Source organism: Pelophylax lessonae, assembly GCF_965119305.1.
Source record: "Pelophylax lessonae genome assembly, chromosome: 1".
NCBI classification, from domain to species: Eukaryota; Metazoa; Chordata; class Amphibia; order Anura; family Ranidae; genus Pelophylax; species Pelophylax lessonae.
Window position 1 is genome coordinate 856,306,851 of NC_138768.1, and position 60,973 is coordinate 856,367,823.

The 60,973-nt window shown below is 43.4% G+C and overlaps 1 protein-coding gene across 1 annotated transcript; it reads right to left on the reverse strand.

Moving 5' to 3' along the window:
- Window positions 1-26,198: 26,198 nt before the first annotated feature.
- On the reverse strand, window positions 26,199-53,944 carry LOC309549887 (vomeronasal type-2 receptor 26-like; the record flags this gene model as incomplete). The annotated part of the gene is made up of 2 exons (XM_082250379.1): window positions 53,836-53,944; window positions 26,199-27,106 (listed from the first exon to the last, which is right to left on the reverse strand). Exon 2 carries the CDS (start codon window positions 27,090-27,092, stop codon window positions 26,199-26,201), a length of 894 nt encoding a protein of 297 aa, XP_082106505.1. The 5' UTR covers window positions 27,093-27,106; window positions 53,836-53,944.
- Between the last annotated feature and the right edge of the window lie 7,029 nt (window positions 53,945-60,973).

The window sequence follows — 60,973 nt, forward strand, 5'->3', positions numbered from 1 at the left end:
GATTGATCACCGCCTCAGGGAACGAAGGGGGGAAAGGTCCTCCAGTCATGCGTTTCCCGTATGGAAAGACCCGCCAAGAGCAAACATGGCTTCAGCCGCTCCTGCCTCACCCACAGCTAAGGAACCTGAGCCAATGCAATTGGGGCTGCTACGTACCTCTCTAACGCCTGAAGAACGTCAACGCCGCCGCCAGAACAACCTATGCCTCTACTGTGGGGAAGCGGGGCACTATGTGCAGAACTGTCCAGCAAAGGCACGTAAGTGTCTGACCATCGTACCTGTTAATCTGCCACCAGTGCTTTCTAGTTCCACTCATGTTGCTCTCCCTATCTCGTTCCAGCTTTCAGGAAGAACCGTTCCAGTCTCCGCTATAATTGACTCAGGAGCCTGCAGCTGCTTTGTTGATCTGGCTTTTGCCACTCAGCATCAGATACCTTTGCAGCCCAAAGCCCAGGGACTTTCTGTATATCTGGCCGATGGTTCCAGCATAAGATCTGGAACAGTCACTCAACAGACTATACCTTTGCCAGTCCTAACCTCACCATCTGGTCACAAGGAACTGTTATGTTTGGACGCTATTTCATCCCCGCTATTTCCAGTCATTTTGGGTATACCCTGGCTACAGGCACATAACCCCAGTATTGACTGGGTGACTGGCAAAGTGGACTTTCAATCTTCATATTGTCATGAACACTGCCTCCTAGGACCTTCAGGTCTACCATTGCCCTTACTATGCATGGACTCTGATGCTGAATTACACCAAGCCGTCCCAGCAGTTTACCATGACTTCTTGGACGTATTTAGCAAACGTGGAGCTGACACACTTCCGCCTCACAGATCCTACGACTGCCCGATTGATTTGCTGCCTGGGGCTGAAATCCCATTTGGACGAATCTATCCTCTGTCTGTACGTGAACTAGAGACATTGAAAGAGTACATAGATGACAGCTTAAGTAAAGGCTTCATCCGTCCCTCCACTTCACCAGCAGGGGCAGGTATCTTTTTCGTGGAAAAGAAAGACCACTCTCTCCGGCCCTGTGTGGATTACCGCGAGTTGAATAAAATTACAGTCAAGAACCGGTATCCCCTTCCGTTAGTTCCAGAATTGTTCCAGAGACTTAGATCAGCAACAGTATTTACCAAGCTGGATTTACGGGGAGCTTATAATCTGGTACGCATTCGAGAAGGAGATGAGTGGAAGACGGCCTTTCGTACCAGATTTGGGCACTTTGAGTATTTAGTAATGCCGTTTGGGCTATGTAATTCACCGGCAACCTTCCAACACTTTGTTAATGATATCTTCAAGGATTTTCTGGACATTTTCGTTATTGTTTATCTTGATGACATTCTGATTTTTTCTGTTTCTCTGGAGCATGACCGAGGTCATGTCAAGAAGGTCCTCGGTCGGCTCAGGGTACATGGACTTTACGCCAAAGCAGAAAAGTGCGAGTTTGAACAGCAAAGCATTCAGTTCTTGGGGTTGATCATCTCTACTGAAGGCATCAAAATGGACCCACAGAAAGTTTCTGCCATATTAGAGTGGCCTGCACCATCAGACAAGAAGGGAGTCCAGCGCTTTGTCGGATTCGCAAATTTCTATCGGAAATTTATTAAGGGGTTTTCTGCCATTATTGCCCCCATCACTCAATTGACCAAGCAGGGCATTCGGTTCTGTTGGTCACCTGAAGCACAAGCTGCTTTTGAGACTCTAAAGGGACTCTTTACATCAGCACCCATTCTTAGCCACCCAGATCCAGCGTTATCCTTTGTCTTGGAAGTAGATGCATCCGAAAACGCAGTAGGGGCAGTTCTGTCACAGCGCCAGGGCCCAAAGACTCTGTTACACCCAGTGGCGTTTTTTTCACGTAAAATGTCCTCTGCTGAGAGAAACTACGATGTGGGAGATCGTGAACTGCTTGCTATCAAATCAGCTCTGGAAGAATGGAGGTACCTCTTGGAGGGGGCAGCGCATCCAATTTTGATTTATACAGATCACAAGAATCTGGAGTACTTGAAGGGAGCCAAACGTTTGAAGCCACGTCAGGCCAGGTGGGCACTTTTTTTTTCAAGATTTTTGTTTCATATAACCTACAGGCCAGGATCAAAGAATGTCAAACCTGATGCTTTGTCCCGAATGTTTGATGACCCCAAAGACCCACCTACTTCAGATACTATATTATCTGCAGGAAACTTTTTGTTGTTGCAAACAGATATCTTGTCACAAATCAAGCAGGCTTCATTGGGGGCTCCCTCTCCACCTGGGACAATGCTTGCTGCTAGAGAAGGCTTACTGTGGTCTGGAGATAAGATATTTGTACCAGAGAATGTCCGAGTAGCAGTTCTGGAACTATGCCACGATCATCCCTTGGCAGGACATTTCGGAGTTCATAAGACCACAGATCTGGTACAGCGCCTGTTCTGGTGGCCTAATTTGGACAAGGATTGTAAGGAATATGTAAGTTCTTGCACCATTTGTATTTGTAACAAGAGTAGCAGAAATAAGACCTGGGGTTTACTTAGGCCCCTTCCAGTCCCCGATAGACCCTGGAGGATGATTTCGATGGACTTTGTGGTAGAACTACCAACATCTGAAGGGTGCTCAGCCATCTTTGTCGTGGTGGACCGGTTTTCCAAAATGGCTCACTTTGTGCCCTTGAAAGGGGTTCCCTCCGCAATAGAAACAGCCAGAGTCTTTATAAAGGAAATTGTGAGGCTCCATGGTGTTCCTGGAAACATTGTTTCTGATCGAGGAGTACAATTCACGTCAAAGTTTTGGAGGGCCCTCTGTGAAAAACTAAAGATAGAACTTTCATTTTCCTCTGCATACCACCCTCAGTCTAACGGTCAGACTGAAAGAACAAATCAGACTCTTGAACAATATATCCGTTGTTTTACTTCTTTTTCTCAGGATGACTGGGTTTCATTATTACCGCTGGCTGAATTTGCATACAATAATTCAAGACACTCTGCTACAAAACAATCTCCTTTCTTTGCTAACTATGGGTTTCACCCTTTATTTCTGTCCAATACTGTTCCTGACTCTTCAAATCCAGCTGTACAAGACACCCTTGAATTTCTCCAACATAACAACAGAATCTTGCGGGAAACAATCTCTAAGGCACAGGAGGACAACAAGAGATTCTTTGATAAGAAGAAAAGGGGAGATTTAATTTTGAAACCAGGTGAGCAAGTCTGGTTATCCACCACCAATCTCAAGTTGGCTTGTCCTATGAAAAAGCTTGGTCCCAAATTTGTGGGACCTTTTCCAGTAAAGAGGAAGATAAATGATGTTTCCTATGAACTTATATTGCCAGACTCACTGAAGATTCATCCTGTGTTTCATGTGTCTCTACTAAAACCCACAGTTTCTAATCCCTTTCCAGAACGGAACTCAGGTCCTCCTGAACCAGTGGTCATTAATGGCGAAGAGGAATATGAGGTAGAGGCCATTTTAGACTGTAGGAAAAGGAGGAATCAGCTTCAATATCTGATCAAGTGGAAGGGCTATGGCCCTGAGGAAAACTCGTGGGAACCAGAATCGAATGTTCACGCCCAGGAACTAATTCAGGCCTTCCGCTGCAGGTACCCTGAGAAATTTACTCAGTTGGGCATCCGGAGGCTGCCCGTAAGGGGGGGGGGGGCAGTGTCAGGGAAGAAGAAGTAAGCCCAGGCACATAGTTATGTGCAGACGGAGAGTGTTTGTTAACCAACGGAGAAAGCCTATTTAGCCAAACCTATGGACTTTGGATTCCTGTTCACTTTCCACACCTGCCACTAAGTGGCGCCAAATGGCCTATATAAACACCTCTGCTGCACTAGGACCTTGCCTTATGGTCTACAGCTTCCTGCTTCCTGTTTCCTGTTCCTGGTGTTTACTCTGTTGCTGTCCTGATCCGTCTGACCACGATTGAACTCTGCCTGAACCGACCCTGGCTTGCTCTTCGACAACGTCTCCGCTTTATCCTGCTGTCTGCCTGTCTGCCGTTGCCAACTCCTGCCTGAACCTGACTACTCTGCTGCCTGTGATCTGCCAGCCTGCTAAGCATCTGCTGCCTGTGACCAGTCAGTCTGCCAAGTACCTGCTGTCTGCATCACGATCCAGTCTGCATCCAAGTACGCACGGACCTCATCTGCAGCCTTCACCATCTGAACTTCTAGGCACTTGTGCCACTCCAGGCTTCTGTGTCTCCTGTTTGCATTATCAGGGGTACTAGGCTGGAGGTGTAAGAGATCGCCTTCCTCTCCACGTCAGGCTCCATCTCCAGGTACGTGACACTGACACACTGCAATATACTGCAGTAAAACTGCACTGATGCACTACAATATACCGCAGTAAAACTGCACTAATGCAGTACAATATAGACTGGTTCTGGCCAGCTCAGTATAACTTGCTTTAATTTTTTTTTTTTTTTTCTAAATGCATATAATATAACTAGTTTAAAGGTAATGTTTAAAGGAATATTGGACTGCCTGTTGGGGAAACAAGAAGGATTGTTTTTCCTCTGCTGGTGCAAATTGGATCATTCTTTACTGGGTTTTTTTTTTTTACTTTCCTCTGGATTAACTGTGGGTATAGGCTATTGTAATTGGAGGTTTTCTATTTGTGTGTGTGTTTTTTTTTGTGTTGGTTGAACTGGATGGACTTGTGTCTTTTTTTCATCCAGATTAATTATGTAACTATGACTGACGAGGATCTGCATCACTGGATGACATGCTTGACAATGGATTTACAATACTGGATATATTTTTTTAATTATTAATTTTATTATTAATAAATAGTAACACTAATATTTTATATATAATGTTATTATTGTCAATATTTGTTTTCGATTAAGAACTTTTTACATATTTTTGTTCATTTACTTGCTATCATAATGCCCCTACTCATTCATGTAGGGAAGTCTAGGCCCCAATCCCCCTTCCCCCCACACCCCCAAAGCCACTGAGCCGGGGGTTACGAGGAAGAGGACCTTTTCTTTATCAACATGCCCACCAAAGTTGAGGTATGGGTTTGGTTCAGGAGGGGCCTTTCTGGTATGACAGGCTGTGTGCTCAAATTTGGGTCTTATATGAATTTTGAAGAAAGGGCACTTCATTTCTTTTGCATGTGTTTCCATGTCATGTTTTGCAATAGTCACTACTTTCTATAAAATGGTATTAAATAAAAAAAGTAAAAAGGTTGTACAAGTCCTCCAAACTAGTGCCCAATCCCCCATACCCTTTTTTGTCAATTCCTTGCCTTTTAGCCTGGAATATATAAATAACTGATTTTACAGATTCAACTCCTGTTGGCTTCAATGGGATTTTAATTCACCATCCAAACTTGTGATAGATAGATCCCTACTGACTGCCAACACCTTGCCAATTTTTCTTCCCACCAACCAGCAAATAGGACTATGTTTCATACTTCTGACCTTTGCACTCTGCATCTTGCACTCCTTATCCATGTGTCCGGGACAGGACTACCATGTTCTGAAAGTGCAGACTTATCTTTGTTCCTATCTGCGTTCCTCTAGTGTTAGATTCAGGATTAAATCGTGATATCGCAGAGATTGAGAGAATGGCATTGTGGGAACTGTAGTCCTCTGTAAAGTGGTGACTATGTGGCTGGATCGTTTAAGAACTATCTTTCCCATAAGGCTTGGGGACAGTGAAGCTTCTTGGGAGAGACTATAAAGGTATCAGCTAAACAGATTGGAGGGCTCTTGCTCCTGGGAGCATGCACACCAGTCTGCCTTGAGAGTGAGACAGCAGATTGCGGTATCCTGCACAATGCCTGACCTGCTTGCAGACTCAGCCCCGGTGGATGTCCGTCGCAGCACTGCAGAAATCTTCACAGTATCGCTGATAGAGTGGAGTCGACAGAACCCCCTGAGACAGCAGAGCGCAGGCATTTTAAGGTCACAGAATCATCGCCTGTTCCCAAGGGCCCTTGGTGATGGACATCATTGGGCACCTGCTTGAGGTTTAGCCTGCATTTGTCACAGATTCTAATACACTGAATACAGACACTGGGGAACTGAAGCAACTCCCACATCTATTAGAATTACAATCAGATACTTTGCATTTTTTGTTATACATAAAGTCATACCAGAAACTGTTCCAACTGCCGGTGAAGATTTTAGCAAGGCCTTGCAAGGGAGGGACATTATTGCACAGTTTTTCTTAAAGGGGACACGATTCTGATGCTTAAACTATTATATCTCTTATAAGGATACAGGTGGTATAGGCCGGTCGGGGTTTCTCTCTAGTTTAAGTGCTTCTGGGTATGTATAATTAAAGGATTTACTAGTATATTCTAAACAATTATCTTTATTGATATTCTTGGTGTTATCATAATTTATTTATCCTTATCTTCTTGATGTCAGTCCTGCTGAACTCTGGTAGTTTAGTTGACTGATATAATTTTACACCTTTATTTCTTAAGTAAAGTTAAAGTTCTTTTATATACTGTGTCAGTGTATTACTTAAAGGTACATGCAATATGTCTGAACCTAGAGTGTCAGGAGGGCTGGACGGTTCACAGGGTCAAAGCAGTGCAGAAGAACATACACTAAGCAGCAACCCTTAAGGGGGTAGTGCTACACATGCATTCTGTAATCTATGTTGTATATTACATACTCCTTACTGCTATACTGTATACAATATGCCATGATTATGTTATATAGTCCAGACTGCTGCTATAAGCTGTCCGGTATATCAGATTCTCCTGTCCACAGTGTTTATTGTCTCAACAGTTGCTGATTGGTATGTAGTCCCCAAAATTTGAATTAAAGCGGAGTTCCACCCAAAAGTGGAACTTCCGCTTTAGGGAGTCCTGACCCCCCGACATGCCACATTTGGCATGTCATTTTTTGGGGGGGGGAGCGGGTACCTAGTTTTGACAGGTGCCCGCTCCCACTTCCGCTCGGAGCGCCGCGGCGCCCTGAGCGGAAGTTCTCCTCTCCCCCTCCCTCCCTGCAATCTTCTGGGACACGTCAGAGGTCCCAGAAGATTGCCGGCCAATCACGGCGCGCAGCGCGACTCGCGCATGCGCAGTGGGTACCCGGCTGTGAAGCCGCAAACTGAAACAGCCGGGTGCCCACAGCAGTGATGCCGGCGCCGAGGGAGAGGATCGAGGCTTCCGGCGGCCGCATCGCTGGACCGTTGGACAGGTGAGTAAATGGCTGGAACTCCGCTTTAAGTATTTCTTTAACTACACTATTGGGATGCCTGCCTTTTACACGCACATGAACTTTAATGCCATTCCAGTCTTAGTCCGTAGGGTTCAATATTGAGTTGGCCCACCCTTTGCAGCTATAACAGCTTCAACTCTTCTAGGAAGGCTGTCCACAAGGTTTGTCAATGAGAATGTTTAACCATTCTTCCAGAAGCACATTTGTGAGGTCAGGCACTTAAGTGGATGAGAAGCCCTGGCTCGCAGTCTCTGCTCCAATTCATCCCAAAGGTGTTCTATTGGGTTGAGGTCAGGACTCCGTGCAGGCCAGTCAAGTTCCTCCACCCCAAACTCACTCATCCATGACTTTACGGACCTTGCTTTGTGCAGTGGTGCGCAGTCATGTTGGAACAGGAAGGGGCCATCCCCAAACTGTTCCCACAAAGTTGGGACCATGAAATTGTCCAAAATGTCTTGGTATGCTGACGCCTTAGGAGTCCCCTTCACCCAACCCTTGAAAAACAACCCCACACCATAATCCCCCCTCTAACAAATGATTTCGACCAGTGAACAAAGCAAGGTCCATAAAGAAAAAATAAAAATAAAAACAAGGAAAACTATGCCATAGTTTGTAGATGCTTTTACGTTTGAGCATATTGGCCTAAATTGAAGAAGAAATTTGATTTTTTTACATTTTTTTTGGGTGTGTTTCATAGCAGAAAGTCTTTTTTTTTCTCAAAATTGTTGGCCATTTTTTGGTTATAGCGCAAAAAATAAAAAACCAAGCTGATCAAATTCCACCAAAAGAAAGCTGTATTTGTGGAGAAAAAAAGGACATACAATTTATTTGGGTACAGTGTTGCACAACCACGCAAATGTCAGGGTAAATTAATGCAGTGCCGTATCGCAAAAAATGGACATAGTCATGAAGAGGGGTAAATCTTCTCAAGGTCAAGTAGTTAAAATCTGCAGTTTTGTAAGAAAAGTACCAAATAATTATACATTTTAGCAGTTTAAATTGTAAGCATTCCCTAACCACTTGCCTATTCTGACACTCTCATTTAAGTAAAAATCTATTTTTTTTCTAGAAATTTACTTAGAGCCCCCAAACATTTATATATATATATATATATATATATATATATATATATATATATATATTTTTTTTTTTACAGAGGCCCTAGAGAATAAAGTATTGTATACTATTGTATATATATATATATATATATATACTATTGTATATATACTATTGTATAAATTTGCGCAGTGATTTTTCAAACTCAATTCTTTGGGAAAAAATACACTTTATTATATTTAAGACAAACAAAACATAATATATAACCAAATTTTTTCGGAAAAATATGAAAGATGTTGCTATGTTGAGCAAAAAGATACACGACATGTCATGTTTTTAAAAGCGCACGGTTGTGGAATGGTGGCAAACTACAGTACTTAAAAATCTCCATAGGTGACGCTTTATAAATTTCTACAAGTTACAAGTTTAGAGTTACAGAGAAGGTCTGGCGCTACAATTATTGCTCTCGCTCTGGCGCTTGCATCGATACCTCACATGTGTGGTTTGAACCCCGTTTACAAATGTGGGCGTGTGTGTTCAGTACTGCGCAGGGGGATGGGTTTCTTTAATGTTTTTTCTTTTAATACTTTATTTTATTCAATTTATTTTTTATTTTTACACTGTCCCTTTATTTTTATTTTTTTCTTGGATCACTTTTATTGTTATCGCAAGAAATGTAAACATCCCTTGCAATAGCAATACAGAATGGCAGGTCCTCTTTTTGGAGAGATCTGGGGTCTATAAGACTCCAAATCTCTCCTCTACCTTTAAAAGCAAAAATGTTTTTTTTTATCTTTTGCTTAAAAAAATGCAAAAACCTTGTTTACATGCCGGGGGAATCGGAAGTGACGTCAGGATGTCTCCCCGGGCCTCCAAGGCCATAGAGATGAGTAGGGTCCATCTTGCCCTCACTCATCTCTATGCCAATCCACCGACGGTGCCGGATGGGTCCCGGGCTTCAGATGGGTCCCAGGCTTCACTCATCGGTCAGGTACTGTAAGCCCAGGAACCCCCTGAAAGCAACAGCAGAAGGGGCACCCCTCTCGTCTATTCAATAAGTGATTCAGTGGTGAATTTGCCACTCAGACCACTTTAATCTTGTAGAGAATTGCCAGCTGAAACAAACAATTTGCGGTTATGGCATATTGCTGCCGGCATAACTCCTGTATTCCACTTCCCAACCAGGACATTCTTTGTCTATGGCTCAGTCGGCAAGTGGTTAACTAAACAGACCACAGCATATTAACCAGTTCTGGACCGGAAGGTTTTAGCCCCTTAATGACCAGGCTATTTTTATGTGATTCGGCACTGCATTACTTTAACGGACAATTGCGCGGTCGTGCGACGCTGTACCCAAATAAAATTGATGTACTTTTTTTCCCACAAATAGAGCTTTCTTTTAGTGGTATTAGATCGCCTCTGCCATTTGTATTTTTTGCACTAAAAACAAACAAACAAAAGCGACAATTTTGAAAAAAAAAAAAAACAACAATATTTTTCACATTCTGCTATATAACATTCCCAATAAAAAAAATGTAAAAATCTAATTTTTTCATCCTTTTAGGCCAATTTGTATTCTGCTACACATTTATGGTAAAAAATCTCAATAAGTGTATTTTGATTGGTTTGCGCAAAAGTTATCGCATCTACAAATTAGGGGAAAGATTTATGTAATTTTTATATATTTTTTTTTTTACTAGTAATGGCGGCGTTTAGCCATTTTAAGCAGGATTGCAACATTGCGGCGGACAGATCGGACCCCTAACTGACATTTTTGGGGGGACCAGTGACATTAGAACGGTAATCAGTGCTAAAAATATGCACTGTTGCTGTAATAATGACACTGGCAGGGAAGTGGTTAACCCAGGGGCGATCAAAGGGTTAAATGTATGCCTAGGGAGTACTTTCTAACTGTGAGGGGGGGGCTTGAGGAATCAATACAGAGACCTGTGATCCTAAATAAGAGGATCACAGGGGCTCTGTATTGATTCCAGAGAGAACAAGGGTCTGCTGTGTTTACAACAGCAGACCGCTGTTCTCTCTCCACGGGGAGTGATCGTGGGTGCCGGCGGCAAACGCGAACGCTGGCCCCGTGCATCGGCTTCCTGCTGGCGAGTGCCCCCAGGATGGCTCCCGTGGATAGCTCTACAGGTATGGCAATTTGTGCAGCCGAGCCAGCCTGCTGCAATATATATATGCGCCGGTTGGTCGGCAAGCGGTTAATGTACTGAGGATGCTGTTTATGCAGAGGCATGTTTATAGCAAGTCATTAAAAGTCAACTAACCCTTTAAAGCAAAAAAATGACTTTAGAGATGTGACTGAGAAGTTGTCTGTGTAGCCCTTGCCTTATCCTAAAAGAAACACATTAAAGTTTAAAGCAAAGTTGGCTTTCAGACTTCTAAATGGCAGCTATGCAGCAGTTCTAAAGTATAACCACTAGATGTCGCTATATGACTGCATTATCCATACAGAGCTGTGCTGCAAGAATCCAGGATCCTGAAATAGCAGGAAAACCTTTCCAAAGATGTTCAGCATGACATTAGGATGATTGTTCTTTTATGTACTATAAAGAAAGGAGAGAAATGTTCTGCATCGGAGGCTGGCAGGATATTCCTGCTTGCTGAGACTTGTTGTTCCATTGCATTAAACCAAAAAAAAAAAGTCTTAACTGGAAAGGTATTGTGAAAGATTTGCTTAGTTTTACACTATCCAATAAAAACTCGGAATACATGATATACAGTATTTTGTGGATGATCCTTAGGACCATTTTAGTGTAAGTCACAATATATTATGGTGCAAAAAATAATTAACCACTTCTGGACCGGAAGATTTTCCCCCTTAACCACTTAAGCCCCGGAAGATTTTACCCCCTTCCTGACCAGGGCCTATTTTGCGATTCGGCACTGCGTGAATTTAACGGACAATTGCGCGGACATGCGACGCTGTACCTAAACGAATTTGGCGTCCTTTTTTTCCCCACAAACAGAGCTTTCTTTTGGTGGTATTTGATCACCTGTGCGATTTTTTGATCATGCGCTATAAAAAAAAAAAGAGCGTAAATTTTGCAAAAATAACAATATTTTTTCACATTTTATATGAAATTCCCCCAAAAAAATGTAAAAATCTAAATTTTTTTAACATTTTAGGCCAATTTTTTTTTTTTACCATATGTTTGGTAAAAAAAAAAATCGCAAAAAGCGTATTTTGATTGGTTTGCGCAAAAGTTATTGCGTTTACTAACAAAGGGAAAGATTTTTGTCATTTTTGTTGTTTTTTTTAACGTGTAATGGCGGCGATCTGTGATTTTTTTTTGCGGGACTGCGACATTGCGGCGGACAGATCGGACCCTTGACTGACATTTTTGACACTTTTGGGGTTACCAGTGACATTACTACAATAATCAGTGCTATACATATGCACTGTTACTGTAAAATTACACTGGCAGTGAAGGAGTTAACTGTATTGGAGAGGGAGGGGTTAAGTGTGTCCTAGGGGCGTGTTTCTAACTGTGATTGGCTGTAGCTGTGTGTGTAAGAACAGTGATCAATGGTCCTACATAGTAGAACCGTGTGATCATCATTCTTACACAGGGAGAACTGACAGGCGGCTTTGTTTACATTAGCCGCCTGCCTTTCTCCAGCTGTCACGGACGATCGCGAGTGCCCGGCGGACATCGGGTCCGCCGGTCACAGGCGGGGGGGGGGTCCGTGACCGAGCGGGAGCGCGCCTCCGGCGGCGCACACTCGCTCCCCACACCCTTAAAGGCTAGCGATATAGCCCTATGTCGCTCTGCCTGTGAGGGGCTGACTGCCGACGTAAATAGTCGTGCGGCAGTCGGCAAGTGGTTAATGACCTGACCATTTTTTTTGTGATTCGGCACTGCGTTATTTTAACGGACAATTGCGCAGTCGTGCGACGTTGTACCCAAATAAAATTGATATCCCTTTTTTTCCCCACAAATAGAGCTTTCCTTTGGTGGTATTTCATCACCTGTGCGATTTTTTTTTTTTTTGGGCTAGAAACAAAAAAACAGCGACAATTCTGAAAACAAAAAAAAAAAATATATATATTTCACATTCTGCTATATTACATTCCTCCCCCCCCCCCCAAAAAAAAAAATACAAATCTATTTTTTTTTAGCATTTTGGGACAATTTGTATTCTGCTACATATTTTTGGTAAAAAAAATAATCTACAAACTAGGGGAAAGATTTCTGTCATTTTTATTTATTTATTTATTTTTTACTAGTAATGGCGGTGATCTGCGATTTGTAGCGGGACTGCGACATTGCGGCAGACAGATCGGACCCCTAACTGACATTTTTTAACACTTTTGGGGGGACCAGTGACATTACTAAAAATATGCACTGTTACTGTAATAATGACACTGGCAGGGAAGGGGTTAACACCAGGGGCGATCAAAGGGTTAAGTGTGAGCCTATGGGGTGTTTTCTAACTGTGGGTGGGGGAGGTGGGCTTGTGATATCAACAGAGAGACCTGTGTTCCTAAATAGCCGGAACACAGGCGCTCTGTGTGGATAGGAGAGAGAGCAATGGTCTGCTGTGTTTACAACAGCTGACCGCCATTCTCTCTTCACGGGAAGCGATTGCAAGTGCCCAGCGGCAGTCGTGGAAGCTGGCTCCGTGCCTCGGCTTCCCCGCTGGTGAGTGGGTGTGGATGCGTGCCTCCGGCGGTAAGCAGATTTATGTCATTTTATAGTTTTTTTTTAATACTAATGGCGGTGATCTGCGATTTTTTTGCGGAGCTGCGACATTGCGGCGGACAGATCGGACCCCTGACTGACATTTTTGACACTTTAGGGAGACCAGTGACATTACTACAGTAATCAGTGCTAAAAATATGTACTGTTACTGTAATAATGACACTGGCAGGGAAGAGGTTAACACAGTAAGTGATTAAGGGGTTAAATGTGTACCTAGGGGTGTGTTTCTAACTGTTGGGGGGGGGCTTGTGAAATGACCATAGAGACATGTGATCCTATATAGAAGGATCACAGGCGCTCTGTGATCTTTGCAGAGAGAAGAACGGTCGGCTGTTTTTACAACAGCTGACCATCCTTCTCTCTCAGCGGGGAGCGATCGCGGGTATCAGGTATCAGGGTATCAATCGGAGCCACCAACCTCGTGCATCGGAGTCCCTGCTGACGAGTGGGGGCGGGGACACAGCGCCGGTGGGGACTCAGCGCCGGCGGCACGCGTTCGCCCCCTAGCTGCAGGCACGCGACCGACGTATACCTACGTCGGTTCACGCAGGAGGGCCGCCCTGCCGCAGTATAACTGCGGCGGGCGGTCCAGAAGTGGTTAAAATCCATAACAGAACTAGAGGGTCTGGAATTATTAGGTGGGTGGGGGTTGGAGACACCATTCCTTTCTTTTTTTTTAAACTATCCTCTCAGTTGGGTATCCCCAGCTTCCCGCTGAATGTGCCATTCAGAGATCAGTCACTGGTTGCTAGGATGCTGGCGGTTGCCAGCTCCTTAACAACCAGGAAGAGGCTGTCACAATTAGCAGTGGTAATAGCACCACTGCTAAAACTTTTGTTTCACACTGCAGCTGCAGGTTCACTTGGCCAAACATCCATTCATTCGGCTGTTTGCACAGGATTCTCTGTACAGAGCGCAAAGATCTCCCTTTACATTATTTCCCCAGCTGGTGGAATATTCTTAGCCTATAGTGATGGGATATCTTCTCTAGTAGTGAATGTCAACTCTCATGGTCAAATGTTCTTATGGCTACTTTTCTCATACAATCGAATGTTAGGGACCGGTACATTTGCCTAGTGAAAGGCAACAAAGAAACTATTATACACATATTACACACATTACGGGTATTAGTTGTTACATTTATGTGAATAATGAGACATTCACAAAGCAATTTTTAAACACTATTTAAATGTTTATTACATAAAACATATGGGGTTTTGTTGAGAGTCAGCTGCTCATTAATATTGATTAGGGACACCTAGCAGCTCACAAGGTTTTATCACACTGTTTACATTTTTTTAATGATTAGATCCATTAGTGTGATTCAGGATGATGATTATTATATTATCATTATATTATTAATAATAATATTAATAATACTATTATTATTATTATTATTATTATTATTATTATTATTATTATTATTTGTATTATTATTATTATTATTATTATTATTATTATTATTATTATTTGTATTATTATTATTATTATTATTATGATTTATAACAACAATAATAATAATAATAATAATAATAATAGTATTATTATTATTATTATTATTATAAAGGATTTATATAGCACCAACAGTTTGAGCAGTGCTTTACAACAAAAGGGAGATGGTACAGTTACAGTACAATTCAATCCTGGAGAATTAGGAGGGTCCTGCTCCGGAGAGCTTACAATCTAATAGATTTTTATGTCATTTACTTTACAAATCATAGTATGCACTGTGAATCAAAACTTCTTTTTTTGTTTTTTTTTTATTTCATGGATCTATTGCTGGATGAAGTCACCCGATTGTCTCTTGTGTTTTCCTTTCAATGATTGTTCATTATTTTTTTTTTGTATTAAACTAAAATTATTCCTCTCCAGACCTCCCTTAGGCAATCCCAGTCAGACATATAATTATGATGTAGTGGCAGTAACTCTTCAACAATAAATCCATAATAGTTGATTTCATCAGACAGAAGTTTATATAAAGTCCCTGAGGGAAGACAAGAACTTTCTACCTAGTCACCTGCTCTTCAGAAAACTTTATTCAATCAATTACACAATATTCAATGCTTTCAGTAATGTTTTATTAAAATAAATACAACATAATAAAATTGCAACACATTACCAAAAAAGCAAACAGTGACAAAACGTAAGGCCTATTAAACATACAATGTAATATTTACATGTACAGTATCTCACAAAAGTGAGTACACCCCTCACATTTTTGTAAATATTTTATTATATCTTTTATACGTGACAACACTGAAGAAATGACACTATGATACAATGTAAAGTAGTGAGTGTACAGCTTGTATAACAGTGTAAATTTGCTGTCCCCTCAAAATAACTCAACACACAGCCATTAATGTCTAAACCGCTGGCAACAAAAGTGAGTACACCCCTAATTAAAAAACGTCAAAATTGGGTCCAATTAGCCACTTTCCCTCCCCAATGTCATGTGACTTGTTAGTGTTACAAGGTCTCAGGTGTGAATGGGGAGCAGGTGTGTTAAATTTGGTGTTATCGCTCTCGCTCATACTGGTCACTGGAAGTTCAACATGGCACCTCATAGCAAAGAACTCTCTGAGGATCTGAAAAAAAGAATTGTTGGTCTACATAAAGATGGCCTAGGCCAGTGATGGTGAACCCTGGCACCCCAGATGTTTTGGAACTACATTTCCCATGATGCTCATGCTCTCTGCAGTCCAGTTGAGCATCATGAGAAATATAGTTCCAAAAAATCAAGGTTGGCCATCACTGGCCTAGGCTATAAGAAGATTGCCAAGACTCTGAAACTGAGCTGCAGGTGGCCAGGACCATACAGCGGTTTAACAGGTCAGGTTCCACTCAGAACAGGCCTTGCCATGATCGACCAAAGAAGTTGAATGCATGTGTTCAGCGTCATATCCAGAGGTTGTCCTTGGGAAATAGACGTATGAGATGGTGCCAGCATTGCTGCAGAGGTTGAAGGGGTGGGGGGTCAGCTTGTCAGTGCTCAGACCATACGCAGCACACTGCATCAAATTGATCTGCATGGCTGTCTCTTCTAAAGATGATGCACAAGAAAGCCTGCAAACAGTTTGCTGAAGACAAGCAGACTAAGGACATGGATTACTGGAACATGTTCTGTGGTCCGATGAGACCAAGATAAACTTATATGGTTCAGGTGGTGTCAATCGTGTGTGGCGGCAACCAGGCGAGGACTAAAAAGACAAGTGTGTCTTGCCTACAGTCAAGCATGGTGGTGAGAGTGTCATGGTCTGGGGCTGCATGAGTCCTGCCACCACTGGTGAGCTACAGTTCATTGAGGGAACCATGAATGCCAACATTTACTTAGACATACTGAAGCAGAGCATGATCCCCTCTCTTCGGAGGCTGGGCCGCAGGACAGTTTTCCAACATGGTAACGACCCCAAACACACCTCCAAGAGGACTACTGCCTTGCTAAAGAAGCTGAGGGTAAAGGTGATGGACTGGCCAAGCATGTCTCCAGACCTAAACCCTATTGAGCATTTGTGGGGCATCCTAAAATGGAAGGTGGAGGAGTGCAAGGTCTCTAACATCCACCAGCTCTGTGATTTTGTCATGGAGGAGTGGAAGAGGACTCCAGGGGCAACCTGTGAAGCTCTGGTGAACTCCATGCCCAATAGGGTTAAGGCAGTGCTACTACAGTGGGTACGGAAAGTATTCAGACCCCCTTAAATTTTTCACTCTTTGTTATATTGCAGCCATTTTCTAAAATCATTTAAGTTCATTCTTCTCCCTCATGAATGTACACATAGCACCCCATACTGACAGAAAAACACAGAATTGTTTACATTGTTGCAGATTTATTAAAAAAGAAAAACTGAAATATCACATGGTCCTAAGTATTCAGACCCTTTGCTCAGTATTTAGTAGAAGCCCCCTTTTGATCTAATACAGCCAGGAGTCTTTTTGGGAAAGATGCAACAAGTCTTTCATACCTGGATTTGGGGATCCTCTGCCATTCCTCCTTGCAGATCCTCTCCAGTTCTGTCAGGTTGGATGGTAAACGTTGGTGGACAGCCATTTTTAGGTCTCTCCAGAGATGCTCAATTGGGTTTAAGTCAGGGCTCTGGCTGGGCCATTCAAGAACAGTCACGGAGTTGTTGTGAAGCCACTCCTTCGTTATTTTAGCTGTGTGCTTAGAGTCATTGTCTTGTTGGAAGGTAAACCTTCGGCCCAGTCTGAGGTCCAGAGCACTCTGGAGAAGGTTTTTGTCCAGGATATCCCTGTACTTGGCCGCATTCATCTTTCCCTCGATTGCAACCAGTCGTCCTGTCCCTGCAGCTGAAAAACACCCCCACAGCATGATCCTGCCACCACCATGCTTCACTGTTGGGACTGTATTGGACAGGTGATGAGCAGTGCCTGGTTTTCTCCACACATACCGCTTAGAATTAAGGCCAAAATGTTCTATTTTGGTCTCATCAGACCAGAGAATCTTATTTCTCACCATCTTGGAGTCCTTCAGGTGTTTTTTTAGCAAACTCCATGCGGGCTTTCATGTGTCTTACACTGAGGAGAGGCTTCCGTCGGGCCACTCTGCCATAAAGCCCCGACTGGTGGAGGGCTGCAGTGATGGTTGACTTTCTACAACTTTCTCCCATCTCCTGACTGCATCTCTGGAGCTCAGCCACAGTGATATTTGGGTTCTTCTTTACCTCTCTCACCATGGCTCTTCTCCCCCGATAGCTCAGTTTGGCCGGACGGCCAGCTCTAGGAAGGGTTCTGGTCGTCCCAAACGTCTTCCATTTGAGGATTATGGAGGCCACTGTGCTCTTAGGAACCTTAAGTGCAGCAGAAATCTTTTTGTAACCTTGGCCAGATCTGTGCCTTGCAACAATTCTGTCTCTGAGCTCTTCAGGCAGTTCCTTTGACCTCATGATTCTCATTTGCTCTGACATGCATTGTGATCTGGAAGGTCTTATATAGACAGGTGTGTGGCTTTCCTAATCAAGTCCAATCAGTATAATCAAACACAGCTGGATTCAAATGAAGGTGTAGAACCATCTCAAGGATGATCAGAAGAAATGGAAAGTCCCTGAGTTAAATATATGAGTGTCACAGCAAAGGGTTTGAATACTTAGGACCATGTGATATTTCAGTTTTTCTTTTTTAATAAATCTGCAACAATGTCAACAATTCTGTGTTTTTCCGTCAATATGGGGAGCTGTGTGTACATTCATGAGGAAGAAGAATGAACTTAAATGATTTTAGCAAATGGCTGCAATATAACAAAGAGTGAAAAATTTAAGGGGGTCTGAATACTTTCCGTACCCACTGTACTTTACATTGTAGCAAAGTGTCATTTCTTCAGTGTTGTCGCATGAAAAGATATAATGAAATATTTACAAAAATGTGAGGGGCGTACTCACTTTTGTGAGATACTGTATGTCTGAGGACAAAATAGTGCAAAACGTGATTTACATGTAATACCTATGGACATTGTTAATAGGCACATTAAATGCTTTTTATATACTGCTATTATTTCAATTAGTGATGAGCCGAACACCCCCCGGTTCGGTTCGCACCAGAACACAGCAAACAGAGGAAAAGTTTGTTAGAAGAAACAAACCCCATTGAAGTCTATGGGACTCTAACCTCGAAAATCAAACTGCCTCATTTTGAAGGCTTAAATGCAAGTTATTGCCCCAAAAAAGTGTATGGGGGTCCGGGTCCAGACCTGGGTAACATGTAGCAATGAAAAAAAAGTTTTTAAAAACAATTGTTTTTAACCACTTTACGACCGCCCACCGCAGTTATACTGCGGCAGACAGCCACTGAAAACCGCTGTAGCTATATGAAAATGTCAGTCAAGGGTCTGATCTGTCTGCCGCAATGTTGCAGTCTCGCAAAAAATCGCAGATCGCCGCCATTACTAGTAAAAAAAACAAAAAAAACAATAAAAATGACATAAATCTTTCCCGTAGTTATTAGACGCAATAACTTTGGCGTAAACCAATCTAAATACGCTTATTGCGATTTATTTTTTACCAAAAATATGTAGCAGAAAACAAATTGGCCTAAAATGTTAAAAAATTTTGATGTTTACAATTTTTTTTTCTGGAATGTTATATAGCAGAATGTGAAAAATATTTTTTAATAATTGCCGCTTTTTTTTGTTTATAGCGCAAAAAATAAAAATCGCAGAGGTGATCAAATACCACCAAGAGAAAAGTCTATTTGTGGGAAAAAAAGGACATCAATTTTATTTAGGTACAGCTTTGCATGACCGCGCAATTGTCCGTTAAGGTAATGCAGTGCCAAATCGCAAAATATGGTCTGGTCATTAACCACTTAAGCCCCAGCCCTATTTCGGACACTTTTTGTTCACAAGTTAAAAACAGTATTTTGTCCTTGAAAACTACTTAGAACCCCCAAACATTATATATATTTTTTTAGTAAAGACTCTGGAGAATAAAATGTCGGTCATTGCAATATTTTTTGTCACGTGGTATTTGCGCAGCGGTCTTTAAAACGCCATTTTTTTGGAAAAATTTTGAAAAATCACATTTCACTGCATTTAAAAAATACTAAACAGTAAAGTTAGCCCATTTTTTTTGTATATTGTGAAAGATGATGTCACGCCGAGTAAATAGATACCCAACATGTTACGGTTTAAAATTGCGCCCCCCCGTGGGGCGGCGACAAACTACTAATTTATTTAACGGTTACCAGTTTAGAGTTAGAGTGTAGCTCTTTTTTTTTAATTATTGCTCACGCTCTTGCGATCGCGGCGATACCTCACATGTGTGGTTTGAACAGCGATTTCATGTGCGGCTCGACTTCCGTATACGTTTTTTTTGTGACGGGGGCGGCTACATTTTTTTTTCCCCATTTATTTTATTTATTTTTTTAACTTTATTACAGTTTTTTTTAAAAAAAAAAAATCTGATCACTTTTATTGCTGTCACAAGCAATGTAAACATCCCTTGTGACAGCAATATGCAGTGACAGGTACACTTTATGGAGGGATCGAGGGTTTTGTATACAGCCGTTTTTCAAATTTGCTGCCTTTTGCAGCACAGTAACCCGGAAGTGACATCATGGACGCCGCCTCCGGGTTACGTCATCGGAGACCCGATCGAAGCCGTTTCCGGCATTGATCGGGACTCCATCCAGCCGGCGGACGTGCCGGCTGGGTGCTCGGTGCCTGTAAAGTAGTTCCTCTCTACGATGTATGTAGCCTGCTGCAGCAACACTGACATTTCTAAAGCAAAAAATGTCATATACAAATATACATACAAATTTCAAACCAAATGTACTTGTCGTATAGGTGCAGAAAAATTGGGCCTTGGTTGTTGGGGGGGCTTGAACACTGCAACCCATCGCAGTTACTCTTGCTGGGCACAGGAATGGGACCTGCTGGTAAGAATTCCATACAAATTTGAAAACGCATGTACTTGTCACTTGTCATAGATGTGCAGAAAAATTGGGCCTTGGGTCTTGGAGGAGCCTGAACACCGCAACTCCTCACAGTTACTCTTGCTGGGCGCAGGAACGGGCCCTGCTGGTAAAAATTCCATACTTATTTGAAATTGGCAAAGATCGAGTGTTGTATATGTTCTTATTAGCGATCTAGTGGGGGTGCTGTGCTGTCATCTGACCTGGCCAAGGCTGGGTGGCGGCTATGCAAACTGGCTGGAGTGATGGGGACCTGGAAGGTTAGTATCGGCAGGAACTGAAACTGAAATTGGGCCTTGGTTGTTGGTGGTGCCTGAACACTGCAGCCCCTCGCAGTTACTCTTGCTGGGTGTAGGAATGGGACCTGCTGGTAAGAATTCCATACAAATGTGAAATTGCATGTACTATACAGGTGCCAAAAATTCGGCCTTTCCTGTTGGTGGTGCCTGAACACCATAACCAATCCCTCGCAGATACTCTTGCTGGGTGCAGGAACGGCATCTGCTGGTATGAATTCCATACAAATTTGAAATTGCATGAGCTATACAGGTGCCAAAAAATTGGGCCTTTGCTGTTTGTGGTGCCTGAACACCGTAACCAAGCCCTCGCAGATACTCTTGCTGGGTGCAGGAAGGGGACCTGCTGGTAAAAATTCCATACAAATTTGAAATTGCATGTACTATACAGGTGCCAAAAATTGGGCCTTTGCTGTAGGTGGTGCCTGAACACCGTAACCAAGCCCTCGTAGATACTCTTGCTGGGTGCAGGAACGGGACCTGCTGGTAAGAATTCCATACAAATTTGAAATTGCATGTACTTGTCATAGAGGTGCAAAAATATTGGGCCTTTGGTGTTGTTGGTGCCTGAACACCGTAACCCCTCACAGTTAGCAGGGCACAGGGACACGGCCTGCTGTTTAAAATTACATATGACATTTAAATTGTATGCACCTGTCATAAAAGTGCAGAAAAATTTGGCCTTGGGGGTTGGTAGTGACCTAAACCAAAAACATTGTTGGAAGCTAGCAGAATCAAGGTAGAGGAATAGGATAGGCAGCATATGCAGTCTTCAAGGGATGGCAGACCCCTAGCAAATTCAATCAGTTACATCAGCATCAGGGGCTTGATAGCTCTTGTTGATCCAGGACTGGTTCATTTTTATAAAAGTCAGCTGGTCAACAGAGTCTGTGGACAGACGCACTCTTTTGTCCATCACAAAACCTCTAGCAGCACTGAACGTCCATTCGGAAAGCACACTGGAAGCAGGACAGGCCAGTAGCTCCATTGCATATTGGCCAAGTTCTGGCCAGTGGTCCATCCTCAAGACCGAGTAACCCAGTGGATGCGCACCTGGAAAGGTCTCCAAGTCTGCTCTTGCACCTAGATAATCATGCACCATATGATGGAGACGCTGCCGATGGTTGCTTAAACCTAACAGCCCTGGGTGCTGCTGAGGACAAAAGAACTGTTTAAAGGCATCGGTGAGCCGGCCGCCTTCTCCACCGCTCCTCCTTTGGCTGAACGATGCCTCAGAAACACATCCAGAGAATGTTCACCTCCCAGTGTCTGGAAAGGTGGTACACAAATTTATTTTTCACGGCCTCCTCAAAATGTTTCATCCTCTGCTCCCTCTGCAAAGGCAGGATGATCTCTGCAACTTTACCCTTGTAACGATGATCAAGAAGGGTTGTCAACCAGTAATTATCCCTCTCCTTGATAGCATGAATCCTCTGGTCCTTTCACAGGCTTTGCATAATCAGGGAGCCCATGCAAAGTAAGTTGGAGGAGGCATGAGCTTCTGAATCTTCTGGGTCACTAAGGATGACATTGTCAGCAGGGGCAACCTCTCCCCAACCATGTACAACTCCTGGGGTTTCTGAGGAATCAAAACCATCCCTTAACCACTTCCCGCCCACCCTATAGGCAATTGACGGCGGGAATGTGGTTGCATTATCCTGACCGGATGTCATATGACGGCGGCAGGATAATACAGCTCTGGGCGCCCTCCGGGGGCGCGCAGAGCGGCGATCGGTGATGCGAGGTGTCAGCCTGACACCCTGCATCTCTGATCTCGGTAAAGAGACTACTGACGTAGCTCTTTACCATGTGATCAGCCATGTCCAATCACGGCTGGTCACATCGTAAACAGGAACAGTCGTTGATCGGCTTTCCTTAGTTCGTGCCTGACAGGCACGAGTAAAGGAGCGCCGATCGGCGGCTCCCCTGACAGGGGGGGGGGGGGTCGGCACTGGTAATCAGATCATTGATTACCAGTGCAGACCCTCGGGGGGGGGGATGCCACTAGAACCACCAGGGATGCCCACTATGACCCCAGGGATGCCCACTATGGCCACCAGGGATGGCAATCAGGGCTCAGGGAGCCCCCATTGCCCTCCCCATCAGTGCTGCCCGCCAGTGCCCTCCCTATCAGTGCTGCCCACAAGTGCCCATCATTGCCATCCTTTAGTGTCGCCCACCAGTGCCCATTATTGCCCACCAGTGCCGCCTATCAGTGCCCATTAGTGCCCATCAGTGCCGCCCGTCAGTGCCAATCAGTGCTGCCCATCAGTGCCCATAAGTGCCCACCAGTGCCGCCTATCAGTGCCCATTAGTGCCCATCAGTGCCACCTATCAGTGCCTGTCAGTGCCACCTATCAGTGTCCATCAATGCCGCCTATCAGTGCCCAGCAGTGCCGCCTATCAGTGCCCACCAATGCTGCATATCTGTGCTACCTATCAGTGCCACATATCAGTGCCTATCAGTGCCTATGAGTGCCGCCTATCAGTGCCACCCCATCAGTGCCTCCTCATCAGTGCCTGTCAGTGCAGTCTCATCAGAGCAGGAAAAAAACGTATTTATTTACAAAATTGTATAACATAAACAAAAAAAATTTTTTTTTTTCAAACTTTTCGGTCTTTTTTTATTTGTTTAGCAAAAAGGAAAAAACCCACAGGTGATCAAATACCACCAAAAGAAAGCTCTATTTATGGGGGGAAAATGACATAAATTTGGTGTAGGTACAGTGTTGCATGACCGCGCAATTGTCATTCAAAATGCAACAGTGCTAAAAGGGGAAAATTGGCCTGGGCAGGAAGGGAGGGAAGTGCCCTGTATTGAAGTGGTTAAAGATTGCTATATGCTATCCTCTACATCCATGCTGCTGAAATTCTCCTCCTATTCCTCCTGTTTGTTTTGTGGCCCTGCAGGAATGATATCTGCATAAAGGGGGCCTTGTGAGGAAAGGAAGTCCTCCTCTTCCTCCTGCTGTTCTGCCTCAAGTGCCCTGTCCATGATTCCATGCAGCGTGTGCTCCAGCAGGTAGACTAGCGGGATAGTGTCACTGATGCATGCATCGTCCCAGCTCACCATCCTTGTGGCCTCCTCAAATAGTGAAAGGACGATGCATGCATCCTTAATCAATGTCCTGGGATCATGGGAGAGTCGATATTCCTCTCTGCGGGGCCCAGTGCACGCTCTCTTGCTTCCGGGACTTGTGGAGGACGGATCAGTCTGAGAGCTGCTATAGGGCACAGTTGGTGATGGAGGCCTGAGTGTGCAGCCTAGAGAGAGCGGAGCCCATCCCCAGCAGTGCGGATGCTGGTAGTCACAGGTAGGTGACAGATCCAGTTGAGCTGAGTGCAAAGCGGGTGAAGCTGAACTGACTGACCAGAACAGCGAGAGTCGAACATCCCCAGTGACGTAGCATCATGAAGAGACATTCCGCCCAGTCGACTGGATAGTCACATGTGGACACTGCTGTGTGAAAAACTGCCTGGTGACATCTGAAAGCGCAAGTATAAACCTGCATCCACCATACACTGACTGCAGATAGGATTTCATATACACCACTACATTGGGATTACAAATATCACAATGAAGGGTGATAAAGAGCTCCAACTGCCGGCAGAGATTCTGCAAAGCCTTGCTAGAGCAGGAACTTCATTGCTCACAATTCTTAAAGAGGACCCATTAAAATAGTGCTAGATTCTTATGAGATAGTGTTAGTTCTGATTTTAGAAGAAGTTAAGCAGTGTTATTGGTTAATACATTCAGCAATAGCCCTGACAGTTAATGGTGGTAGTTCTTTCAGTCACTCTTATTCATTGAATAAAATATTCTGTTGATCAAGCATTTATTTCTGCAGTGTCTGTTCTTTGAACTCCCTTGTATTAAGTGGGGTTTTAATGGATTGATATTGCAATATTTGTTATTACAGAACCCTATCTGTTCTTGTTAAGTTGATTGATTTACCTTTTTTCTCAGTAAACAGTCAGGCTTGTGTCTCTATTGTGTCACAGTGTATTTTGGAGATCATCTCTGAAATGTCTTAACCTAAAGAAGTGCCTAGCGGGTTGGATAATTCTCAGGTTCAGGTGAGTGCAGAGGAACTTCCACTAATCAGCAGCCCTCAAGGGGGTAGTGCTACACACACACACACATATATATATATATATATATATATATATATAAATATAGTTTTCCTTGAAATCACGGGTGTAAAACTCAAACATTATGGTTGCCTTTAAAGGGCCAGTTGTATTTGTAAGATTACATAAATGTATCCAGTCTTTATCATATTAAATAATTGCCTCTGCATTAGATTATTACAGGTTTTAGTAAAAATTTAAGACTGAAGCTTTGAAGGGCAGGTGCAGACCACCATGGAGCCCACTCACACTCCTGTATCAGATGATGCAAGTCTTACCTTACCTTGTGCTGCTGCCAGGAAAAAGTTTGGGGATAGAGCTGCGAAGCAGAAAGTGCAGGGTCGGGACAAGGACAAGAGGAGGGCTGGGTTCAGCTGATGGAGTCTGCTGAATGCTGAGACCAGTGGAGATGAGGTGGTGCTGCACAGAGAGGTTCAAGATCTGAAGGGGGAGTTCTGCTCTCCTCTCTTCTGAAGACTGCTTAGATAGGAAGCAGAGAAGAGCCTGCATGAAGAAGGGAAGGATCTGGTGGAGGAGTTCTGTCCTCTTATCTAGTGCCAGGGCCGCTGATAGGGGGGGGGGGGGGCACCGGTCCTCTTGTAGGGGGCCTGAGCACACAGGGGGGGCCTAAACTGGGAGGGTGATTAGTGATGGACCACAATTGCAGAACTCTTCCTCCAGCAGCTGGTCTCTCCCCCCTCTCCCTGCTGCCAGCTTTTATCTGCTGAGAAAGAGACAGTTGTCCCTCACTAATCCCCCCCCCCCCCGTGTTGGCCAACCTCCCTGTGTGGGCCCCTCTCCCAGCTCTGGCTCTAATGTTACTTCTGCTTTTAAGTTTGTTATCTCTGTAACTTTGTTTCTCTCCCTCTGTCTCTCTGATCACAGAGCTCCAACTGCCCAGCCTGCATATTTTTTTTCATCTCATCTTCCTTTTTATAAACTCAGATTTGTCTTTTAGTTTTGTACTTGTGTCTGCTAATAATAATTTTATTGTATTTTTAGCGAAATATAGCTTTAATATTTTCTTGGGGGGGGGGGGGGGCCTGTCAGGGGGTCCCGCAATTTCAATCAGCAGCCCTGTCTACTGCTGACTGTTGATGAGAGGTGGGTGCCGCAGCTGCAAGAGAGGTGTGAGGGCCACATGAAATGTTATGGTCGGAAAGAGTTTGCCCACATGCCTTGTGTTGTACACATGTGCTTTAAATTTGATACATACAAAATATTATTGAAAATTATGTTTAATGCTCCAAGCAAAATGTGGAAAAATAAAACTAAATACAATATAGTTACCAGATTTTGTTCTTAACAGACTAGCAAAATGCTATAGATTAAAAATTATAAGAAAAGTAATTCGGTATTTTATTGATTACATGTATTATTCTTATACAAAAAGTTCAGCTTTCTTTATTTCTAATCAAGCCTATCTTTGTATTGAGGTCAGATCTTAACAGAAGTATGTAACATTTTGGTAAAAATATACAGCCAAGAAGTCCAGAACTTGATGCCATTATAGCGAAAATCTCCACAGCCACCATATCTTTCCCTTTAGTGCTCAGATAGGCTGGGATCATGGCAATCCAGACACTGCAGAACACCAGCATGCTGAAGGTGATGTACTTGGACTCATTAAAACTATCCGGTAATGTCCTGGCTAAAAAAGCTATAATGAAACTCACAGCTGCCAGCAGTCCCATATATCCAAGGACAGAGTAGAAGCCAATTACTGAACCCTCATTACATTGAATGATGATCTTTCCCTGATAAGTGTGAGTGTCCTGATCCTGGAAGGGAGGAGAAATAGACAACCAAGTAACACAGATTATTACTTGAATCAGTGAACACATCAACATTATAGAAATGGGAAATTTGTCTCCTATCCATTTTTTCCAAGAACTCCCAGGTTTGGTGGCTTTAAAAGCAACACACACCATGATACTTTTGGCAAGAAGAGAAGAGACAGCAACTGAGAAGATGACACCAAAAGAGGTTACACGCAGCATGCAGGTTACATCTACTGGACGACCGAGGAACAAGAAGACACAAAGGAAGCTCAACATGATGGAGACCAGGAGAAGATAGCTCAGATTCCGGTTATTAGCTTTAACCAGGGGGGTGTCCTCATAATGTATAAATATCACCAATATGAAACCAGTCAGAAGACAACAGAAGATGGAGACAGCTGAAAATACTGCAACAATTGTATCATCAGTATAGGAGAGAAATTCCACCAATTTTGGAACACACCGATCCTTCTTCTCATTTGGCCATTCTTCATCAGGACATTTCATGCAGTTTTCACTGTCTGCAGGCAGAATAATACAAACACAATGATACTCTTTGTCAAAGTTTTTAAACCTGTCACAATGCCTCACAAGTTTTGCAGTAGTAGATGATATAATATACTTTCAAATATAACAAAAATTATTTACAGTTTTAAACCCCCAAAGAAATGTAATACAGTATATTGCAACTTACTAATCCTTTAATGTCGTGGCTGCATTATTTTTTTCCATTATTTTACCTTGGTGAACAGGTCAATAACACAGTTCCTGTCTTAGGGTGTCTGCACTGGACTGGAAGAGCAACAGAGCCACCCTTGGACAGCAGCATTGCCAGTCCAGGGAGAGGGTAGTGTTAGATGTACTAGGAGATTGAGATTGACTTAAATGAAGCTGGGTACACACATGTACAATGTTATTTGAATATTTGTATGGAAAATAGTTGTAAGAACATTTTGTCTTACCATGACTAAGTCAACTAATTTTGCTCAGACCTGCTATTGCAACGTAATCCCAGATATATTAAACAGGTTTCATTACAACATGTACATTTTTCTTGAACCAAAATCACATTTCACAGTTAGAAATCAGTTTGCTTGAGAGCAATTTTCTGCTCCTTCATATTTTCTTTTCTTCACTGTGGTTGAAAACTAACTTTGGTTTGACTCCACCAATGATTAGAAAAATCAAACAAATGTTCTGAAATTGGTCGTTTCTTACTGAAATTCTACTCGCTTATACCCACCATGACAGATTAACGTGGTTCTCAAGCCCTAAGTTTTTTCACCCTAATGCATTCAAAACCATTGCATTGAGCAGGTAAGTATGACATGTTTGATATTTTAAATTTTTAATAAAAAAAAAAACTAAAACAAAGGTTTAATGTCACTTCAAAGTTAATTTCAGCTAACACTATAAGCCAATGGATACACAGGCTTTGATACAGCCCCAGTGCTTGGCACAGACTGGTTGTCTCTGAGCATTGTGGGGTGTGGTAAAAACGCCAGGAGCACATGTGCTCGAGGTCTTTGGCTGGTGAGCAGAGTCCCAGAAGGAGGGTGGTGGCTGTCTCCTCTTCTGCAGCAGTTGGTGTATGGTCACAGGCGGTCGGCCTGGTGAGCCAGAAGGCAGGAGCTGAACTCAGAGGTCCAGGAGAGCTGACTAGAGGGGTTGAGACACTGGAGAACCTGGAAAAACAGTATCGTGAGTACAGGGGATCGTGTCTAAGGGCCTGACCAGGAAGGGTGCCACCCCAGAGTAGGATAGTCAGAGGATGGGGGTGTCAACTGGTGGAGTGAAAGTGGGTGCTAGGCGAGTACCCTGAAGATAAGTGCTAAGCAAGCATTATATTCAGAGACTTTACCTCAGATTCATCTAGTGGCAAGGTGAAACTGCCGCCTTGCCGCACCTTCAGATAGAAGTCCTCAGCATTGTGAATAGTTCAAGTTTGGGAGTATCCCACTCTTCCCGTCTCCAATCCCTATTTAAATTAAAACAACAAAACAACAACCCCTAGACTGGTATTTGACTGAGCCGGAAAGTAAAGTGTTAAAGTTCTGCATGCAGTTGCTACCGGTAACCCAGAGAACCCGTAAAGGTAAACAATCCAGCAGTCCTTTATGGGGCAGTGCTATGTATGTATATATATATATATATATATATATATATATATATATATATATATATATATATATATATATATACCGTATATACTCATGTATAAGCCGACTTTTTCAGCACATTTTTTATGTAGAAAAAGTCCCTTTCGGCTTATACTCGAGTGAGGCTAAATGAATATAGTGAAAAAACTATCAGCGCAAGACTAAGTGAAATTCAAATGTGTATAAATGTGCTAGAATAAATCAATATATAAATCCGGCTGCATACACAAATTGTGTCCACACCTCACAACAAAAACATAAAAATCAAAAAACGTGCTGCGCCAGAAGTGCACAAAAATAATAAGTGATTAATGAATCAACAAGTGTTATCAACAAAATATAGTGTCCATCATATGTGCTCTGATGAAACATAAATGTTCATATAAAGTGCTCCAAAGTAATGATTAGTATATCCAGGTGATGACAGGACAGCCTCAATCCCTTGTGAATCAAGCAGGAACCACCAGTGTGTGAACTCCCTCCACCAGTAAGATTGGCCTCTCACCTTGATACCAGACCCAAACGGGCCAGCATGAGCATATCAGGGGATAAACAGACTATCACAGGTAACCTCTCCAGCCTTCACCTCCGGGGGTCGCCAGGACATAAAATAAAGATAAAGCAAAGATCTAGTGCTCTCTGAATGTAAATAATGAGCTTTTATTGAGCATAAAGGGGTAACTCACATTTGTTGGGCACTCAGCCGTGCCTGCTGTTATGGCATTCAGTGTTAGAGAGTAGCACCCGAGCGATCGGCGTCAGGCACGCAGGCTCCGCCTCCCTATACGCGTTACGCCTGGAGCGTGGGCTCCGTTTGGCTTCTTCGGTAGGGGTGAAGTTTGCGTGTCCAGCCTCGCCTATTTACCAATGCTGCTAACGGTGGATTGGCCAGCGGTCACATGTCCTCCTCACTCTGAGCTATGCACAGGACACCGGAACCAAAAGATACACTTCCTGTGATCTTCGGTGTCACTAGCTATTATATCGAGGGGGCATTTTGAAACATATATAGATCTACTAAATCACTACCAGAGACCGCGTGACTGCGCCGCCATCCCCCGGGTGTTTCTCCTAAAATCATCGCATAAAAACATCTTTATTACATAAAATCGCATCATAAAATCGCATTAAATCAAATTATTGCCATAATGTTAAAAACTCACAAAATATATTATTGGTAAAAGTGGAATACCTCTAATATATTGCTAATTCTATAAAATGACACAAAAAAAAAATATTTTATGTATATAAAAATATATAAAAATTAAAAATCTGTATAAAAACTATGACAAATGTCTATATATTAAATGATGAATATTGAGTGAATCTACAGATATTTCAGGGAGGGGGGGCTATCTATCACTAATGAAGCAGTTGAGGTCAAAATCCTTATTTAACCCCCTGGGTGCCAATACTTTCGTCTCATACACCCAGAAGGACTCTCTTCTGCTTAATTGTCGAATGTAGTTTCCCCCCCTCCAATGTGGCTGGACATGTTCAATTCCCCAAAACTTTAGAGAATGAGGGTTTCTATCATGGACTTCTCTAAAGTGCTTGGAGACGCTGTGTGACACCTCACCCTTTTTTATATTTTTGATGTGTTCTCCTATTCTTACGTTCAGGGGTCGTGATGTGCGACCCACATATTGGAGTCCACAGCCACACTCCATCATGTAGACCACCCCAATGGTGGTACATGTAATTAAATCTTTAATATGGTATTCGTTGCCTGTGCTGTTAGATTTAAACGATTTTCTTTTCTTTATGTTTTTCCTCGTTTGTCGACAGACACCGCATTTCCCACATGCAAAAAATCCGGATAGAAACTGGAAAACAGTATTTTTCATACGCTTAGGGGGATCTACCACTCCCGGTGCTAACCTATCTTTCAACACAGGTGCTCGCCTGTATATGAAACCAGGTTTCTCCGGAAGGTGGGGTCCCAAAACTTTATCTTGTTTGAGGACACTCCAGTGTTTTTTAATGATGCGTTCAACTTGCTTGTGTTGAGCATTATAATCAAGCACAAGCTTAAAATTATTGTTCACCTCCCTTGGTGGTGTCCTCTTGTTTTCCAAAAGTTCAGTTCTATTTAATAATGCTACTTGTTGTAAATCAGAATTCACTTTCTCCATGTTGTATCCCTTTGCCTGAAATCGTTCCACTAGTACTTTGGACTGTGTAATAAAGTCATTGTCATTTGAGCAATTTCTTTTAATCCTGATAAGTTGTCCCCTCGGAATGTTAAATAGCCAATTTTTATGGTGACAACTATCCATAGGTAAATAGGAGTTGCGGTCGGTGGGTTTAAAAAAATTTTTTGTATGTAAACGACCATCTTTTATAAAAATCTCCAAATCTAGGAAATTCAATTTCTCCTTGCTCTCAGTCCATGTAAGTGCGATATTCTTGTTATTAAAATTCATTCTGGTTTTAAAAAAATTAAAAGATAAAATGTCTCCTTCCCAGATAATAATCAAATCATCAATGAATCTTTTATAGAAGATTAATTCTGGGGGTCTGTTCACTAAAATCTCCTCCTCCTCCCATTGGGCCATAAATAAATTAGCTACGCTGGGGGCAAATCTTGCCCCCATAGCTACGCCTTTGGTTTGTAAAAAATATTCTCCCGCATACCAAAAATAATTGTGATTGAGGCAAAATTCCAAACTTTCTAAAAGAAATTCTACATGTTCCCCATCTAAATCTGATTCATCTAAGGCCCATGCCGCTGCCTCCATTGCAGCCTCATGGCCGATGATAGTGTAAAGAGAACCTACATCCGCCGTAGCAAGGATGCAGTTCTCTGATATGGGTAAATCCTGTAGCAATTGTATCACATTTTTGGTATCTTTGATATATGCTTGTGTTCGGGTAACCAATGGTTGTAAATAAAAATCGATATATTGGCCCAATCTTGAACTGAGGGAGTCAATGCCATTTATAATGGGCCTCCCCGGAGGTTTCTCTACACATTTGTGAACTTTAGGGAGGAAATAAATAATAGGGGTTCTACAGGCAATGGGATTCAAATAAAGTGCTTCTTTCTTATTTAAAATAGCATTAGTCAATCCATTTTTGATAAGTTTCTCCAATTCTTTCTTGTAATCATTCACCGGATTGTGTCGTAATCGGGAATATGTGTTCTGATCTGAGAGTTGTCTCCTCATCTCATTATCATAGTATTCTGTGCTCATGACAACGATACCCCCGCCTTTGTCAGCTGGTCGTATCACCACTTTTTTGTTTTTCTCTAGGCTGGCTATGCCGTTTTGGATCCACTGTGGATCTTGCATTTTTCTGACTTTCAAGTGTTCAACATCATGAGCTACCAGATTTTTGAACACTTCCATATATTTGTTATCTTTGTTTGGCGGGTTAAACACCGATTTATTTTTCAAAGTGGAGTGATGTGTTCTCTCACTCACATTGGGTCGGTTGTCCGGTTTGGCCAGAAAATACTTTTTTTGAGTTAGCGTTCTCATATATTTCTGTAGATTCACATAGGTGTCGAATTTGCTTAGGTTCTTCACCGGGGCAAATTTCAACCCTTTATCCAAGACTTTCATCTCTTCTTTACTAAGGGGTATTCCACTGATGTTAAATACACCCGCACCTATTGGCTCTTGCTTTTTTTGGAAGCGTCGGCCTGCTCTTCGTCCTCTTTTTCTTTTCTTTTTCCCCCAGATGGTTTTCCAGTTGGTCCCTTGTACCCCCACAGGGCACTGGGTTTCCCTAAAAAAACATCTGGGGGATTGGTTGCCGCTGGCTGATACAATGGAGAGAATCTATTGGTGGTGGGGATATCATATGAGGTGGAGGGACGAGGGGACTCATAAAACGATGAATCCTTTCTTTCTCTCCACTGATTTTGGGTACCCCTTGGTTCTTGGTGGTACCAGTTCCCCTGTACTGGTTGATAAGATTGGTTCCCCTGTACTGGTTGGTAGGATCCACCATTATTCTTCCATTGTCCTCTACCCCTTCCTCTAGGGCCACCTCTTCCTGCTCTTCTCCCTCTTCCATTCCCTCTCTGAGGGGGGTGGTAGGGGGGTGCAGGGGTTATATTTGGTTCATTCCTTATTGGGGCCGGTGGTGGTCTACTCCACACCGGGGGTGTCATATTGACTCTTTCAGGTGTACTATCTCTAGATGGTGCAGCAGAGTTGGTCTGCAAATCTTTTTGCCATTTAAAAACCTCGTTACTCCTATAGTCGTTCATATCGCGGATGAACTTTCTCCTCTTTTTTTCTTGAGTCTCTTTATCAGTTTTTTCTAATTTTTTCTTGAGCTCACTCGCTAATTGGTTGAACTCTGGAGACTCCTTTAGGGGTTCTAGTTTCTTTTTAAGCTCAGCTATATTGAGTTCTGTTGTTGCCAATTTTTGCCGTTTCCGTTTAAGCAAAAGGTTCATCAACTCCTGACCTTTAGCATTGAAAAAGATAAACCATTCATTGAGTGCCTCCTCATCATCCAGTCCGTCATTAGGGGGAACATCCCACCTAAGGCGTCTGGGGGTGAGTTGGTGGGCTATATATTGTTCAAAAGATACAATATCCCACCAGGCTCTGGTTTTCTTTTCCATAAGGAAACCTAGCTTTCTAAAGCTCTGTGACAGATCCTCATATTTACCTCTATTTTTGTCCCCTGAGAATATGTCATCAATTTTTATCTCTCTGTTTTCAAAATAATCGAATATCTCCATAGCTGCTGCTGATGATAGGTAGGTGAAAGGCTAAATGAATATAGTGAAAAAACTATCAGCGCAAGACTAAGTGAAATTCAAATGTGTATAAATGTGCTAGAATAAATCAATATATAAATCCGGCTGCATACACAAATTGTGTCCACACCTCACAACAAAAACATAAAAATCAAAAAACGTGCTGCGCCAGAAGTGCACAAAAATAATAAGTGATTAATGAATCAACAAGTGTTATCAACAAAATATAGTGTCCATCATATGTGCTCTGATGAAACATAAATGTTCATATAAAGTGCTCCAAAGTAATGATTAGTATATCCAGGTGATGACAGGACAGCCTCAATCCCTTGTGAATCAAGCAGGAACCACCAGTGTGTGAACTCCCTCCACCAGTAAGATTGGCCTCTCACCTTGATACCAGACCCAAACGGGCCAGCATGAGCATATCAGGGGATAAACAGACTATCACAGGTAACCTCTCCAGCCTTCACCTCCGGGGGTCGCCAGGACATAAAATAAAGATAAAGCAAAGATCTAGTGCTCTCTGAATGTAAATAATGAGCTTTTATTGAGCATAAAGGGGTAACTCACATTTGTTGGGCACTCAGCCGTGCCTGCTGTTATGGCATTCAGTGTTAGAGAGTAGCACCCGAGCGATCGGCGTCAGGCACGCAGGCTCCGCCTCCCTATACGCGTTACGCCTGGAGCGTGGGCTCCGTTTGGCTTCTTCGGTAGGGGTGAAGTTTGCGTGTCCAGCCTCGCCTATTTACCAATGCTGCTAACGGTGGATTGGCCAGCGGTCACATGTCCTCCTCACTCTGAGCTATGCACAGGACACCGGAACCAAAAGATACACTTCCTGTGATCTTCGGTGTCACTAGCTATTATATCGAGGGGGCATTTTGAAACATATATAGATCTACTAAATCACTACCAGAGACCGCGTGACTGCGCCGCCATCCCCCGGGTGTTTCTCCTAAAATCATCGCATAAAAACATCTTTATTACATAAAATCGCATCATAAAATCGCATTAAATCAAATTATTGCCATAATGTTAAAAACTCACAAAATATATTATTGGTAAAAGTGGAATACCTCTAATATATTGCTAATTCTATAAAATGACACAAAAAAAAAATATTTTATGTATATAAAAATATATAAAAATTAAAAATCTGTATAAAAACTATGACAAATGTCTATATATTAAATGATGAATATTGAGTGAATCTACAGATATTTCAGGGAGGGGGGGCTATCTATCACTAATGAAGCAGTTGAGGTCAAAATCCTTATTTAACCCCCTGGGTGCCAATACTTTCGTCTCATACACCCAGAAGGACTCTCTTCTGCTTAATTGTCGAATGTACTCTCTAACACTGAATGCCATAACAGCAGGCACGGCTGAGTGCCCAACAAATGTGAGTTACCCCTTTATGCTCAATAAAAGCTCATTATTTACATTCAGAGAGCACTAGATCTTTGCTTTATCTTTATTTTATGTCCTGGCGACCCCCGGAGGTGAAGGCTGGAGAGGTTACCTGTGATAGTCTGTTTATCCCCTGATATGCTCATGCTGGCCCGTTTGGGTCTGGTATCAAGGTGAGAGGCCAATCTTACTGGTGGAGGGAGTTCACACACTGGTGGTTCCTGCTTGATTCACAAGGGATTGAGGCTGTCCTGTCATCACCTGGATATACTAATCATTACTTTGGAGCACTTTATATGAACATTTATGTTTCATCAGAGCACATATGATGGACACTATATTTTGTTGATAACACTTGTTGATTCATTAATCACTTATTATTTTTGTGCACTTCTGGCGCAGCACGTTTTTTGATTTTTATGTTTTTGTTGTGAGGTGTGGACACAATTTGTGTATGCAGCCGGATTTATATATTGATTTATTCTAGCACATTTATACACATTTGAATTTCACTTAGTCTTGCGCTGATAGTTTTTTCACTATATTCATTTAGCCTTTCACCTACCTATCATCAGCAGCAGCTATGGAGATATTCGAGTATTTTGAAAACAGAGAGATAAAAATTGATGACATATTCTCAGGGGACAAAAATAGAGGTAAATATGAGGATCTGTCACAGAGCTTTAGAAAGCTAGGTTTCCTTATGGAAAAGAAAACCAGAGCCTGGTGGGATATTGTATCTTTTGAACAATATATAGCCCACCAACTCACCCCCAGACGCCTTAGGTGGGATGTTCCCCCTAATGACGGACTGGATGATGAGGAGGCACTCAATGAATGGTTTATCTTTTTCAATGCTAAAGGTCAGGAGTTGATGAACCTTTTGCTTAAACGGAAACGGCAAAAATTGGCAACAACAGAACTCAATATAGCTGAGCTTAAAAAGAAACTAGAACCCCTAAAGGAGTCTCCAGAGTTCAACCAATTAGCGAGTGAGCTCAAGAAAAAATTAGAAAAAACTGATAAAGAGACTCAAGAAAAAAAGAGGAGAAAGTTCATCCGCGATATGAACGACTATAGGAGTAACGAGGTTTTTAAATGGCAAAAAGATTTGCAGACCAACTCTGCTGCACCATCTAGAGATAGTACACCTGAAAGAGTCAATATGACACCCCCGGTGTGGAGTAGACCACCACCGGCCCCAATAAGGAATGAACCAAATATAACCCCTGCACCCCCCTACCACCCCCCTCAGAGAGGGAATGGAAGAGGGAGAAGAGCAGGAAGAGGTGGCCCTAGAGGAAGGGGTAGAGGACAATGGAAGAATAATGGTGGATCCTACCAACCAGTACAGGGGAACCAATCTTATCAACCAGTACAGGGGAACTGGTACCACCAAGAACCAAGGGGTACCCAAAATCAGTGGAGAGAAAGAAAGGATTCATCGTTTTATGAGTCCCCTCGTCCCTCCACCTCATATGATATCCCCACCACCAATAGATTCTCTCCATTGTATCAGCCAGCGGCAACCAATCCCCCAGATGTTTTTTTAGGGAAACCCAGTGCCCTGTGGGGGTACAAGGGACCAACTGGAAAACCATCTGGGGGAAAAAGAAAAGAAAAAGAGGACGAAGAGCAGGCCGACGCTTCCAAAAAAAGCAAGAGCCAATAGGTGCGGGTGTATTTAACATCAGTGGAATACCCCTTAGTAAAGAAGAGATGAAAGTCTTGGATAAAGGGTTGAAATTTGCCCCGGTGAAGAACCTAAGCAAATTCGACACCTATGTGAATCTACAGAAATATATGAGAACGCTAACTCAAAAAAAGTATTTTCTGGCCAAACCGGACAACCGACCCAATGTGAGTGAGAGAACACATCACTCCACTTTGAAAAATAAATCGGTGTTTAACCCGCCAAACAAAGATAACAAATATATGGAAGTGTTCAAAAATCTGGTAGCTCATGATGTTGAACACTTGAAAGTCAGAAAAATGCAAGATCCACAGTGGATCCAAAACGGCATAGCCAGCCTAGAGAAAAACAAAAAAGTGGTGATACGACCAGCTGACAAAGGCGGGGGTATCGTTGTCATGAGCACAGAATACTATGATAATGAGATGAGGAGACAACTCTCAGATCAGAACACATATTCCCGATTACGACACAATCCGGTGAATGATTACAAGAAAGAATTGGAGAAACTTATCAAAAATGGATTGACTAATGCTATTTTAAATAAGAAAGAAGCACTTTATTTGAATCCCATTGCCTGTAGAACCCCTATTATTTATTTCCTCCCTAAAGTTCACAAATGTGTAGAGAAACCTCCGGGGAGGCCCATTATAAATGGCATTGACTCCCTCAGTTCAAGATTGGGCCAATATATCGATTTTTATTTACAACCATTGGTTACCCGAACACAAGCATATATCAAAGATACCAAAAATGTGATACAATTGCTACAGGATTTACCCATATCAGAGAACTGCATCCTTGCTACGGCGGATGTAGGTTCTCTTTACACTATCATCGGCCATGAGGCTGCAATGGAGGCAGCGGCATGGGCCTTAGATGAATCAGATTTAGATGGGGAACATGTAGAATTTCTTTTAGAAAGTTTGGAATTTTGCCTCAATCACAATTATTTTTGGTATGCGGGAGAATATTTTTTACAAACCAAAGGCGTAGCTATGGGGGCAAGATTTGCCCCCAGCGTAGCTAATTTATTTATGGCCCAATGGGAGGAGGAGGAGATTTTAGTGAACAGACCCCCAGAATTAATCTTCTATAAAAGATTCATTGATGATTTGATTATTATCTGGGAAGGAGACATTTTATCTTTTAATTTTTTTAAAACCAGAATGAATTTTAATAACAAGAATATCGCACTTACATGGACTGAGAGCAAGGAGAAATTGAATTTCCTAGATTTGGAGATTTTTATAAAAGATGGTCGTTTACATACAAAAAATTTTTTTAAACCCACCGACCGCAACTCCTATTTACCTATGGATAGTTGTCACCATAAAAATTGGCTATTTAACATTCCGAGGGGACAACTTATCAGGATTAAAAGAAATTGCTCAAATGACAATGACTTTATTACACAGTCCAAAGTACTAGTGGAACGATTTCAGGCAAAGGGATACAACATGGAGAAAGTGAATTCTGATTTACAACAAGTAGCATTATTAAATAGAACTGAACTTTTGGAAAACAAGAGGACACCACCAAGGGAGGTGAACAATAATTTTAAGCTTGTGCTTGATTATAATGCTCAACACAAGCAAGTTGAACGCATCATTAAAAAACACTGGAGTGTCCTCAAACAAGATAAAGTTTTGGGACCCCACCTTCCGGAGAAACCTGGTTTCATATACAGGCGAGCACCTGTGTTGAAAGATAGGTTAGCACCGGGAGTGGTAGATCCCCCTAAGCGTATGAAAAATACTGTTTTCCAGTTTCTATCCGGATTTTTTGCATGTGGGAAATGCGGTGTCTGTCGACAAACGAGGAAAAACATAAAGAAAAGAAAATCGTTTAAATCTAACAGCACAGGCAACGAATACCATATTAAAGATTTAATTACATGTACCACCATTGGGGTGGTCTACATGATGGAGTGTGGCTGTGGACTCCAATATGTGGGTCGCACATCACGACCCCTGAACGTAAGAATAGGAGAACACATCAAAAATATAAAAAAGGGTGAGGTGTCACACAGCGTCTCCAAGCACTTTAGAGAAGTCCATGATAGAAACCCTCATTCTCTAAAGTTTTGGGGAATTGAACATGTCCAGCCACATTGGAGGGGGGGAAACTACATTCGACAATTAAGCAGAAGAGAGTCCTTCTGGGTGTATGAGACGAAAGTATTGGCACCCAGGGGGTTAAATAAGGATTTTGACCTCAACTGCTTCATTAGTGATAGATAGCCCCCCCTCCCTGAAATATCTGTAGATTCACTCAATATTCATCATTTAATATATAGACATTTGTCATAGTTTTTATACAGATTTTTAATTTTTATATATTTTTATATACATAAAATATTTTTTTTTTGTGTCATTTTATAGAATTAGCAATATATTAGAGGTATTCCACTTTTACCAATAATATATTTTGTGAGTTTTTAACATTATGGCAATAATTTGATTTAATGCGATTTTATGATGCGATTTTATGTAATAAAGATGTTTTTATGCGATGATTTTAGGAGAAACACCCGGGGGATGGCGGCGCAGTCACGCGGTCTCTGGTAGTGATTTAGTAGATCTATATATGTTTCAAAATGCCCCCTCGATATAATAGCTAGTGACACCGAAGATCACAGGAAGTGTATCTTTTGGTTCCGGTGTCCTGTGCATAGCTCAGAGTGAGGAGGACATGTGACCGCTGGCCAATCCACCGTTAGCAGCATTGGTAAATAGGCGAGGCTGGACACGCAAACTTCACCCCTACCGAAGAAGCCAAACGGAGCCCACGCTCCAGGCGTAACGCGTATAGGGAGGCGGAGCCTGCGTGCCTGACGCCGATCGCTCGGGTGCTACTCTCTAACACTGAATGCCATAACAGCAGGCACGGCTGAGTGCCCAACAAATGTGAGTTACCCCTTTATGCTCAATAAAAGCTCATTATTTACATTCAGAGAGCACTAGATCTTTGCTTTATCTTTATTTTATGTCCTGGCGACCCCCGGAGGTGAAGGCTGGAGAGGTTACCTGTGATAGTCTGTTTATCCCCTGATATGCTCATGCTGGCCCGTTTGGGTCTGGTATCAAGGTGAGAGGCCAATCTTACTGGTGGAGGGAGTTCACACACTGGTGGTTCCTGCTTGATTCACAAGGGATTGAGGCTGTCCTGTCATCACCTGGATATACTAATCATTACTTTGGAGCACTTTATATGAACATTTATGTTTCATCAGAGCACATATGATGGACACTATATTTTGTTGATAACACTTGTTGATTCATTAATCACTTATTATTTTTGTGCACTTCTGGCGCAGCACGTTTTTTGATTTTTATACTCGAGTGAGGGTCCCCAGCCACTTACACAGTGATTACGCAGTGGGCGCCAGGCACATGTGTCCTCCCAGTGTCTCCTCCTCTCCTTACCTCTCCTGTCCAGCCCCAGCTCTCTCAGGGGATATGGAGCCACGCCCAAAACCTATTATGCCCCCAGGTATGCCAGATGATCAGGGTCTGGGGGGACAGCCGCTAGACAGGGGTGGATGATTGGCAGGGTCTCTTCATATCAAATGCTTCAGCAGATGTCCCAGATGGGATCTCCCGGAGCACCTCAGCAGCTCCTTGCCGGCGCCATCATCAGGCCCCTCCCTCCCTCAGTGTGTCATTGACACTTTTGAAAGTTAGGCACTGAGGTTTATATAAATGTATGTACTTCAGATCAAAAAAAGGGACAACTGAGTAGAGATGTATAGAACTGTTCGCCGGCGAACAGTTCCCGGCGAACTTAGCATGTTCGCGTTCGCCGCTGCCGGCGAACATATGCGATGTTCGGTCCGCCCCCCATAAGACATCATTGAGGCAAACTTTGACCCTGAACTTTACAGTCAGCAGACACATTTCCAGCCAATCAGCGTACCTCCCTCCCACACCCTCCCACCTCCTATAAATAAGCAAGGGCAGCATCCATCTTAGATCATTCTGAAGCAGTGTGTGTAGTGAGAGAAGGGAGAGAGCTGCTGCTGCTGCTGCTGCTGTTAAGCTAGGGACAGTTAGTCAGTGTTCCTGGTCTTGCAGTGTTCTTGGTCCACTACTGCTGTAATATCAGCACCCCAAAAAGCCCTTCTAAGGGCTGGTATTTGTGGTTTTTTTTTTTTTTTATATATATATATATACCTAGCGTCCCCAAAAGCCCTTTTAAGGGCTGGTAATTGAGTTGTTTCTTCATATATATATATATATCTATATCTATCTAGTGTCCCCAAAAGCCCTTTTAAGGGCTGGTAATTGAGGATTTTTTTATTTATATATATATATATATACATATATATATATATATATATATATATATATATATAGTGTCCCCAAAAGCCCTTTCAAGGGCTGGTAAGGTAATAGATTTTTTTCTTTATATATATATATATATATATATATCTATTGTACACTGCAGTTGCCTGCCCGCTGTGTGTGAGAGGCCACAGACCTACCACAGACTGTACTGTGTGCACACCACACTCATTTCGGGTGGCACAGGCACAGTACCTGGCATTTTAAAAAATATTTTTTTTTTCTCTGTCATAATTGCAGTGAGTGCTGTGTCAGGTCCACAGAGTGCACTGTACCCACTGCAGTGCACTGCCCACCACTGACATATATACGTTGGCACAGCATCTTGTTGCAATAAATTGAAAAAAAAAATATTTTTTATTATTGCAGTTGCCTGGGCTGCCAGTGACTGTCAGGTCCACAGAGTGTACTGTGCCCACTGCAGTGCCACTGTGTGCCCACCCACCACTGATATATAAGGTGGCACAGCAGCTTGCAAAGTAAAAAAAATATATATATTTTTTTAAATTGCAGTTGCCTGGGTGCCAGTGACTGCTGTCAGGTCCACAGAGAGTGTACTGTGCCACTGCCCACCCACCACTGATATATAAGGTGGCACAGCAGCTTGCAAAGTAAAAAATATATATATATATTTTTAAATTGCAGTTGCCTGGGTGCCAGTGACTGCTGTCAGGTCCACAGAGAGTGTACTGTGCCACTGCCCACCCACCACTGATATATAAGGTGGCACAGCAGCTTGCAAAGTAAAAAAATATATATATATTTTTTAAATTGCAGTTGTCTGGGTGCCAGTGACTGCTGTCAGGTCCACAGAGAGTGTACTGTGCCACTGCCCACCCACCACTGATATATAAGGTGGCACAGCAGCTTGCAAAGTAAAAAAAAATATATATATTTTTTAAATTGCAGTTGCCTGGGTGCCAGTGACTGCTGTCAGGTCCACAGAGAGTGTACTGTGCCACTGCCCACCCACCACTGATATATAAGGTGGCACAGCAGCTTGCACTCATAGTACAACAGTAACAACACATTAAAAAAAAAAATGACAGGCAGAGGCAGGCCACCCCGCAAGGGCCGTCGTGGTCGTGGTGCTGTGATTTCCTTAGGCTCTAGAATAATGCCCAGTGTTCAGAGGCCACCACAGCCCCTGAACTCAAAAAATTCTGAGGCCATAGTTGACTGGCTTACACAGGACACCCAATCGTCTACAGCTTCCGCTCGGAACCTTAATGCACCATCCTCCTCCAGCTCAGCTTCGGGCACCTCTCAATTTACCACTCGCCAGCCCGCCGGCACCACCACCAACACTAGCACCACAGCCGCTTCACTTGATCCGTCAGAGGAGTTATTTTCACATCAGTTTGAAGAAATAAGTGATGCGCAACTATTAGTGCCAGAGGATGTAGATAACGGGGATATGTCTCAGTCAGGCAGCATTATACACATGGACGTACATTGTGATGATGATGATGTTGTACCTGCTGCTGCTGCCTTTGCTGAGTTGTCAAGTGAAGCGGCTGATGATGACGATGTGTCTGTGGATGTCACCTGGGTGCCTGCTCGAAGAGCAGAAGAAGAGGGGGAAAGTTCAGATGGGGAGACAGAGAGGAGGAGGAGACGAGTTGGAAGCAGGGGGAGGAGGTCATCGCAAGGAGCTAGTGGCGCAGTCAGACAGCATGTAGATTCGGCACCCGGGGTCAGCCAGACAGCACGCCAATCAACGCAAGCTGTTGCCACCACCAGAATGCCGTCCTTGCAAAGCTCAGCAGTGTGGCATTTTTTTTGTGTGTCTGCCTCTGATATCAGCGATGCCATTTGTAACCTGTGCCAAAAGAAACTGAGTCGTGGGAAGTCCAACACCCACCTAGGTACAACTGCTTTGCGAAGGCACATGATCTCACATCACAAACGCCTATGGGATCAACACATGAGTAAAAGCAGCACACAAACTGAAAGCCACCATCCTCCTCCTGGTCCAGCATCTTCAGCCACGTCAACCACTGCTGTCCTCCATGCCCCCTATCAACAACCCGCCCCTCCGCCTCTCACCTTCAGCAGTTCCTGCTCGTCACCTGCCCACAGTCAGGTGTCTGTGAAGGAAATGTTTGAGCGCAAAAAGCCAATCTCGCAGAGTCACCCCCTTGCCCGGCGTCTGACAGCTGGCTTGTCGGAACTCTTAGCCCGCCAGCTTTTACCATACAAGCTGGTGGAGTCTGAGGCCTTCAAAAAATTTGTCGCTATTGGGACACCGCAGTGGAAGGTACCCGGCCGAAATTATTTTTCACAAAAGGCAATCCCCAACCTGTACTCTATTGTGGAAAAGGAAATCATGTCACGTCTGGCACACAGTGTTGGGGCAAGGGTCCATCTGACCACTGATAGCTGGTCTGCAAAGCACGGTCAGGGCAGGTATATAACGTACACTGCGCATTGGGTAAACCTGCTGGCGGCTGCCAAGCATGGAATGCGTGGCTCTGCTGCAGAGGAGTTGGTGACACCGCCACGACTTGCAGGCAGGCCTGCTGCCACCTCCTCTACTCCTCCTACTCCATCCTCTTTGCTAACCTCCTCGGCTGAGTCCTCTTCTGCTGTTGCGTCTTGCTCCACACCAACTGCACCCCCCCAGCTCCCCAGGGGCTATTCCACATGCCGGATACGACAGTGTCACGCTGTCTTGGGGTTGACTTGCCTGAAAGCAGAGAGTCACACCGGACCAGCACTACTGTCCGCCCTGAATGCACAGGTGGATCAGTGGCTGACCCCGCACCAACTGGAGATCGGCAAAGTGGTGTGTGACAACGGGAGCAATTTGTTGGCGGCATTGAATTTGGGCAAGTTGACACATGTGCCGTGCATGGCACATGTGTTGAATCTGATTGTGCAACGTTTTGTGCAGAAGTACCCAGGCTTACAGGACGTCCTCAAGCAGGCCAGGAAGGTGTGTGGCCATTTCAGGCGTTCCTACACGGCCATGGCGCACTTTGCAGATATTCAGCGGCGAAACAACATGCCAGTGAGGCGCTTGATTTGCGACAGCCCGACACGTTGGAATTCAACACTGCTAATGTTCGACCGCCTGCTCCAACAAGAAAAAGCGGTCAACGAGTATTTGTATGACCGGGGTGCTAGGACAGCCTCTGCGGAGCTGGGTATTTTTTTGCCATGCTACTGGACGCTCATGCGCAATGCCTGTAGGCTCATGCGTCCTTTTGAGGAGGTGACAAACCTAGTGAGTCGCACTGAAGGCACCATCAGCGACATCATCCCATATGTTTTTTTCCTGGAGCGTGCCCTGCGAAGAGTGCTGGATCAGGCCGTAGATGAGCGTGAAGAGGAAGAGGAAGAGTTGTGGTCACCATCACCACCACCAGAAACAGCCTTACCATCGATTGCTGGACCTGCGGCAACACTGGAAGAGGAGTGTGAGGAAGAGGAGTCAGAGGAGGAATGTGGCTTTGAGGAGGAGGAACACCAACCACAGCAGGCATCCCAGGGTGCTCGTTGTCACCTATCTGGTACCCGTGGTGTTGTACGTGGCTGGGGGGAAGAACACACCTTCAATGACATCAGTGAGGACGAGGAATTGGACATGAGTAGCTCGGCATCCAACCTTGTGCAAATGGGGTCTTTCATGCTGTCATGCCTGTTGAGAGACCCTCATATAAAAAGGCTGAAGGAGAACGACCTGTACTGGGTGGCCACGCTACTAGACCCCTGGTATAAGCAGAAAGTCTGTGACATGTTACCCAATTACCGGCAGTCGCAAAGGATGCAGCAGCTACAAAATAAGTTAAAAACTATGCTCTACACAGCGTATAAGGGTGATGTCACAGCACAACGGGAATCCAACAGGGGAAGAGGTGAAAGTAATCCTCCTCCTACCACCACAACCACGCCGGCAAGGACAGGACGCTTTACAGACGTCTTGTTGATGGAGGACATGCGGAGCTTTTTTAGTCCTATGCATCGCCACAGCCCTTCGGGGTCCACCCTCAGAGAACGACTCGACCGACAGGTAGCAGACTACCTTGCCTTAACTGCAGATATCGACACTCTGAGGAGCGATGAACCCCTTGACTACTGGGTGTGCAGGCTTGACCTGTGGCCTGAGCTATCCCAGTTTGCCATTGAACTTCTGGCCTGCCCCGCTTCAAGTGTGCTGTCAGAAAGGACCTTCAGCGCAGCAGGAGGTATTGTCACTGAGAAGAGAAGTCGCCTAGGTCAAAAAAGTCTTGATTACCTCACGTTTATTAAGATGAATGAGGCATGGATCCCGAAGGGACTGACAGTGGGGGATGCATTTGACTAAAAAAGGCCTGGTGATGACTGAGATGCCTTGGCCTAAAAATGGTCCACACGCTGCTGTATATAATCATTCTCTGCATGCCGGATGACTTACGTGACGTCTCCGCCACCAACTACGGTTCAAGCAGCAATGTTTTAGTGCACTTTCTGCCTTAAAACCTCAATTTTTCAGGCCGCTGCTACAGCAGCGGCTGCAACAATACCTACTTTTTCATGCATGTGTACATGCCTAATTTTTCTGGCCTCTGGTGCTACACTGTGGCTGCAAAAAAACAAAAAAAAAGGCACATACATGTGTCAATTCCCCTTCGTGATCGTTACCTTGTCGTGGTGAAGGGGCTTGCGTATCACAATGAAGCGATCACCTCTAGGATTGTGTTGGCACACCCCAGATGATAAGGTCGTTGCTTCATTGTGTACAGACCAAAAGCGATCCGCAGGATAATTTTTCATTAAAAAAAACATTCATTTTCTTTCATTCTTTCTGCGGAGCTGGGTATTTTTTGGCCGCGTTACTGAATGCTCATGAACAATGGCTGTAGGCTCATGCGTCCTTTTGCGGAGATGACAACCCTGGTGGTCAGTCGAACCCAAGGCAACATCATCGACCTCATCCCATATGCGTTTTTTCTGGAGCGTGCCCTGCGAAGAGTACTGGATCAGGCTGTAGATGAGCATGAAGAGGAAGAGTTGTGGTCCTCATCACCACCAGAAGCAGCCTTGTCGTTGTCAATTGCTGGACCTGTGGCAACGCAGAGAGAGAGGAGTCTGAAGAAGAGAAGTCAGAGGAGGAAGGTGGCTTTGAGGAGGTGGAATACCAGCCACAGCAGGCGTCCCAGGGGGCTTGTTCTCACCTTTCGGGGACCCTTGGTGTTGTATGTGGCTGGGTGGAGGAAGAGACCTTCAATGATGTCAGTGAGGACAAGGAACGGGACATGGCTAGCTTGGTATCCAACCTTGTGCAAATTGGGAGTTTGCGGTTGTGCAAATGGACTGACTGACTGTTAAACGGGGAGTTTGGTCTGTCAGAGTTTGGTCTGTCACTGTGAAGCGGGCGACGGGCGTAACCCTTACACTACTTGACCGATAAAACATCATACCTGATCGTATTCACACACTGGATGTTTTAGTGCTGGTTTACACTGCCGCTACCACTAAAGTAGCGTCGCTTCCAGTGCGACTTTGGCGCGACTTAGCGCGACTTTGGCGCGACCTCATCGCGAGGTGACTTTTTATTTGGCCAATCACAATATCATGTTTTGTGACCGTCACCTAATTTCCTTTTCCTGTTTTTTGTTTTACATATTTCCCCATGTGTGCAGTGTTGTCTGTGTCATAGCTCAACTGATAGGCATGTTTGCCTTGGCATATCATATTTCAGCTTGCCAGAAAGAAAAAAAGACAGCTGGAAAGACACTGCATTAGTTTTCTACTAAAAATCATAAGAAAAATGCTGTTTTTTTTGGGTTGTGGACATACTACAGAGCTGAAACTTGACAGGTACACTTTTTACACCCCCCAGACACTAAATACAAAAAATGACATGCCTGCCTAAAAAAATGCCCGATAAATGCCTGCAAGAGAAAAAGACAGCCGCAGAGAAGCCGTATTCCTGAAAATATAAGAAAAATGCTGTTTTTTAGGGGTTCTGGACATGCTACAGAGCTGAAACTTGACAGGTACACTTTTGTGACCCCCCAGACACTAAATACAAAAAATGACATGCCTGCCTAAAAAAATGCCCGATAAATGCCTGCAAGAGAAAAAGACAGCCGCAGAGAAGCCGTATTCCTGAAAATATAAGAAAAATGCTGTTTTTTAGGGGTTCTCGACATGCTACAGAGCTGAAACTTGACAGGTACACTTTTGTGACCCCCCAGACACTAAATACAAAAAATGACATGCCTGCCTAAAAAAATGCCCGATAAATGCCTGCAAGAGAAAAAGACAGCCGCAGAGAAGCCGTATTCCTGAAAATATAAGAAAAATGCTGTTTTTTAGGGGTTCTGGACATGCTACAGAGCTGAAACTTGACAGGTACACTTTTGTGACCCCCCAGACACTAAATACAAAAAATGACATGCCTGCCTAAAAAAATGCCCGATAAATGCCTGCAAGAGAAAAAGACAGCCGCAGAGAAGCCGTATTCCTGAAAATATAAGAAAAATGCTGTTTTTTAGGGGTTCTCAACATGCTACAGAGCTGAAACTTGACAGGTACACTTTTGTGACCCCCCAGACACTAAATACAAAAAATGACATGCCTGCCTAAAAAAATGCCCGATAAATGCCTGCAAGAGAAAAAGACAGCCGCAGAGAAGCCGTATTCCTGAAAATATAAGAAAAATGCTGTTTATTAGGGGTTCTGGACATGCTACAGAGCTGAAACTTGACAGGTACACTTTTGTGACCCCCCAGACACTAAATACAAAAAATGACATGCCTGCCTAAAAAAATGCCCGATAAATGCCTGCAAGAGAAAAAGCCAGCCGCAGAGAAGCCGTATTCCTGAAAATATAAGAAAAATGCTGTTTTTTAGGGGTTCTGGACATGCTACAGAGCTGAAACTTGACAGGTACACTTTTGTGACCCCCCAGACACTAAATACAAAAAATGACATGCCTGCCTAAAAAAATGCCCGCTAAATGCCTGCAAGAGAAAAAGCCAGCCGCAGAGAAGCCATATTCCTGAAAATATAAGAAAAATGCTGTTTTTTAGGTGTTCTGGACATGCTACAGAGCTGAAAATTGACAGGTACACTTTTTAGACCCCCCAGACACTAAATACAAAAAATGACATGCCTGCCTAAAAAAATGCCCGCTAAATGCCTGCAAGAGTAAAAGCCAGCCGCAGAGAAGCCATATTCCTGAAAATATAAGAAAAATGCTGTTTTTTAGGGGTTCTGGACATGCTACAGAGCTGAAACTTCACAGGTACACTTTTTAGACCCCCCAGATGCTAAATCCAAAGAAATTTTTTATTTTTATTTTTTTTTAATTTTTCCAATAATTGGCTCTCTATCAAAAAATTATAATTTTTAAGAACTTTTTTTTGCGTGATCCCTCTCCGGCATGCCACAGTCCAGGTGTTAGTCCCCTTGAAACAACTTTTCCATCACTATTGTGGCCAGAAAGAGTCCCTGTGTGTTTTAAAATTCGCCTGCCTATTGAAGTCTATGGCGGTTCGCCCGGTTCGCCGGTTCGCGAACATTTGCCGATGTTCGCGTTCGCCGTTCGCGAACCGCGAATTTTAGGTTCGCGACATCACTACAACTGAGGAGGAAAGAGAAAAACATGGATTTGGTCCTGAAAAAACATTGTAGTAGCAATTATCCACAGCTTGCTTGCTAAAAAAGGTTGGGAAACCTGGACTAAAACAAAAAATGTACCAGTAGCTGCTGCATTTCCCACCCTAGGCTTATACTTGAGTCAGTAAGTTTTCTCAGTTTTTTGTGGTAAAATTAGGTGCCTAGGCTTATATTTGGGTATATTCGAGTGTGTGTATATATATATATATATATATATATATATATATACAGTATCTCACAAAAGTGAGTACACCCCTCCCATTTTTGTAAATATTTTATTATATCTTTTCATGTGACAACACTGAAGAAAGTACACTTTTCTACAATGTAAAGTAGTGAGTGTACAGCTTGTATAACAGTGTAAATTTTCTGTCCCCTCAAAATAACTCAACACACAGCCATTAATGTCCAAACCGCTTGGCAACAAAAGTGAGTACACCCCTGAGTGAAAGTGTCCAAATTGGGCCCAATTAGCCATTTTCCCTCCCCGTTGTCATATGACTCAATAGTGTTTCAAGGTCTCAGGTGTAAATGGAGAGCAGGTGTGTTAAATTTGGTGTTATCGCTCTCACTCTCTCATACCGGTCACTGGAAGTTCAACATGGCCCCCATCATGGCAAAGAACTCCCTGAGGATATGAAAAAAAGACCATACAGTGGTTTAACAGGACAGGTTCCACTCAGAACAGGCTTCACCATGGTTGACCAAAGAAGTTGAGTGCACATGCTCAGCATCATATCCAGAGGTTGTCTTTGGGAAATAGACGTATGAGTGCTGCCAACATTGCTGCAGAGGTTGAAGGGGTGGGGGGTCAGCCTGTCAGTGCTCAGACCATACACCACACACTGCATCAAATTGGTCTGCATGGCTGTCATACCAGAAGGAAGCCTCTTTTGAAGATGATGCACAAGAAAGCCCACAAACAGTTTGCTGAAGACAAGCAGACCAAGGATTACTGGAACCATGTCCTGTGGTCTGATGAGACCAAGATAAACTTATTTAGTTCAGATGATGTCAAGCCTGTGTGGCGGCAACCAGGTGAGGAGTACAAAGACAAGTTGTCAGGGCTTACCTTTGTTGGGAGTCATTCAGGCAGAGATTTATGCTCACCCTTGCAAACAAACACAGACCAGGGTGACCAGGTAAGAAGCCACCTGGCCTGTGAGTTTGTGCACTGGGGCTGTTCAGGATAACCAGGTCCAAATACAGGCAAGGACTAGAGCAGGAGAACCGTCAGGTGAAGCCAGGGGTCAGATGCCGGAAACAAACAGGAATGCAGGAACTCAAACAACAGGAACCAAACCAGGAAACCAGAATCAATGAACTGACACTGCCCTTAGGGAGGGGCAGTGTCTTATACCTTGTTAATTAGGTATCAAATACAGCTGGAGAGTTACTGACAGGTCTGAGCCTCTGGTGAAATCCAGCCCCCTAGTGCTGTAGGCAATACGGGAATAAACAGGAGTTATCCAAAGTCCTGAAGTGGCTCAGAGGCTAGTTTGCAGACTGGGAAGCCAGAAGGACACAGGTTCAATACCTCTGAAAGGCACCAGTGGGGTGGCCACGCCTAGCCGTCTGGCAGGTACGACCAGAACCATGACAGTACCCCCCCTTTAGGGACGCCCGCCGGGCGTGAACATTTTCCTCAGCAGGAGTGGAGCGTCTGGCACGCAATGCCTCCTCAAATAAACGCAAGTCTTTTTTGCAGACTACAGTACCATCAGAAGCATAGATACAGTCTGGTGGTATATCTTCTTCGAGCAGGCTTGAAGTAGTGTTGGTACTAATAAGAACTGCATCTTCAGGAGACAGCGTTGCCTCTTCTGGGGCTTTAGACAGAAGTGTGACAGAGGTCACGTTATCAGGTACCTGAAGGACATTGGTGGTTTCAATCACAGTGGTCTGAGTACCTTTGGCCATAGACGAACATGAACTTGTGTGACAACAATGTTGGCAATTCACAGACAGAGGTGTATTGCTGACTGGGTATAACTGAACAGCACCCAAATGGAGAGCCCGAGGTCTAGGAGGGCGCGTAGGGCACAGAGAGATAAAGTGACCTCTTTCTCCACAGTAAAAGCAGAGACCACGGCCTCTCCTCCGGTCTCTTTCATCAGGTGTCAATTTGGTCTTTATGAGACCTATCTCCATGGGTTCTTCAGAGTCGGCAGGAACATGGGAAACCTCTGGAGTTTCTCTATGAACAGGTTCACAAGATGGCAACATTGACGTGTGGTGTTGGTATTCCCTGTCTCTGGGTATCTTGGATTCTCTGAAACCTGACCTTGGAGTAGACGGTTTTCTAGAGGTCTTACACTGCGAGTCCAATGCAGTCAAGAAGGACACCCAGCTGTCAAGGACAGGATTCTGAGCAAGCAACATCTGGTGTGCCCATGTCTTGATCCATCCAGACAGCAGATTGATAGCCGCACGGACCTTGATAAAGTCACTGGCATATGTCCGAGGCTTTAAGGCAAATAAAATTTCGCAGTCCACCTTAAAGCACTGGAAAGAAGCACGACTACCATTGAATCTCTCAGGCATGACAACAAACGGCTCTGAATATGCAGGTTCCGAGACTGGGCGTACTGTGCCTTTAAGTAACAGAATTTCACGCTGCAGCTCTGAAACAGTCTGGGCCAGGCTGGACACTTGCAGGGTTAGCATCTTGCACATCTCTGCTGACTCCATGTTTGGTCAGTTCATTCTGTCAGGGCTTACCTTTGTTGGGAGTCATTCAGGCAGAGATTTATGCTCACCCTTGCAAACAAACACAGACCAGGGTGACCAGGTAAGAAGCCACCTGGCCTGTGAGTTTGTGCACGGGGGCTGTTCAGGATAACCAGGTCCAAATACAGGCAAGGACTAGAGCAGGAGAACCGTCAGGTGAAGCCAGGGGTCAGATGCCGGAAACAAACAGGAATGCAGGAACTCAAACAACAGGAACCAAACCAGGAAACCAGAATCAATGAACTGACACTGCCCTTAGGGAGGGGCAGTGTCTTATACCTTGTTAATTAGGTATCAAATACAGCTGGAGAGTTACTGACAGGTCTGAGCCTCTGGTGAAATCCAGCCCCCTAGTGCTGTAGGCAATACAGGAATAAACAGGAGTTATCCAAAGTCCTGAAGTGGCTCAGAGGCTAGTTTGCAGACTGGGAAGCCAGAAGGACACAGGTTCAATACCTCTGAAAGGCACCAGTGGGGTGGCCACGCCTAGCCGTCTGGCGGGTACGACCAGAACCATGACACAAGTGTGTCTTGCCTACAGTCAAGCATGGTGTCATGGTCTGGGGCTGCATAAGTGCTGCCGGCACTGGCAAGCTACAGTTTATTGAGTGAATCATGAATCCAACATGTACTGTGACATACTGTAGAAGAGCATGATCCCCTCCCTTCGGAGACTGGGCCACAGGGCAGTATTACAACATGATAACGACCCCAAACACTCCTCCAAGACAACAAATTCCTTGCTAAAGAAGCTAAGGGTAAAGGTGATGGACTGGCCAAGCATGACTCCAGACCTAAACCCTATTAAGTGCTAGGTCTCTAACATCCACCAGCTCCGTGATGTCTTTATGGAGGAGTGGGATAGGACTCCAGTGGCAACCGTATGGTCTGAGCACTGGAAGGCTGACTCTCCACCCTTCAACCTCTGCAGCAATGCTGACAGCACTCATACATCTATTTCCCAAAGGCAATCTCTGGATACGATGCTGAGCATGTGCACTCAACTTCTTTGGTCGACCATGGCGAGGCCTGTTCTGAGTTGAACCTGTCCTGTTAAACCGCTGTATGGTCTTGGCCACCGGGCTGCAGCTCAGTTTCAGGGTCTTGGCGATCTTCTTATAGCCTAGGCCATCTTTATATAGTGCAACAATTCTTTTTTTTAGATCATTAGAGTTCTTTGCCATGAGGTGCCATGTTGAACTTCCAGTGACCAATATGAGGGAGTGAGAGTGATAACACCAAATTTAACACACTTGCTCCTGATTCACACCTGAGACCTTGTAACACTAACAAGTCACATGACACCAGGGAGGATAAATGGATATTTGGGCTCAATTTGGACATTGTCACTCAGGGGTGTACTCACTTTTGTTGCCAGTGGGTTTCAACATTAATGGCTGTGTGTTGAGTTATTTTGAGGGGACAGCAAATTTACACTGTTATACAAGCTGTACACTCACTACTTTACATTGTAGCAAAGTGTAACTTCTTCAGTTTTGTCAAAAGATATACAGTAAACCCCCCTCCATTGCGGGGGTTACGTTCCGGACCCAGCCGCGAAAAGTGAAAATCCGCGAAATAGAAAAACCCTATTAAAATGCATTGTAGGCATGTTTTTTTTACTGTCACTGTATGTGTAAAAGCATTTTAAGGTCTTCAAACACACTTTTAAAACAATAGAAACTAATTTAAACACATAAAAGATACTGAGAGACATAGCAAGAGCTATGAAAAACACAAAAATATTTCATTTTTAATGATTTATATAGTAAAATAACATTACAAAAAAAAACGGCAATATACCGGGACCGCAAAAACTGAACCGCGATGGAGCAGGGGTTTACTGTAATACAATTTTTACAAAAAAAATGTGAGGGGTGTACTTACTTTTGTGAGATACTGTATATATGTATATACTATGATTGGCTACATATATCACATTGCATAGTAGGGCCACTGTGATTGGTCACAGTGACCACAATAGTAGGCAATGCTATCATGAATGAAAGCCATTCATGACAGTTGTTTATTTGTGATCATGTGATTGCTGTGATTGGCAATAGAGATCACATGGTAATGGGCCAATCACAGCGGCCCAGTTCCAAGCACAGATCGCACCTCTGTGTGCTCCAGGGGGCATGTGTAAGGTGCATGAACAGGTGGACATACCCATACGTCCTCCCAGAGTATCAGAGCACCCGCTTGGCCGTTTATCTACACTAACAAGCAGTTGAAGGAAACTGCACAATTTCAGAGGCTGAGGTTTATATCATTTATTAAAATAACACCCAGAACAGGCGGGTTATGGTTTATGTATGTGTAGAACAGAGGGAAGGGAGGAAAATGTTCTGAGCACACTCATTGTAAAGCAAATCATAAAAAAAGGAAAATGTAAAATATTTATATTGAATATTTCAGATTTTAAGATATAGATAAATAAAGTATTATACATTTTAACAATATTTTTTTTGACTGTAGCAAGTAAATAATTAAAAAAAAAAACCCCACAGAACACATGATAAATTCCCTTACAGCTACAACTTCTGCCCATTACAACAATAACTATGAACTCTACCAGATGCGTTGGATATCTCTCCCTCTGGACACGTGACACACTCATAGCAGCATTTGTGAATTGAAGATGCAAATTTTTTTCTGCTGCCCGGCAAACAGGGTCCGGAACATCGAGATTCTGGAACCTGAAAATAAAATATATTTATTATTATAATTTACATACGTCCATCAAACTCAGTATGCATTATGAAGAAGGTTGAGTATTTCACACCTTCTGGGGATGTCAGTCGACATGGAAACCCTCTACTGGCAGTATACTTTTGGAGCATATCTCCCTTTAGCCTGCTGTTTGTCCTATCTTGTTCCCATGATCTATACCGGCGGTCACTAAATGGCGGCCCCGCCCCCTGCTCCTGACTGCGGCTCCCTCTCAGCCGGGCAGCGAGCTAGGGCGTGACACTATGTGCACGCCCCGCCCCCCTGTTCGCGGCTTTTGGCTCAACTCCTGGCTCCAGGTATGTGGAGCACATTTTTAGGGCAGAATAGCTGCATTTAAAAAAAACCTCTCAAGCTTTAACAAGTGTGCAGACTGGCATGTTTTGTTGTGCCCATCAGAGTGCTCCCTTGACATAAAATGTGCCCATCAGAGTGCCCCTTATTTTATGCTAAGGGACACGCTGATGAGCATATTTTATGTTAAGGGGCACGCTGATGGGCATATTTTATGTTAAGGGGCACGCTGATGGGCATATTTTATGTTAAGGGGCACGCTGATGGGCATATTTTATGTTAAGGGGCACGCTGATGGGCATATTTTATGTTTTGTTTTGCCCATCAGCGATCCCACCCTCATAAAATGTGCCCATCAGGGTGCCCCCTAACATAAAATGTGCCCATCAGCGTGACCCTTAACATAAAATATGCCCATCAGTGTGCCCCTTATTTTATGTTAAGGGTCACGCTGATGGGTATATTTTATGCTAAGGGGCACGCTGATGGGCATATTTTATGTTAAGAGGCACGCTGATGGGCATATTTTATGTTAAGGGGCACGCTGATGGGCATATTTTATGTTGAGTGCAACGCTGATTTACATGTTTTGTTTTGCCCATCAGCGATCCCACCATCATAAAATGTGCCCATCAGGGTGCCCCCTAACATAAAATGTGCCCATCAGCGTGACCCTTAACATAAAATATGCCCATCAGTGTGCCCCTTATTTTATGTTAAGGGTCACGCTGATGGGTATATTTTATGCTAAGGGGCACGCTGATGGGCATATTTTATGTTAAGGGGCACGCTAATGGGCATATTTTATGTTGAGTGCAACACTGATTTACATGTTTTGTTTTGCCCATCAGCGATCCCACCATCATAAAATGTGCCCATCAGGGTGCCCCCTAACATAAAATGTGCCCATCAGCGAGACCCTTAACATAAAATATGCCAATCAGCGTGCCCCTTATTTTATGTTAAGGGGCACACTGATGGGCACATTTTATGTTAAGGGTCACGCTGATGGGCACATTTTATGTTAAGGGTCATGCTGATAGGTACATTTTATGTTAAGGGTCACGCTGATGGGCACATTTTATGTTAAGGGTCACGCTGATGGGCACGTATACGGTGACTACAAACCTTGAATTTTAATTAATTACCCCTGATCTATACAATTGGGAGGTCTGAACAACCCTAATATCTATAAAGGCCGGTGTCTGTGGATCCTGTTAAATGAGATGTTCCTAGGCCTATCGGAGGGTGAGGGTGTATCCTCTAGAGTGGTGATGTTTTTATCAGCTGTATGCAATGTGATCCATTTGGGTTCTTTTGTACCCTCTCGGTTCCATGAAGAAAAGGGTATCTTGAAACACATTTGAATAGGAGAAGCTTGTACTCAAATTGTGTTGTAATCACCAAATGGTTTATAACTTTTACACTATATTTAATGCTTTTTATATGTGAAAAATAAAATTTGTATTTTCACACAGCTCAGTAGTTGAAATGCCTGAAAATCCCAATCCATGTTGTTTCTTTATTGTGTAATGTGATTGAGGGATGTTGGCATTTACTACATAGGGTGGAAATATTTAATGAATTGTGTAATGGGTAAATGAGAGCCTTCACTGACTTAGGCGGCACTGATGAAGTGGCATTGATGAGCCGGCACTGATATTTGGCAGTGATGGGCACTGGTAGGTGGCACAGATGGGCACTGGTTGGTGGCACTGATGGGCACTGGTAGGCTGCACTGATAGGTGACACTGAAGAGGCACTGATTGGCAGCACTGGTGGGCACTGATTGGCATCACTGGTGGGCACTGTTAGGACTGCACTGATAATCAAGAAAGTGATCAGTTCACTGATTATCTGTGTAGATGTGCCTTTTACACAAGCCTTTTATTGTCTCTCTTCTCCTCTCCTCTTGCTGCCAGCATGAGGAAAGGAATGGCAATAACAGACAGCTGATCACGTGGTGCTGATTGGCTCTTTACTTTAATCTGCAATCACAGAGTGCATCGCCCACGTGCTGCAGCAGGTGCGATCATGGGAGAACATCATATGACGTCCTCCAATAACTGACAGGCCATGCTGTAGCCATCATTCCACTATAGCACAGTCAGCAAGTGGTTAAATAATATGTAAACCCAATATTTCATATCCCTGATATGTGTCGGTCTTTTTCCTGCCGATGTTTGTGTTATTATTATTTTTTCTATTTTAACAGGTCCCCTCCTCCCCCCTCCCCCCTCCTTCTGTACACTCTTTCCTTGAGCTCTCCCCTCTTCCTGCCCCAACTATCCTACCCTACCCTTCTCCCCCCCTTCTACTAATCTATTGCTCCCCGTACCCCCCCCCCTTTATTTCCCCTCCTTTCCTGATACTCATTAGCCTTTATGCTTTGCCTTCAGTTTATTAGTTCCTTTCTTTAAGCCCTCTGGTCCTAGTTTTTGTCAACTTTTCGCACAAATGTTGTATTTCAATGTTACTAGGTCACGTTTTGTTCTGTTATCTTACTTTTTGTATTTTGACTATGATGTTCTGTTTATTGCAAAATGCCAATAAAAATTTCTTTAAAAAAAAAATTCTTCAATAAATCACAATGTCATAAACACAACAGAGGGAAACCGAGAACAAAGACTAACGCGTTTTGTGCTTATTCTGCGCATGTTCATAGCTGAAAAATGCTGAATAAGTGCTAAATAAACATGAAATGCATTAGCTGTTCTTCTCACTTTCCCTCTGCCGTGTTTATGACGTGGGATTTATTAAAGAATTCCATAATAAAGGTGATTTTAGATGTGTGGCCAAGCAAATATTTCACTTTTTCTGGTAAGAGAGGCTACTGTGGGTCTACGTTGCAATGAACTCTAAAGGCCCGGCATAGATCCATCATTGAGGTCATTTATATACAGTCCATACAGAAAAAAAGAATATTTTGTGTCTCATTAGAATCTGAAGTTCTTTGGATTCCAAAACATTTATCTTTATTATAAGTCCTAGTTTCTATGATCCTCCTACCCCGCTGCTGAACTTCCACGTTATGGCTTCAAGGTTGATCTGAAATTGCTGATCCTCTGGTGCCCAGGGTGTAAAATTTCCCACATCCTTATAAATCATATTAATGTGGTCTTCATGTACCCAATTTGTTATTCTGTACCTATGAACAAATTCTCCGTATTCATTAAAGAGCGTTGTTGGTTCATTAGAATCAAAGGAGTATTTAATTCCCTTTAAATAGTTATACAGCTTGAAAAAGTACAGAAAAACTGTTTTAATTAGGGAAAATAAATCCGTCACGGGGAAATAAACATTAAGTAAAGGGTTCATTAAGTTGGAGGGTACAGTCATTCCCATTAAAGTCAAATCAACTCAATGCATTCTGGGTGCTTTAAATCAAAAGGTGTGCAACCTTTTCTTTTTTTTTTTTTAAATCTTTTTATTTAGTTTTCAAGAAAAGTAAGCAAACATACATAAACATAAGAAAATATTGGCAATAATGCAGAAGAGGTACATCAAGGAATATGAAGGAACAGATACGGTATATGGCCTTTGATGTGACCAACAAGGAAAAGGTACTACATGAATGCCAGAACTCCTGTAGCAATCACTGTTATACCACAATCAGGTAAGTGCATAGCTGCTGGGGGGGGTGCGAAAGTTCCATGTACACCACCAGCGGAATCATGATTACAGAGGCCACTGGGAGGAGGGCGCCCCAAAAAGGGAACATACTGCGCCCTCCTACTAAACCTTACCCCAACCCCACCCCTCCCAGGCTCCACCAAGCATGCCACTAACTATAAGCAGAATCTAGTGGGAACCATGTTTCGTGACATATTCGTTCCAAACAGACCATCGGGCCTGAAACTGTTGCATTTTAAAGGCCGTGAAAGCTAAAGTTTTTTCATATACATACGATTCCCCCACTATTTGGATGACTTCCCTTTTAGATGGGGTGTCGCTACTTTTCCACTTACGAGCTATAGATAATCTTGCAGCAAAAATAATATTCTGGACCACCGTCCTGTATTGGGGAGGGTATCTGTCAACGTTTATACCCAACATGGCCTGTTCCACTGACACTCTATTTAGTATCCTGGTTATGTCTGCTATAAGTTTGGATATAGAGGCCCAAAAACTTCTCAAGGAAACACATGTCCACAGTACATGAAGCAAAGTGCCAACTTGTCCGCACTGTCGCCAACACAAATTGGAAGCATCCGGATAGTATTTGGCAATAGAGTACGGTGTCTTGTACCATCTAAGCTGAATTTTCTGTAAGCCCTCCCTGAAGTTGGAGCACCTGGTATGTGCGAAAGTGTATTTGTAGGATCTCCTCCATTGTTCCTCTGTGAACTCCTGTCTGAAATCGCCTTCTCACTTTAGGTGTGCAACATTTTCAATCAACTAAAGCAGCCACAACCTGAGTAGAAATGCCGATTCCCTTTCCGTTTATGCTAACAAAATCAACACTTTTTCTGTGATAGTCAGTGGTCTCTCTGCAGAGGTCCAACACACCTCATGATTAGTCAGGACTACAGATTTGCAATCAGCAAAACCCATCACCTCTGCTGATTGGAAATCTCTAGCTCAGGCCCAGCAGGGGGGATGTCATACATTTTCAGAGAGACCACCGCTCCCACACAGAGAACACGGATCACACGCTGCAACATGCTGATGGGGAGCAGATCCTTCTACTCAAACCTTGGCTGCCTTCTAAATAAAATGGACTGTAAGACTTTGCCCACCATTTCCCTTTAATGCACTTGGAACATATATGGCATGATTAAGGGTTCATATTAGCAGTCATTTTAGTGAAATGCTACTTTCTCCATTCAAACTCGTGCTGCTCACAAGTAGAAAAAAACATAGTTGGGCAAGTAAAGACTGCATCTGTACTGCTTTGCCTGCAGTTTAAAAGAGAAGTCCAGCTTTTGAACTAATTTGCATAGTTTGTTTGGGCCAAGCTGGCCCACATGGACAATGTCTCTCCCTAAGCTATCAGCCCGCTGCATGTGTGGTAAAATGGTATGTAGCTGCGGCTACATACAGTATGTCGCACTGTGTTCTGGGTACGAGCTCAGACTTCCCGGAACACAGACAAGTCTAGAGTCTAGTCTACAGCAGCGGCACTCAGCCAATCACAGTGAGCGATGTATTCTATTATTGAATTCAAAACCTCCTCTAATTGGTTGAGGCAGGCTGATGATGTCACAACCTCTGACTGAGCCAATCAGAGAAGGCTTTGTGTTCAATAATTCCGTTACCACCGTAATGTTGGTCCAACAGATCCAGAGTCCATAATCTACCAAGAGGGTTGGTCAATGTGGAGCATTATGGCGTCAAACCCTCACAAATTACTGCTTTGACCATAATCTTGACATTTCCAGCTTTATGCTTGTGTGACTCAACAGGGGCCATACATTCTGGTAAGAGTGTTTATTCTCTCTCCTGGGTGGTGGATGCACGCATCATGGTAATTTCTTAAAGCGGAGTTCCAGCCATTTGACTCACCTGTCCAACGGTCCAGCGATGCGGCCGCCCGAAGCCTCGATCCTCTCCCCCGGCGCTGGCATCACTGCTGTGGGCACCCGGCTGTTACAGTTTGCGGCTTCACAGCCGGGTACCCACTGCGCATGCGCGAGTCGCGCTGCGCGCCGTGATTGGCTGGCAATCTTCTGGGACCTCTGACGTGTCCCAGAAGATTGCAGGGAGGGAGGGGGAGAGGAGAACTTCCGCTCAGGGCGCCGCGGCGCTCCGAGCGGAAGTGGGAGCGGGTACCTGTCAAAACTAGGTACCCGCTCCCCCCCCAAAAAAATGACATGCCAAATGTGGCATGTCAGGGGAGTAGGAACACCGAAAGCGGAAGTTCCATTTTTGGGTGGAACTCCGCTTTAAGTAGACACCACAAAGTGGTCATTGTTTTTTAGTCCTATTTGGACTGTTCCACCACACAGTGGTCATTCTATATTCACGTTTTTTTTCTTCTGGCAGAAGGTTTTACTTTTGGATTGATTGCACTTTTTTTTTCTTATTGCACATTGCGCTTATTTATTTGTATATGGTAATGTCACCATTTACCTTTGCACATGTTTGTTTATAATATGTATAATATCCAGAGATGTATAGTAACTAAGTAGAACTACTTCACTACTGTACTTAAGTACCGAAAGGCGGTATCTGTACTTTCCTGGAGTAGAATTTTTTTCTCCTACTTCCACTTTTACTTTACTATATTTTTTCAATGATTTAAATACTTCTACTCCGATATTTTTTTTTTTGTGCTGCATAGTAACTCGTTACTATTATAAATATTACCACTGCCAGAACAGTAGATGGCCGGTTTCATGAAGCTCAAAACATGTGTATTATCAGCGCATACGAAAATAAATGCTACTGTATGTATAAATAAAAGCTGCATTTGAAATAATAAAAAACAATATGATGTTCAAACTTTTGACTTCTTTCTTTAATAACTACATAACACAGTACTTGTACTTTTACTTTCAGTACTTGAGTAGCAATTTTTTTTTCAAAACTACTGGTACTTTTACTTTCAGTACTTGAGTAGCAAAATTTTTTTTAAAAACTACTTGCAATACTTAAGTACAAAAAATGTTGAATACTTTAGTACTTCTACTCAAGTCACTTTTTGATCGAGCACTTCCACTTCTACTCAAGTCACTTTTTGATTGAGC